At 47.2% G+C, this 63404-nt stretch overlaps 12 protein-coding genes and 2 long non-coding RNA genes across 18 annotated transcripts; 6 read left to right on the forward strand and 8 right to left on the reverse strand.

The window, feature by feature from the left end:
- The first annotated feature begins 618 nt into the window (after window positions 1-618).
- On the forward strand, window positions 619-5048 carry LOC108161704 (tubulin polyglutamylase TTLL4). Of its 2 annotated transcripts, none has more exons than XM_017296022.2 (8): window positions 619-769; window positions 1384-1968; window positions 2150-2642; window positions 2716-3087; window positions 3152-3338; window positions 3399-3569; window positions 3646-4654; window positions 4721-5048. In XM_017296022.2, the coding sequence occupies exons 2-8, from the start codon at window positions 1411-1413 to the stop codon at window positions 4883-4885; spliced, it is 2955 nt and encodes a 984-aa protein (XP_017151511.1). In that variant the 5' UTR covers window positions 619-769; window positions 1384-1410; the 3' UTR covers window positions 4886-5048. The 2 variants fall into 2 exon arrangements, with proteins under 2 accessions (XP_017151511.1, XP_017151510.1); XM_017296021.2 differs by having other exon boundaries at window positions 620-769; window positions 2138-2642.
- A 644-nt stretch (window positions 5049-5692) lies between these two features.
- LOC108161701 lies at window positions 5693-11866 on the forward strand. Of its 2 annotated transcripts, none has more exons than XM_017296014.2 (8): window positions 5693-6455; window positions 6536-6834; window positions 6979-8082; window positions 8152-8292; window positions 8367-8506; window positions 8562-8701; window positions 8760-9050; window positions 9118-11866. In XM_017296014.2, exons 1-8 carry the CDS (start codon window positions 5975-5977, stop codon window positions 11133-11135), a joined length of 4614 nt encoding a protein of 1537 aa, XP_017151503.1. In that variant the 5' UTR covers window positions 5693-5974; the 3' UTR covers window positions 11136-11866. The 2 variants fall into 2 exon arrangements, with proteins under 2 accessions (XP_017151503.1, XP_017151504.1); XM_017296015.2 differs by having other exon boundaries at window positions 5694-6455; window positions 6539-6834.
- A 752-nt stretch (window positions 11867-12618) lies between these two features.
- LOC108161705 (non-specific lipid-transfer protein) lies at window positions 12619-15059 on the reverse strand. Its single transcript, XM_017296023.2, has 5 exons — window positions 14919-15059; window positions 14278-14601; window positions 14016-14206; window positions 13067-13950; window positions 12619-12992 (listed from the first exon to the last, which is right to left on the reverse strand). The coding sequence occupies exons 1-5, from the start codon at window positions 14961-14963 to the stop codon at window positions 12802-12804; spliced, it is 1635 nt and encodes a 544-aa protein (XP_017151512.1). The 5' UTR covers window positions 14964-15059; the 3' UTR covers window positions 12619-12801.
- Window positions 15060-15354: 295 nt separating this feature from the next.
- Window positions 15355-20047, reverse strand: LOC108161702 (condensin complex subunit 1). The gene is made up of 6 exons (XM_017296017.2): window positions 19838-20047; window positions 19289-19757; window positions 18323-19218; window positions 18117-18258; window positions 17965-18052; window positions 15355-17907 (listed from the first exon to the last, which is right to left on the reverse strand). Exons 1-6 carry the CDS (start codon window positions 19962-19964, stop codon window positions 15451-15453), a joined length of 4179 nt encoding a protein of 1392 aa, XP_017151506.1. The 5' UTR covers window positions 19965-20047; the 3' UTR covers window positions 15355-15450.
- An 856-nt stretch (window positions 20048-20903) lies between these two features.
- LOC108161715 lies at window positions 20904-22844 on the reverse strand. 2 transcript variants are annotated; one of them, XR_001775507.2, is made up of 5 exons: window positions 22505-22844; window positions 22215-22417; window positions 21350-22138; window positions 20998-21200; window positions 20904-20941 (listed from the first exon to the last, which is right to left on the reverse strand). It is a non-coding gene; the product is annotated as an uncharacterized LOC108161715 (long non-coding RNA). The 2 variants fall into 2 exon arrangements; XR_001775506.2 differs by having other exon boundaries at window positions 21345-22138; window positions 22505-22843.
- A 214-nt stretch (window positions 22845-23058) lies between these two features.
- Window positions 23059-24746, forward strand: LOC108161710 (non-specific lipid-transfer protein). The gene is made up of 4 exons (XM_017296029.2): window positions 23059-23220; window positions 23291-23614; window positions 23685-23875; window positions 24027-24746. The coding sequence occupies exons 1-4, from the start codon at window positions 23176-23178 to the stop codon at window positions 24688-24690; spliced, it is 1224 nt and encodes a 407-aa protein (XP_017151518.1). The 5' UTR covers window positions 23059-23175; the 3' UTR covers window positions 24691-24746.
- On the reverse strand, window positions 24697-27035 carry LOC108161706 (UDP-glucuronosyltransferase 2B17). Of its 2 annotated transcripts, XM_017296026.2 has the most exons (3): window positions 26578-27035; window positions 26142-26410; window positions 24697-26087 (listed from the first exon to the last, which is right to left on the reverse strand). In XM_017296026.2, the coding sequence occupies exons 2-3, from the start codon at window positions 26403-26405 to the stop codon at window positions 24798-24800; spliced, it is 1554 nt and encodes a 517-aa protein (XP_017151515.1). In that variant the 5' UTR covers window positions 26406-26410; window positions 26578-27035; the 3' UTR covers window positions 24697-24797. The 2 variants fall into 2 exon arrangements, with proteins under 2 accessions (XP_017151515.1, XP_017151513.1); XM_017296024.2 differs by lacking the exon at window positions 26578-27035 and having other exon boundaries at window positions 26142-26512.
- Window positions 27036-27125: 90 nt separating this feature from the next.
- On the reverse strand, window positions 27126-29547 carry LOC108161707 (2-hydroxyacylsphingosine 1-beta-galactosyltransferase). Its single transcript, XM_017296027.2, has 5 exons — window positions 29458-29547; window positions 28768-29047; window positions 28339-28712; window positions 27642-28280; window positions 27126-27573 (listed from the first exon to the last, which is right to left on the reverse strand). The coding sequence occupies exons 2-5, from the start codon at window positions 29041-29043 to the stop codon at window positions 27300-27302; spliced, it is 1563 nt and encodes a 520-aa protein (XP_017151516.1). The 5' UTR covers window positions 29044-29047; window positions 29458-29547; the 3' UTR covers window positions 27126-27299.
- LOC117188794 lies at window positions 29502-30698 on the forward strand. The gene is made up of 2 exons (XR_004472840.1): window positions 29502-29594; window positions 29665-30698. It is a non-coding gene; the product is annotated as an uncharacterized LOC117188794 (long non-coding RNA).
- A 66-nt stretch (window positions 30699-30764) lies between these two features.
- Window positions 30765-33381, reverse strand: LOC108161271 (UDP-glucuronosyltransferase 1-3). Its single transcript, XM_033393181.1, has 6 exons — window positions 33299-33381; window positions 32357-32624; window positions 31912-32297; window positions 31652-31850; window positions 31154-31602; window positions 30765-31076 (listed from the first exon to the last, which is right to left on the reverse strand). The coding sequence occupies exons 1-6, from the start codon at window positions 33322-33324 to the stop codon at window positions 30785-30787; spliced, it is 1620 nt and encodes a 539-aa protein (XP_033249072.1). The 5' UTR covers window positions 33325-33381; the 3' UTR covers window positions 30765-30784.
- A 5763-nt stretch (window positions 33382-39144) lies between these two features.
- On the reverse strand, window positions 39145-39496 carry LOC108161711. The gene has a single exon (XM_017296030.2). It carries the CDS (start codon window positions 39469-39471, stop codon window positions 39217-39219), a length of 255 nt encoding a protein of 84 aa, XP_017151519.1. The 5' UTR covers window positions 39472-39496; the 3' UTR covers window positions 39145-39216.
- An 8-nt stretch (window positions 39497-39504) lies between these two features.
- On the reverse strand, window positions 39505-39838 carry LOC108161714. Its single transcript, XM_017296034.2, has 2 exons — window positions 39701-39838; window positions 39505-39631 (listed from the first exon to the last, which is right to left on the reverse strand). The coding sequence occupies exons 1-2, from the start codon at window positions 39742-39744 to the stop codon at window positions 39529-39531; spliced, it is 147 nt and encodes a 48-aa protein (XP_017151523.1). The 5' UTR covers window positions 39745-39838; the 3' UTR covers window positions 39505-39528.
- Window positions 39839-41529: 1691 nt separating this feature from the next.
- LOC108161713 lies at window positions 41530-41877 on the forward strand. Its single transcript, XM_017296033.2, has 2 exons — window positions 41530-41707; window positions 41777-41877. The coding sequence occupies exons 1-2, from the start codon at window positions 41655-41657 to the stop codon at window positions 41874-41876; spliced, it is 153 nt and encodes a 50-aa protein (XP_017151522.1). The 5' UTR covers window positions 41530-41654; the 3' UTR covers window position 41877.
- A 44-nt stretch (window positions 41878-41921) lies between these two features.
- LOC108161712 lies at window positions 41922-42337 on the forward strand. The gene has a single exon (XM_017296032.2). The coding sequence runs from the start codon at window positions 41944-41946 to the stop codon at window positions 42175-42177; it is 234 nt and encodes a 77-aa protein (XP_017151521.1). The 5' UTR covers window positions 41922-41943; the 3' UTR covers window positions 42178-42337.
- The last annotated feature ends 21067 nt before the right edge of the window (window positions 42338-63404 follow it).

Raw genomic sequence — 63404 nt, forward strand, 5'->3', positions numbered from 1 at the left:
AAAAACCAGGTGCTTGATTTATGTCAAGCTGTTTGATGGCCATTAAATATACTAGCACTAAACATGAGACTTGATTGGGTTTTATTGAGGTGTTAATTTTAGAGTTTTTTGAGACTCAAACCATTTCATTTGATAGATATAGTATTTATAGATACAAAATTTAAACTTTATAACAGAATCAGAAGTAATTTTGTAATCAAATGGTTAAATTTTATAAAACAGAACTAAAATTCTCAAATTCAAACTTTTAAAACGCCCGCTCAAACACTAACAAATTATGGGTAGCACTGTTCCGTACTCGATGTATCGATATTTGCCGATAATAAAATTCATAGGTGGCGTATTTTTATTAACCCATGTTTAAATATACGCACGAAAAGAATTTTTGCACAGGCCAGGTGAAAGATATTGTGATTTGTTTTTTTTTTTGTGTTGAAGAACCTGTGTTGAACCTGCAAGGAGAATGTACAAAGAGTTTTGCAGTATTGCGGCTCAGGCCGTTCATTTGTTTACAATATACGATTTTTAATGGTTGATTATGTGGGCTAAGGTGAACTTCGTTCACTGCACTCGTTTTTTTTTGTCGGTTCGTTCGGGACGAACCAATAGTTCTTTTTTTTTTGTTCATGAATAAATTCCAAATAAACAAAAAAAGGTCTAGGATTTAAGCAAACACCTTCATCTAGTGCTCGTGTTAGGTGCTGTATATAGACTTTAGGTGTACATTAATTTTAAGCAAAATTATTTGTGTGCATGTAAAGTGCAGAAGGTAAGCAAAAGCTGGACGGTGACCAACTCACACACATGCGCCGCCTACACCATACGTGTGAATACACAAGTGCACACATGTGCAAAAAGCCGGCTGCGATGAAGAACTTTGCGCGCCATTGACATTTTTGAATCCCGACACCCAAAAGAGGAGGAAGCAGCAGATAGCAGCGCGTTGATTGAATTTTGAAGGCGAAAGTCAGCAGAATTTTGTTTTATTTTCGAACCGCGAGACGAGCCAGGCATTAATTTTTTTTTTGGCAATCTGTTGATCGATTGGCAATCGATCGTCTGTGCTGCTGCTGTCTGTCCCATCGATAAAGTGTGCCCCGCATCCGTGCCACTGCCGCAGCTGCTGCGCCGGCCACTGTGGATGATCTTGGGGCTGTGCCATGTCGAAAATAGCCAGCCATTGACACGCCGCCTCGCGCACACACAGCCGCATTGGTGAAGTAATACCACCCCGATCCATACCCATTCACAGCCACCTTGAACACACATCACACCATCAAATTATTCAGTTGCTGGCAGCCCCGCCGCCAAGCAAAACTTTGGAGCAGCCCCACAAACTAACCGAATCGATCGCATTCCATCCATCCATCCGTTCCGTTGCAGCTATCAAAATTCCCTTGAATCCGAGAAATGGCTCAGATAACCGAGAAGAGAACGACAACAGGTCGATCAGGAGCAGGGGCCACTAAGGAGAATATGTCGCGCGGCATTCAGCAGCCGGCGACGCGCGGCAAAGGCATCGAGATCCTCGACTTCCACGAGTCCTGGCTGGAGGAGGTTGAGCTCTACAAGGACAAAATGGTCATGTGCAAGCAGCTGGCCCATCAAAACCGTTACACAAGCGGCACCGGCGGCGGCGGCGGCGGCTGCGGCGGCGGCTTAAGCGGACATCCGAAGCAACGTAACTCCGCCGGCACCAGCTCCATCTCCGGCATCGGCACGTTCAATGCCAGCACCAATAGTTCTGTAACTGTATCCTCGGCCTCGTCGCAGAAACCGAGAACGTCACCGCCATCGGCACGGCGCCGTCAGCCCGCAGGGAAGAGTTCGTCGTCGGCGGCGGCGGCTTCCTCAGCCGCAGCAAAGACAACGCAACGCACGGTGATGCGTGGCACATCCGCGACCAAGGGAACAACCGTGCCCATGGCCTCGGTCGTGCTCCAGTCGGAGCCGTACAAGAAAGTGCAGGTGAGTGTGAGGCTCCTCTCAGCTGCTCCCCTCTAGAGACTGCCGCCCTTAAACCCGACTCTAACTCCTGCCAATACCTGCATGCTTCCCGTTGTTTGTTGTGTTGCGTTCCTTTCGTGTTCGATGTTCCATGTCCTGCGATGCCCTCTCGCTTTTACTAACCACATAGATGCTTTTGAAGCGTGCACGAGACGAAGCTTTTGCCAAACACGTTGCCAACAACAACAACAAGGGCAACAGCCACTCCTCTGCGGCCGGCGGCGCCAATTCCGCGAAGCGATCGAGCATCAGTACAATCACACCCGAAAAGAGTGGAGAACTGGGTGTTAGCCATGCCATCACGAGCATGTCCTGCCCGAGCACGCAAACCCTGCAGCCCGGCAGTAAGATTGTTGTTAATACGTTCCATGGCAGCAGCCTGCTTGCCCAGCAGCATGACGACAAGAGCAAGATTCTAACACAAAATGGTCTAACCAAATCTGCAGCCACGGCCCTGGAGACCAGTCTGTACGCCTCCCTCTATGCCCACTCGCCGCTCAGCTCCGGCACTCCGTACAGCAGCCTCACAACCAGGATGATGTCTGGCGGTGTCGACCATGCGACATATGCGGGTGTTTCGCTAAATAAGGGAAACCAAGACCATGTCCGACTACACGAGGATGATCCCTGTGCAGGTGATTGATAGATGATATGACTGATTGATTGAAGAATATACAAACTCCGCTGGGGTCCCTTCTTTATTTGCAGCCATCGATGACATTAACAACTACGATGACTCCGATTCGGAGGAGGAGTATGTGGGAACGCCCTTCTTCCTAGACGAGGATGCCAACGAGACGCATCAGAGTCGTCACACGCGCCTGCTGCCCGAGAAGAGATCCTCCAAGGAGTCGATGGCCACCGTAGACTCGGAGGCCTCGGTTTACTTTAGGCCAGATACCATACTTTCCCCGAGCCTGTTTCCCAATGTGCCGCCGTACCTGAACTTTACTTCGCATGCGGACAAGGGACCCCCAATGCCGGCTGCCCTACACCGTGTGCTCAAGTGGAAGCTAAGTCCCGTCATGCCAAAGATTGTGAAACGTGTGGTCCTTAATTCCGGATTTCGCATTATCAAAAGTGGGATTTCAGTCGATGTTCTTTTCTTTTCTCAGTCTTATATACGACTTTCTATCCCATCCAGACACCACCGACTGGATGGCTGTGTGGGAGAAGCACATGAAGAGTCCTGGATTCCGCACCATACGCTCGCATCAGAAATACAATCACATACCTGGCTCATTCCGCATTGGACGCAAGGACACCATGTGGCGCAGCATCTACCAAAATTTGAAAAAGTTTGGCAAGAAGGAATTTGGTTTTATGCAAAAGTGAGAACAACATCTCTGAAGTCTCTGTAGCTTCTTCACTTATCAAATCTTCTACCTTAGATCGTATATAATGCCCGATGATCTGGAGAATCTGCGACAGGTCTGGCCAAAGAACGCCTCAAAGCTGACCAAATGGATTGTCAAACCACCGGCCAGTGCTCGAGGCACAGGCATTCGCATTGTCAACAAATGGAGTCAGTTCCCCAAAGATCGTCCCTTGGTAGTGCAGAAGTATGACACCATCCACCCACCACACTTCCAGCAAACAACCTTTTAACGACCTTGCACCCCTCCTTCCCCTCCATAGATACATTGAGCGTCCCCTGCTGATCAATGACAACAAGTTCGATATGCGTCTGTATGTGGTGCTGACGTCCATCAATCCTTTGCGCATTTACATGTACAAGGATGGACTGGCGCGCTTTGCCTCCGTTAAGTACAGCTCCGAGCTGAGCAACCTGGACGAGCGTTGCATGCACTTGACCAACTACAGCATCAACAAGTTCTCGCAGAACTATACCAAAAATGAGGATTTCAATGCCTGCCAGGGACACAAGTGGACGCTGCAGTCGCTCTGGTCCTGCCTCGAGAATCGTGGCGTGAACACCAAGCGCCTGTGGGCCACGCTGCGCAATCTGGTGATCAAGGGCATCGTCAGCGGAGAGTCGGGCCTTAATCGAATGTACCGACAGAACGTGAACTTTCGGTACAACTGCTTTGAGCTGTTCGGCTTCGATGTGCTGCTGGATGAGAACCTGGTGCCTTGGCTGCTGGAGATCAACATTTCGCCTTCGCTGCATTCGGAACTGCCGCTGGATCTACATGTGAAGGGGCCTCTGATACAGGCCGTGCTCAATACAGCCCTGTATCAGGTGCCGCCCAAGCTGAACGAACGCCAGCAGCAGGAGATACTCGAGGAGTTGAACATGAAGGGGCCGCTGTGCCACGACAAGCGTATCTTCACCACCTGCCTAACTGCGGAGGAGGTGCGAAAGCACAACCAGTTCACCAATCGCAGCATTGAGTTCCGCGAGGAGTACGTGGACACCATACTGGACAATCTTCTGCCCGACGATGTGCGCTGCCTGATCGTTGCCGAGGACGAGCAGTCCCGCTGCAGGCCCCTCGAACGTATCTTTCCCACATCCGGCACGCACATCTACCTGCGTTACATCGAGAACGCGCGCTACTATAACCGCCTGCTGGACGCCTGGGAGACCAAGTACGGCAAAAATCGTGACGTGGGTGTAGCTTTGCTGTCCCGCTTCACCAAGGACAGGTACCACTTGCAGGTCTCCGATGCCGCCATGGAAAAGGTGGGTTTTGTTTTCTTTGGGTTTACCTTTACCCGTTTTAATAATATATGTATTTTTTGTTTTTAGGAACCGAACGTGGCTCTCACTGAGATTGATATGCTGCATGTGAAAAAGGAGGATGCACTGGATGGAATCACGACTCTTGCTAGACTCAATCTCGTGCCCACTGGAGCCAGCGAGCCGGTGCCTGTGGCCAGGAGCCCGGAGGCATGCATAGAAATTAAATCTTGAGACTGAACGAGCAAGAATTAACGAATTTCGGTTTCTGAATGTTTTTTATCAAACAGAAATACGCCAGCAATACCAATACCAATACGTTCAAAATCACGTTGAGATCCTCTCCAAATAAAGTTACATTTTTCCGGTCGTCTTTCTGCCTGTAAACATTTTTTAATTTGATTTGTAATCGTAATTTACATTTTTAAATTGTAAATTGTAGACCTATTAGTGAATGCACCCTGCTCATTGTAACGGACAATGGAAGTAAGAACAAAGCAGAAAGGTGTGTGACCTAGAGAGGGGTAGCGCCCTGGCTTGCGCCAGTGATGCTCGTGAATCGAGTTCGAAATACATTATTCCTATTATTAGCAAAAATCTATTCAAAACTTTTATTTCATTATACAATATTAAATCCACTTATGTAGGTAGGTTGAAGTTTTTGGAGCCACACTGTAAATTCTGTTGGGCAAACTTACCGGCGATGGGGTCACACTGGAAATTCTGGCGAAACTTTAATTGGACTTATTCGATTCTGAACTGTATAATAATACGGGATCTGACACTGAAAAAACATCTTGACACCATTCCTCGTACCGGAGTGAAGTAATTTACAGCTTGCGTTCATTTTTTTCATAATTTATCTCTCAATATCACAAAAGTAAACAAATCAACATGACTGAGCAGTGTAGCCTGGTCACACTCTGATGCTAGCAATATATATGAAACCTGTTTCGGTAAATTTATGGTATATTTTGAAAAGGTAAAGGTAAATTTCGGTATTTTTTCCCATCTCGCGGTCTAGATAAGGTCGGACGGTATCGTTATAATATGAATCCGCGGTCACACTGATCTAGAACGAAAAACGCAAATTTTATTCCTTGAAAACAATGGACCTGGACCGCTAAATTTGCGAACAAATGCTCACCCACACATGAGCAAGTGCGTGTGAATCGTAAAGAATACGTAAGATAAAAGCACGGCTAGCTGAGTGGCGTCACGTAGGCGACGGTCCTAGCTGATCGATATTCACACACGTACACACACACACAGCCATCCCGCAAAAAACACACCGTAGTACGGGGGGCAAACACACACACCGCCATGGAAAACTCATTAGGTGGAGGCGAAAATAATGTAGAACCCGCCGCTACCGCCCCGGCCCCGGCCGCTGCCGTCGCAAACGTTGCCGCAGTTGAATTGTTGGGTGTCAGTTGCAAGGGCAATGGGGCGGCGATAAGCAAAGATTCGACACCGCCAACAACAATGGAGACGTCACCGATGATGATTTTGATGCCGCAACAAATCGAATCTGTAAACAAAACGGCGTCGGTGGAAAACAACGCAGAAGACGACAACACCCGCGGAAATGCCAATGCGCCACTAGCCGCTAGCACAAATACAGCCGCAGTGGCCGCACCAATACAGCAGCAGCAGCAACAACAACAAGAACAACAACAGCAGCAGTCACAAGAGACGCCGCAGCCAGAGCCAGAATTGTTGTCAGGCGATGGGAATGCAAATGCCACAGAAACAGCAGCAGAAGCAGCAGCAGCCACAGTATTACCAATGGATGACAAAACAGGTAAAAGGGAAAGAAATTCATTGCCGATGCCAACTAATGCCCCACATATATACATATATATATATATCTACTCTATCTAGCAGAGCGCAATCACAAAAAGAAGAAAAAAGATAAGGAGCGCGAACGGGACGAAGATAAGAGTCGGCGCAATAGCAGCAGCAACAGCATCAGCAATAGCAATAGTTCCAGCAGCGGCAACAAGGATCGAGATCGAGATCGGGATCGTAGGCGTGAAAGCGAAAGCAGCTTGAAATCAGCCTCCTCTTCCACCAACGATCACAAATCTGGCTCTTCACGTGGCAAGGACAAAAAGTATCATAGAAGCGATCGGGATCGAGAACGGGACAGGGACAGAGAGCGGGACCGCGACAGGGAGAAGGTACTTTAATGTAGTTCACTTGCCAGTTATGAAAACAGTCTTACCTGCAAGTTTTTCTGAGAAGTTTGCACAGCTGTTTTGAACGTTTGAATCTGAAATTAATTCCCAACTATTTTTTGTGTCGTGCATCTTGTATGTGTGTAGGTCCCATCATCATCATCAAGTTCCTCGTCACATTCGCACCGACGCCGCAGCTCGGACAGCAGTCGCAGCAGCAATACCAGTTCCAGCAAGATACCGAAAGATCAGGAAGCGGTGCTTCAGCAGGCCGTTGTGGCCGTTCTAGAGCAGCAAATCAACGTGGAGACACCAATCAAAGCGGAGGAAGGCATAAAGCAAATCAAAGTGGAGCCAGTCGTAGCATCAGCAGCAGGAGTGGCAGCTGCTCCTCCCAAGGCAGAGCCAGAACTTAGTAGCCACATCAAAAACGAATTGGATATCAAAAAGGAGGCCAGCAGTGTTAAGGCGAAGCCATTGATGAATGGCGATGCAACAGCGACCAAAACACGTGAAGAGATCACACGGCAGCTGAACTTTAGCGCCAGCAGCAAGCCCTGGAAGAGCTCCACCTCCTCTTCCGTACTGATGCCTTCGCCGGCGGCTAAGACCTTATCATCGTCGACCAACAGCAGCAGCAGCAGCAATAATCATTCCTCGAGCCTTAACAGCAGCCGCAAATCGTCCTCCTCCTCGTCTTCTTCCAGCAGCAACCATCACAAAAGCTCGTCTTCGTCGTCATCCTCCTCGTCCTCCCGTCATTCATCGTCGTCCTCGCGCGACTGTTCCAAGTGCTACAAGCGCTCCAAAATACGTCGCACCAGCGTTGGCGTACAATGTGTGCCTCAGGCGCCAGCTGCTGGACCCTGGCAGACGGTCCAGAGCCTGCCACCGACGCCCAATCGCAAAGCACCCGCTGGCTTGGAAAATCTCAAATACGGCTGCTACTTTCAGGTGGAGCAATACCCGAATGGTGGCGCCTCCATTGTCCATCTGTATCAGCACGAAATCGATGATCTCTCGCCGAACGAAATGGAGGAGCTGGTGGATGAGTTCTTTAGTGTTTGCTTCGCCGAGGACGAGCAGGGCTATGCGCATCATGTGATGGGCATTGTGCACGATGCTGCACGGTATATACCCGATCTGCTAGAGCATATGGCTGAGAACTATTCCACGCTGACGGTAAAGGCGGGCGTCTTGGGACGCAATTCGGACATTGAGACCTGCACGATGGCACAGTACAATGAACAGGTGTGTGGAAGCCGGCAGCTCTCTCTAGGAGAAAATATTTCAAATGGCATTGCTTTCTTTAACTTTCAGGTGGTTCGTAACTATTGCCAGGGCACTTTCCGCTATGGACCGCTGCATCAGATCAGTCTTGTGGGCAAAGTGCATGAGGAGGTCGGCGGTTATTTCCCTGATCTTCTGGGACGCATCGAAATGAATCCATTTCTGCGAAAGGTTAATTGAAGCTCGATGTCTCTTTATGACTCTCTACTCTACCCCTCTCAACTCCTGCTTTGTTTCTTTTTCAGACCATGCCCTGGGCTTGTAATTCCATACTGCAAACGGATCCGCGTCAGTCGAACGATGGACCCATTCTATGGATACGCGCTGGAGAGCAGTTGGTGCCCACAGCGGAACTGAATAGCAAGACGCCTCTCAAGAGACAGAGGTGAAGCTCTTTAAGAAATGTTTTCCTATGTGTATAATCTTGAATCCCCATTTAGGACGCGCATCAATGAGTTGCGAAACTTGCAGTATCTTCCACGTTTGTCGGAGGCGCGTGAGACCATGATTGAGGATCGGACCAAGGCGCATGCCGATCATGTGGGGCATGGACACGAGCGTATCACAACTGCAGCTGTTGGTAAGCTCCCTTTGGATCTCTCTTTCTATATGGATTTTATTTTATTTCGTATTTTTAGGCATTCTAAAAGCCGTTCACTGTGGACAATCCTACACACAGAATCGCATCACCAAGGATGTGGTTGCCTTTGCCGCTCAGGACTTCAACACAATGGTGGAGATGCTGCAGTTGGATCTGCACGAGCCGCCCATCTCTCAGTGCGTGCAGTGGATCGAGGATGCCAAGCTGAATCAGCTGCGACGCGAGGGCATTCGCTATGCCCGCATCCAGCTCTGCGACAATGACATTTACTTTCTGCCGCGCAACATCATCCATCAGTTCCGCACGGTGACGGCCGTGACAAGCGTTGGTGAGTGCAGGAGTCCACTATAGTACCATCAAAGGTGCTCCCTAACTATTTAAATTTCAATCTTTAGCTTGGCATCTGCGCCTCCGTCAGTATTATCCCGGCCAGGAGGTAATCAACGAACAAAATAATCCTGTGCTAGCCGAGACACCGCATTACAAGGAGAAGCAAACCATTTTACCCCATCCCATTGGTCACGACGATTGTGGCAAGAAGACCCCTTCGAAGCGTGGCCACGATGGCGGCAAAATGGCCAAGAAGAAGCTAATCGATCTGGATGGCAAGGAGCGTCGCTCGAGTGAGAGCAGCATGGATGATGCTGGCAATGCGTCGCCACGACAGAGCCACCAGGATAACAGCAGCAACAGCAGCAGCCCGAATATCAACAGCAGCGGTAGTGGCAGTGGCAGTAACACGCCCAAAAAGAAGCCCAGCAAAGATGACTCCAAGATAGACATGAGGAAAATGGTCTTGGAGCAGAAATATAAGCTCACAAAGGCGGCCGCCACAGTACTCGAGGCGAGTCAGGACAAAGAGAAGCCCAAAAAGGTCAAGGAAAAGGCGTCCAGCAAGTCGGACAAGGAGAAGGACAAAGATAAGGAGAAGGAAAAGGAAAAAGAGAAGGAGCGACGCAGTGAGCACACAACCAAAAAGCCACACCAATCATCGTCGCCAACGTCTTCGCCGACACCAGCTAAAATGCCACGACTGACCAGCACCAATTCAGCACCAACTGCTGCAGCTACCGTTCCTGCTGCAACTCCTGCCCCATCTCTGCCTTCAAATGCCAATGTGGCAGGACTGCCGCCGCCATTAGTGCCTCAGACACCCTTCACCCATCGCGAAGCCTACGTCAACAGCCTGAATCAAAAGGAACCCGAGATCAAAATCGAAGTGAAAATTGTTTCGGACGAGCCAACGACCAGTCGAAGTGATATGATCATGAATAGCAGTACCTCCTCAATTGTGCAGCCGCCGCCGCTGCCTGCACTTCTGCCAACAGATTCCACAGATCCTGTGGAGAATGTGGGGAATGAGTTGGTTGTCGAGAGCACACCCCAATTGGTGGTCGATCACGAGGAGGAGGTAACGGAGGTGTGTGCGGAGGAAATTGTGGAAATGGATATAACCGTGCCTGAAGAATCTGCTCCACCCGCTCCCAATCTAATTGCTGCTATGCCATCGCTTGTAGTAGCTCCAATTATCCCTCCTGCGTCGGCTCTCGCTCCTGCTGCTGGTATGCCGCCACTCAAAGTTGCTCCAGCAACTAATCTTAATCCTGCTGCTGGTATGCCGCCACTCAAAGTTGCTCCAGCAACTAATCTTAATCCTGCTGCTGTAATGCCGCCACTAAAAGTTGCTCCAGCAACTAATCTTAATTCAACGCCTACTCCTATTCCCACAACACTAGCTGTTACACTGCCACCACTAACAGCTGGTCCTCCACTTCCCACCCTGAGTCCAGCGCCCACTGGTCCTCCACTTCCCACCCTGAGTCCAGCACCCACTGGTCCTCCACTTCCCACCCTAAGTCCAGCACCCACTGGCTCTCCACTTCCCACCCTGAGTCCAGCGCCCAGTGCTCCTCAAATTGTTAAAGTCGTTATACCCGCCACACTGGCGCCTTTCGGCAGGATGTCGGTGGTTTTACCCACGCTAACAGCAGCACCGCCGTTGCCCCCAATGCCACCCCTACGGGCAGCTGTACCACCGCCGCCTCCACCCACCAACACCACAGGAACAGCAGTTGGAACAGCAGTGGGAACAGCAACAGCAACCCCGATGAAGAACACCTACAAGACATTCAGTCTGCCCTCACACAAAATCATCATTGCAGGGCCCGCCACTGGGCACAGTCGGGTGGCCACAAGCCACAAGGGAATTGCCAAGACACCCGTGGATCTGCTGGGCTCCATAATGGCCAGTATGGAAAAGCCGGCCGCCGGGGGCAGCTCCTCCGTCAGCATCAATCAATCATCATCATCCCTGCCCTCATCGACATCCACAACATCCTCATCGGCAACAACGAATAGCTCGCTCTCCTCCTACACAACTTCGAGCAGCAGCAGCAGCAGCCACAGCTATTGAGTGCGTGTCGGTGTGGGAGCAGAGCGGGTGAGCTGAGAAGAGGCTCCTACTTGGACTTTCTTTAGTGTACATTTTCGATATTTGCCTCGGGATTCCGTTTAACGGAGTCCGAGCCGGACCTTTTTTTTGTGCTGTTTTTTAAAGTCGGGGAATTCTGTACCGAATCCGATTCCCCCACCTTGTATATAGCAAAAGGCTTCAAAATACAAACACATACAATACACCCTATATTTGATAATGAAAACAAAAACAAAAAACAACAACCAGTAGAAATAAGCTCAAAATGCGACGTTTGAGATAGAGATGTAGTTTTCTAATTTATTTACACCACACGACACGCATGCACTCTTTAGATACAACAATTGAACAGTTTTTAAAGGCAGGGCAGGAGGGTACCTTCAAATGTTAAATGGTAAATATTGTATGGCTCACATGCCCCCATATATACAATATATACATATATATATATATATATCATGTGCACACAGTAATCGTTAAAAGTGAGCCACCGCCAAGTGCGTGGCAGAGAGATCCCAGTTTCATTTCCTTCTGAACAACTTTTTTGAAAAGTGTTTTGAACGTGCGTAGAACAATACACACATTGATAATTATGATATATACATACATACATATATATACACCATATATAGCTCTAGACCTTAAGCCAGCTTACACGTTGATGAAACAATAAAGATTCGGATCGTACAAAAACAAAACAAACACACAAAAAACCATTTGGAATGTTTTCTGTTTTACAAAAGGTAGAGCCAGCCACAGTGAGTATAGTCAATTACATTTTCGATACAGTGATCTGAGAGCCTGGAGGAGTGCTTTATGTTTGGCAGTTCGGAGTAGGATTCCTCCTCCGACCTTGTTGTCCAACTTCGATCTATCTGTGAAGACGGGCCATACTGGGCCTGGTGCTCCCTCGAGGGGTATCTGTGGGACAATATTGTTTCTGCTTAAAGTCTCTCTGACGTACTGCTGCCTGCTCCTTTTCTACAAGATCAAGGCTGTGAAGGCATAGGATAGCATTTAGCGCATAATTTGGGGTGGTGCGTAGAGCTCCACTACTTCATAGGGCGGCAGTTCCCTGAACTTTGTCCAGTTGTCTGGTGATAGGGCCGGCCACCACACTGTAATTCCGTGGAATAGTATAGGTGTGACTATTGCCAGATATATCCATTGGACTATGCTTGAGCCCATGCGTTGCCTTCTTCACTCTATCCTTGACGCTCAGGTTCCAGTTAAGCTTCCTGTCAATTACCAACTACAAGCAACTGACACTGTCGCTGAAGGAGAGCCTGCATTCAATTAATATTGGGGGGGTTGAGAGGCGGAACCTTGTATTTCTTTGTGAATAGCTGCGTTTTCGAGGGATTATCTCCTAGTCCGCACTTATTTTTGTTTGAGGGTAATTCTCCGAGATGATAATGGTAACGTCGTTCTCGTACACCACCTTGCCAGCTCATTAGACCAGAAATTGGTGCTTTAAAAGTATAACAATTTTAATCTCTAGAGAATAATACAAATCGTGCAAAAAGTGGATTGGATAAATCCATAAAATCTAGCTTCAACAGATCCAAAGCCGAAAATAAATTGCAAAACACAAAAGACAGACAAACGACGGAATGTAGACAATCGCCCCTCCATGCGAATGGATGTCTTACAACTTGGAGCGCAGCTCCTCGATGCGGCCTTGGGCAGAGCGCTGCAGGTCCATCAGTTTCATGGCAAAGCCCATGTTGCCCTGGATCTTGATCTTGCCCTGGAAGAAGGCCTTCTGCGGCGGCAGCTTACCCGTAAGCAGCTCGAACACATCCTCATCGCTGATGATGAAGGTGACATCACATTTTTCTACAACCAAAAGCGGGGGGAAAATTAATTAGCGGGCCAAAAGGTAACTAAGTTCAGTAATGTATTCAACTTACGTGTGCCATTGAAAATAATCTTGCCTTTGCCCTGCTTGGCATCGATGACCCAGAAGCCAGTCTGTCCCTGGGGTCCATTGTTCACCTTGAAGCCATAGACGGCGCGCACCTTTTCGATCAGTCCATCCTTGTCCTCCTGCATGGCCTGTTCGAGCACCTTCAATAGAGGCGCCACCTTGAAACCATCCTCGTTGGTGGCCGCCTTGGCAGCAGCCGTAAGATTGTGCACCACATTGTTCGCCGCTGGGAAACCCAGGCGATAGAGAGCCACCACTACAGCTCCGCCCAGACCCAGATTGTGCTGCAGCGCCAGCTTGGCGCCATTCACCTGTCGCTTCTCAGCCAGGCCACGCAGCTGCCAGCACAATTCAGCGCACTGGGCCAGGCCAGTGGCTCCCAGGGGATGGCCCTTCGAAATTAGTCCACCGCTGGGGTTCACCACGAACTTGCCGCCGTATGTGTTGTCTCCGCGATCGATGAACTCGCCAGCCTTGCCCTCGCCGCACAAGCCCAGGGCCTCGTAGGTCACCAGCTCGTTGGCGGAGAAGCAATCGTGCAGCTCCACCACCTGCACATCCTGGGGCTTGTAGCCGCTCTTGGCAAAGAGACGTTGACTAGCCAGAGCCGTCATATCGTAGCCGGCGATCTTCATCAGACTCTTGTCCGCGAAGGTAGATGCTGGATCGCTGGCCATTTCCATGCCCACGATCTCCACAGCCTGCTTCTCCAAGCCATGGCGACGTACAAACTGCTCGGAGGCCAGAATAGCAGCACCAGAGCCGTCAGAGGTGGGACAGCACTGCAGTTTGGTCAGCACTCCCTCGACCACCTGCGGAGACTTCATAATCTGCTCCAGACTGTATTCATCGCGGAACTGCGAGTAGCTGCGAGATTAGATTAAAAATATAAATACAAGAGGCTATAAAATAAAGGCTCCGAGAGTGCATACGGATTATTGACGGAGTGTTTGTGGTTCTTCCAGGCGATCTTTCCAAAGTGTTCGGGCTTGGTGCCATACTTCTTCATGTGCTCCTTGCCAGCATTGCCGAAGATCTGGGCAGCCATGGGTCCAGGTCCAATTTCGGTAAGCTCTCCCATCTCGGTGATGTGACGCTCCATGGGGTTGGCGCGGTCAAAGTACTGTTGGTACATGAATACAAGAGATAAGTAGATTCGTATAAGCTGAATTACAAACAGAAGGCGTTTCCTACTTTTGCCCCCAGGGAGCCACGTTCCATCTTCTCGAAGCCCAGGGCCAGCACACAGTCGGAGGTTCCAGACTCGATGATCTGCTTGGCCAGGTAGAGGGCGCTAGATCCTGTGGAGCAGTTGTTGTTCACATTGTAGACGGGAATGCCCGTCATTCCGACCTCATAGACAGCACGCTGGCCGCAGGTGGAGTCTCCATAGACGTAACCGGTCACCGCCTGCTGCACCTCCTCGTACTTGATATTGGCGTCCTGCAGAGCCTTGGTGATGGCCTCCTTGGCAAAGTCCGGATAGCAGACATCAGCACGACGGCCGGGCTTCTCGAACTGCAGGCAAAAGAAGAGACACAACACCCATAAGCAACCGGTTTGACAATAAATAATCCCCCTAACGACTGCTAAAACCAGTACCGAGAGCAAGAATAGAATAATTCTAATCGGACCACTTCAGTGGGGGCAATGGCAATGCGATAATGATATATATGCCCCCGACCATTCGAGAGCAGTCAGATTAGTGACCGAAGTGCACCCCAGATCAAAGTCCAGGAGCGATTAACATCATTATTGCTCAATTTTCACTTTAACAAAGTCTTGGCAGCTTTTCCTTCCACAACCACTTTTTTTTATGTATTTTGTTCACACACCTTTGTCATTCCCACACCGACGACATACACACGGGTCTTGGTCATCTTGGAGATGCAGGTAAAAGTGCTGAGTGGAAATTAGCAAATCAGGTAAGATCGCTACTAGCGCTTTAAGCCGAATGACTAAAATTTTAGTTGCTTAGCGTAAATAAACAGCGGTGTGACCTTTGATAAAATATACCACCGAGCCGCAGAAAAATACTAAAATATACCGTCTCATTTTAAACGTATACCGAAATACACTGACGAACTCAAGGTATATAGAGTGGCGGTTGATTTTTGAAATGAGGCTCTCCTCTCCACCACTCTATGATGGCTTTTATACAAATGGCGATTGAAAACCATTATATTGTATTTATATTTATGTATTTCTTCATCATCGTTTTTACATTTTGTATCCATTTTTCGGTATACAATTAATAAAAGTCGTGTTTGCTTATTAAAAAGATCTATGGAGAGACTATAAGTGTATAAAAATTAGAATTATATTGTGAAATGTAGTTTGTGGATAAAAAAGTGTGTAATCCATTATTCAGTCGCTATCACTCTCGGAGGCATCATCGGAGGAGCTCTCAACGCGGGCTCCGCGTCGACCGCGACCACCACGACGGCTGGTGGTCCTGCCAGCAGGAGCAGCAGGGGCAGGCTTGCGACCCCCCTTCTTTGTTCGGTTGCCGGCGGCCTTGGTTCTGTTGGCCGCTCGTGTCTCGTCAGCCTGGTTCTGACTGCTGTCGGCTCCATCGGCGGTGGGATCTTTGACCGCCAGGCACTCGGCGAGGCGCGTCTCGAACTCTGTGACGGTGGCCTTCAGCTCGGGCTTGGCCAGCTTATTGGTGTTGCTGATGATCAGGCGGAAGGACGCGTAGACATCGTCGTTCTGCACCTTGTCGCGGTAGTTCTGCATGTTGTCCATCAACTTATTGATCGAACGCTCGTTGTAGGTCAGGAGGCTGAGGCAGTAGGCTATGTCGCGCCACTGCCGCTCAACACGGGCCATGGGGAAGCGCAGGCAGAGTTTCTCCACCAGCGACTCGATCTGGCGGTCCTTCTGGATGAGACCCAAAATGTAGGACATGATGATGTGGTACTTGTGCTCCTCGAGACGCAGATTGGTGTCGCCCAGACGCGAAATGATGTCGGGGAGCACGTTGTACAGGATGTTTGACTTATTGGCTATCTCCTTGAAGAACTCCTTGGTGATGCTCTGTATCTCCTCGTTTTCGTCGATAATGCATAGTGCCATGTCCGAGATCTGGCTCTTCACGCGTATCATCTCGTTCAGAAGGAGATGCGACAGCATCTTGACAGCCGTCAGCCGCAGCTCCGTATCAGTCTCGTGCAGCTGTGCGTAAAAGTGCCCCGTCCACGGCTCAATGATGTTCGGGAAGCGGAAGGTGAGATCGGACAGGCCCACCACCGTGTTGCACTTGATCTTGATGTTTGTAGTCAAACTGAGGATGTTCATCAGGAAGGACATGTTTGACTCACAGAACCGCGATGAGACTGTCATCAGGCGGGCCAATGTGAGGGTCGCTGCCTGCTGAAGCTTCGGATGCCGGTACTCGCCCGGCTTCTTGCAGATATCAATGATGACGGGCGTCAGCCAGTGGAGCAAGCCGTTCGGATCGTAAATCAGCATGTCCTCGCATATGGCATGGATCTCATCGGCAATGCTATCCTCTGCTGTGGCCCCCACCAAATCTTCGTCCGGCTCCTGTTGCGGCTCTGCGGCCGAGTTGGACAAACGCTTACGCACCTCCATCGCCGAAACGTTCATGGTGCGTCGCAACAGCTGCTGCTGGGCGGCCTTCCTGCCAGCCTCTTGCGTGCGTGTATCCCTCTCCTGCTGGGCTGTGAGCTCCTCGCGGTACTTCATGTTATTGTAGACATCCATGTCCAGGAATATCATCTCCTTGATGGTCATGTAACCGATGCAGAACATAAATCGCGACACCAGAAACACGGGCATACAACCCCCAGGCGGTGGTCCCCCTGGGCTCTGGGTGCCCTGTGTCTGTGTCTGTGGAATGGACAGCGGCTGTGTGTACGCAATCTCAGTCGGCTGCGACTCCAATGCCAGTTCGTTTTCCTTGTCGGCATTCACTGGCGCGGCGGTGGCGCCCAGCCAGTTATGGTAGAATCGCTTTTGGAGCTCCTTAAGCAGGTCCTGGACCAGCACATCGGGGGACTGGCACATGCGGTAGATGTACTCCAACACGCTTGTGGCCATGCCATCAAAGTCCTTGAGCTTCTCGTGGAAGAAGCAGTCGAAAAAGAAGCGTATCACCTCCACCACGAACTTGGCATCGGTGTTGTGGCGCTTATAGTACTTGGCGTTGTTGTTGGCATCTATGCTATTGACAAGTAGACGCAGGCAGCCAGCGAAGAGGCGCGGTTCGCTACGTGCGCGCTGCCCCACGGCAATGTCCTCGATGATCGCCGTGTTGGCGGTGACAATGCTGTTCTTAGCCTTCGATGCCATGATCAGCAGCTCGAGGGCGAGTAGTGCCTCGGTGCTTGTGGTGCCCTCCAGCTTCAGGGTGAAGCGCTCGAACAGCACCTGAATGACAAGGGCATCTATCTGCCCGACGTTCACCCACTCGGCCACCAGCGTCTCCAGCGACAAGTAGTGTCCATAATCGATTTCGCCGAGAAATTTCGAGAGATTTTGCACGACCCTTATGGCATGAGCACGTGCCTGCAGCTCCGTGGTAAAGAGTACCCGGCGATAGGCCTCGGAGACGGCATCGCGCTTCTCCTTGTCCGACGACCATACCAGCATCAGCATCTTCCGCATACCGGCATCTGTGCCGGCGATGCCGAACATGTAGCCGGTGGTGAAAAGGTCCACTGCCTCCAGGACATCTGTGTTTGTCTTGGACATGAGCAGATCCTGCAGCTTGGGATAGGCACCCGTCACAATGGTGGTGTAATCGATGCTGTCCTTGAGGAACTGCACCGTCTTGATCTGTCGCAGCATCTCCTCGCTCTAAAATAGCGAAAGCTTAGCAAAATGATTCAATCTCTGCGATGAAATGGAACCTACGCTTTGCTTGAGGCCTGCGGCCAGCAGATGGTAAGTCTTAAGCAGTTCCATAACATAGAAGACCTTATCCTCGATCTCCAGCAGGGAACTAAAACGAAAGGATTAATCAGAGCTCAAATAAAGAAAAATAAAAGGAAGCTGGTGAGACTAACACAATTTCTTGATTTCCTGCCAGGAAGTCTATTTTGCGTACCAGAACCACGGCCTTCTTGTACTCCTTGTCACGCATGAGCGGCAATATCTTCTCCAGTAGTTCTGTGTCGCTCTCCTCCTTGTCGAAGTCCAAATTGGGAACTGCAATGCCAATGAAAGGATAATATTCGAAAGAAAGCGAAAGAAAAGATGATTGAAGCCTTACATTCGGTTAAATGCTCTTTGATTTCAGGCAAGATCTCGATCGCCTTTTCGCCCCATTGCTCATTGAGCCGTTCCTCCTCTTTGCGCTCCGCCTCCAGCACTTCGTTGAGCTTCTCCATGATTTCTACTTCATTCTGGTGCTTGTGGATGAGCTCCTCCAGCGATAGCTTGCTCGAGAATGGATTGCTCTCGAGCGTCGATTTGATCAACTGCATGGCCGCCTTGCGCACCAGCGAGCTCTTGTCCTCTAGCCGACCCACAGCCGCGGCCAGTACCTTTGTGAGATAGGTGAGCGGTACGGCATGTTGGGTCTTCAGGTGCACCCAAATGTGCAGGGCCTTGGTGCGCACGTGGGCGGAAACGTCCATGATGTGACCGTACAGATGGTCTAGGAACTCGTTGCGCACCTCCTTCATTTCATCGCTGAGATCCTCAGCGGTCAGGTCACTAATCACGGCATCGGCCAAGATCTGCAGAACGGTGTTTCGTAGCATGTGCGACTGGCAGTCGAGCAGTTCATCGCTGACCTTTGACAGATGCGGCATGATAAGCTCTGGGGAGATGCTCGAGAACTCAGAGAGGAAGGTGGAGAAATGCTTAGACACCGTCGTGTCCGCGCTATCCAGCTGAAGGGCCTCCACAATGCTCTTGAGCAGAATTTCGAAGACCTTCGAAATGCCGTACTCCTGGTGTAACGTCAGTATGCCGTTGGCCACCGCTGCGGCGGCGTGCTCAGTGCCGCGCAAGATCTGCAGTATGCGGACCGGGAAGGTCAAGGCGTGGTTGAAGCGCTTAATGCAAGTGCCCAAAATCTGAAACAGGGTATGGAACACATGTCGGTTGTCGTGGCGCATCGGCGTGAGCTCCAAAGTTCGATAGCAAATGTCACAGAGCATCCTGTAAGACAAAAAATAGGTGGAACTGAACAACCGGTCTAATCGGATCGTAATGGGTGTTTAGTGCTCACGTTATAAAGTCCTCTTCAGCTATGGGTGGGGCCCAGAGCCGCTCCAGCGGCAACTGGAGGATATTGAAGAGCTGAACGAGAAATTGGCCGCGCTTTTCATCCCAGTCGGGGTACTGATCGAGGGCCTCAGGCTGCTTGCCGCGTTTCTTCTGCAAATTCATTTGCTGGTCGCGCCTCGCACTCTGTGCCACACTGTCGATCTTCTTGACGACGTTCACCTGCAGGTAGAATGTCATCTTGGTGAGATTCAAATGGCGAATGCGGTTCGTGGGCGGCTCTTTGTCTGCGAAAATCTTTTTGAGGCTCTCGCCCAGCATCTCGACAGTCATGTACAGCAGGTCGAAGGAACGCATCAGGTTCCGAAGGGAGGCCGTATCCGTGGCGTTCGACTCGATGACGGAGTAGTACGTGTCGAAGGTATCCAAAATGTAGAAGGCATCCTTGTCGTGGCACACTTTGCGCTTGCACTCTGCAAAATGTCGGGAGTGTTAATCCAAGGGGCCTCCGTACTTCGATTTGAACGCGTCGGACGCGCCAACTACCGCTTACCCAGCAGTTTTTCGGGTATGTCTTTGCTGCTGTACACCTCCTTGACGTAGTAGTGGTCGCCTCTGGAGTTGACCAGATCCTCGGAATTCAGTGGCAATATGAACTGAAAGTCATGCGTCTCCTCCATTGCACAGAAAATTATCAACAAATATTTTTTTGAAGCGAAACAAAATGTAAGCGTCGCTATTCTATACAGTGTGACCGCGGATTTATCGATAAAATATACCGTCCGACCCTCAGAAATATACCGAAACATACCGCCTCATTTTCAAAATATACCGTAAATATACCGTCGGCTCATTTTGGACCGACGGAAATACCGAAAAGTATCAAAAATACATGCAATATATATCGGCGAGTACTAGATGAGTACCAAATAATATATCGCAGCGTTAGATAGATGTATATGGTGGCAGTTGTCTTTTTGAAATGGGAAAAGATTGTCTATATAGAAATCGATTTATTATGTACTTATTATACTATAATACACATTATAATTATCATATAAAAATTGTGTTGAACTGAAACAACTTTATATGGGGCATTGGGGAATCTGATGGCCAGGATAAGAAGCGATTCGCAGTAAAATAGTTCATTTTATGAGGTGGTCATGTTCTTAACACTAGTTCTTTCATTCGAAGAAACATTTATGGATTTCAAAGCTTTTTTTCAAGGATATGTTCTCCATTCTTAATTGGGTATTCTCTACGCGTAGGCATTCAGCCTCTGCTTGCAGCTCATTGTTTCTTTGTTGCAAAAACAAAATTAATGATGATTCGGACTGAGAATGGCTGGCTTCTTCCATGCTATCGGACAACTGGTCTTCAATGATATATCCATCATTGTCATGACTTTCGGAATGTGTGGTTTGCTCCCCGCCATCGGACATTTCGTCTTCAACGATATATTTTTCAAATTCTGCATCTGCGGCTTGTTCCAATTGCGCCAAGCTCTCAGCGGACAACAGACTATTCTCAATATTCAAGCTTTCGGACAAAGGCGGGTTTACTGTAATATCACTTTCTGTTTTCAGTTCCGGCTTTATGCGGCGACGATATCGCTTTTGCCATCTGCTAAACACAGGTCTATGCAATGGTTCATGGCCTAAAATAAAATAAATTCAATTAATACTTGCTCTTTTAATTACAAGTAGCACATACCCAAGTTTTCAGTGGGAAGACTTCCTATCCGAAGCTTTCCATTCACAAAGCATTCATCTAGGAAGTGCTTTACGCATACCTTGGCGCGCGTAGGCGCCCCACTTATTCTAAGATTCGCGAACCAATGTTGTCGATTTCCTTTGTGGACAAAGTATGTGCGCTCATGGCTTGAGCAGCCTTTTACCAAACACTTTACAATTGGTCTGAAATTAAAAAATATTTCAATGCCAGGAATTCAAGTTCTGATTGCCAGAATACATCGAACGAACAATAAGACGCACGGACAGACTTGGCTGTGTAATTACACGTATATGCACGTCAATGTATGCATTTACTGTTTCACGTACCTTACCCACTCCATTTCAAATGGATTATTTTCCATTAATCTGTACTCTATTAATTATTATAGTTGTATTTGAACTTTCCCTAGAGATAAGACTTTGTTTAGTTTATTTATTATTTACTGAAAAATTGTTCCTGTGTGTGTGCACTTAAGGAACAGGGTTGATTCGGTGTCGATAGTTGGGTTGCGATATGACAATCATTGAAATACACGAAGTAAAAATACCAACATTTAATACCGCAACTTATAAATATTTAAGCGGCCATATTAAGTGTTCTATTTGTTTGTTAAACTATATTATTTACATGTCCATATGTATTTTATATAAAATAAAATATCACAATTATCATCATACAAATTATGGTACATTTATAATTCATTGCCGATAAATCCGTTATGCCATGGAGGATGTTTTTCATTATTCGAACAAACATTTATGGATTTCGAAACTTCGTTTCAAAGAAATGTTCTCCATTCTTAATTGAGAATTTTCTAAACGTAGGCATTCAGCCTCTGCTTGCAGCTCATTATTTCTCTGCTTCAAATACAAATTTATTGATTTTAATGTTGACTCCGACTGTGAATGATCTTCAATGACATATCCATCCTTTTCGGAATGTGTGGACTGTTCCGCGCTATCGGACTGGGGATCTTCAACGATATATTTATCAAATTCGGATATATCCTCCTGGTCCCATCCATCAATTTGTTTGTTCTCTTCTTGGAGTTTAGCTTTAGCTTTTTGTATGCTTATTCTTTGATGTCTGCTAAACTTAGGTAAATACACTGGCTCTCGGCCTATAATTAAAAGAAAACATAATGTAATTCATATATGTATAGACGTTCATTTAATACCGTTTATAAAACAACTTACCTAAATTTTCAGTCGGAACACTTCCCATCCTAAGACGATGATCCAACAAGCATTCCGCCAGGAAATGTTTTGCGCACACCCTAGAGCGCCTTCGCGCTACCTTTATTCCCAGATTAGCGTACCAATATTTGCTATTTCCAAGCGGGATCTGGTATGACCGCTTATGCCCTGAGCAGCCTCTTACTAAACATGGCCACATTTCTCTGAAATATAAAGAATCAATTAAAACTTAAATCCAAGAATATGTTTTTCTGTTCAATAATACCATAAATTGTATGTATGAAACTTACTTGCGTGCTGGTGAAACTTCGACGGGGTTGCTAGCCTGATTTAAATTCATTTCTGTTTTTATTTATAACAAAAAGAAGCGCAGATCCGATCAGTTCGGTGGCCGTGGCTGTAGGTACTTCTGCCGAATGACGGCACCCTCACTTACGGACCGACAGACTGGCTGTGCAATAACATACATATGTGTGTGTTCCAGGTTAATGCACCTGTACAGTTTTCTCCTTCTGATTATTCTACTTTGTTATTGCTTTTTCCCTTTTTAACTATTCACTTAAAATATTTTTGTTTGCCAATTTCGTACACTTGCTTTGTGAGGGGCCGAAATAACAGGGTTGATTCGGCGTCGATAACGGGGCTGCATCATAGAAAAAAGGAGGATCAAAAATACCAAAATGTAATACATAAATATTTCAATATTCGCTGATTAATGCAATATGCTTATTAATATTGTATTATTAAAAACATTTAATCATAAAAGCAAATGCAACGACAGCATGGGCACCAAAGCAACTTTCAAATTTCTAGCTGCTTTAACGGGGCTGGCGTCAGCTGTTCGTTATCAGGCGGGGAAAGAAGCAACCGGTTGGATCCACCGTGAGGGTATATAAAGAAGAAATCGATTGGATCCACCGCAATTTATTTCAGCGGCTCCGTAAGCAGAAACACAGCAAACATGACCAAGACTAGAGTTTACGTTATCGGCGTGGGCATGACCAAGGTACGCCCGCTGAAGTTTGACCTTTGTGCTGTCTTTCATTTTATCATTATTCTGGTGTATCTCTTCTTAGTTCGAGAAGCCCGGCCGTCGTGCTGATGTCTGCTATCCGGACTTTGCCAAGGAGGCCATCACCAAGGCTCTGCAGGACGCCAATATCAAGTACGAGGAGGTGCAGCAGGCTGTGGCCGGTTATGTCTATGGAGACTCCACCTGCGGCCAGCGTGCTGTCTATGAGGTCGGAATGACCGGCATTCCCGTCTACAATGTGAACAACAACTGCTCCACAGGATCTAGCGCCCTCTACCTGGCCAAGCAGATCATCGAGTCTGGAACCTCCGACTGTGTGCTGGCTCTGGGCTTCGAGAAGATGGAGCGTGGCTCTCTGGCGTCAAAGGTAGGAGATCCGTCTGCTTGGAATTATACTTAAACGAATCTTGTTATCGCCTGTGTTCATATACCAACAGTACTTTGACCGCGCCAACCCCATGGAGCGTCACATCACCGAGATGGGAGAGCTTACCGAAATTGGACCTGGACCCATGGCTGCCCAGATCTTCGGCAATGCTGGCAAGGAGCACATGAAGAAGTACGGTACCAAGCCCGAACACTTCGGCAAGATCGCCTGGAAGAACCACAAGCACTCCGTCAATAATCCGTAAGTTCAGTCGAAAGTTCACTTGCCACCAGCTTATCTTATCGCCGAGAGCCTCCGACCATCATCATCAGTCCACTCCATTGCCTGCATTCAGTCGGGAGACCGACCTATACACGCGTTTCTTTTATCTGTCGGACTCTATTGGTTCCAGCTACTCGCAGTTCCGCGATGAATACACTCTGGAGCAGATTATGAAGTCTCCGCAGGTGGTCGAGGGAGTGCTGACCAAACTGCAGTGCTGCCCCACCTCTGACGGCTCTGGTGCTGCTATTCTGGCCTCCGAGCAGTTTGTACGTCGCCATGGCTTGGAGAAGCAGGCTGTGGAGATCGTAGGCATGGAAATGGCCAGCGATCCAGCATCTACCTTCGCGGACAAGAGTCTGATGAAGATCGCCGGCTACGATATGACGGCTCTGGCTAGTCAACGTCTCTTTGCCAAGAGCGGCTACAAGCCCCAGGATGTGCAGGTGGTGGAGCTGCACGATTGCTTCTCCGCCAACGAGCTGGTGACCTACGAGGCCCTGGGCTTGTGCGGCGAGGGCAAGGCTGGCGAGTTCATCGATCGCGGAGACAACACATACGGCGGCAAGTTCGTGGTGAACCCCAGCGGTGGACTTATTTCGAAGGGCCATCCCCTGGGAGCCACTGGCCTGGCCCAGTGCGCTGAATTGTGCTGGCAGCTGCGTGGCCTGGCTGAGAAGCGACAGGTGAATGGCGCCAAGCTGGCGTTGCAGCACAATCTGGGTCTGGGCGGCGCTGTAGTTGTGGCTCTCTATCGCCTGGGCTTCCCGGGAGCAGCCAAGGCAAAGTTGTAAATGGGATTGGATTTTGTACATATTTACTATTAAACGTGAACTCTTTTATAATCTTACAATCTTTTTCCAATCTCCAGTCTACTCGAAGATTAGATTATACACTGGTTTTACTTGCGTTTCAGCTTGGTGGCTGCCTTTCCACCTCTGCGAATCCGGCGTAATCCTACGCAGGCAATGAACAGGAGAAGTAGGACAGAGATTGCCACCAAGTAGACATCCAGCGAGTAGTAGACAAACCGGGAAAGATGCACGGCGCTGGGTTGGATGAGAGGAGCTCCTTTGGTCTCGGCGACATGCTCCACCCACCAGATGGCCGTTTCCAGAGGAGGCTGCACGCGGCTGTTATACGCGGAGGCCACGGCCAGTGCCTTGGCTTTGAAGGAGGGATCCAGCGCTTTCGTGAGTGTCTCATAGACTGTCTTCTCGCTGAGCTTATGGAAGTCCAGACGCAGGGCCATGCCCCGCTGCACCAGAGATTCGATGTTCAGTGACTGATCGCCATACATGGGCATGCCCACAATGGGTATGCCGCTGGACACAGCCTCCGAGGTGCCCATGAGGCCGCCGTGGGACAGAAATAGCTTAACATTGGGATGGGCGAATATGTCGCGCTGTGGCAGCCACTTCATGATGTGCAGATTGTCGGGCTTGTTGGGCAGCGTGTCGTTCTCCCACTTCCAGATGACCTGCTGCTCCAGACGGGCAATGGCACGTACCATGCCATCTCTCTTCGCCTCGGACAAGGAACTGGCACGCAGCTGAGAGCCCCAGCTGATAAGGATTACGCCCTTGGTGGCCTTATCAAGCAGCTGCTGGAGATCATAGGGCAAGGGCTGGGCGGGCTTCAGGTGCACTCCGCCCACTTCAATGATGTTCGGAGGCAAAGGCTTGGGTCCACTCAGCGAGAAGTGCTGGTTGAGGAGCATCAGGGAGGTATTTCTCACCATCGCTTGGGTGGAAGGCAGCCCAGGACCGAATTTCTGGCGTATCAAGGCATCGGCAGCGGAAAAACTGAACATTCGGTAGAGCATATTAATCGAATGCACTGTGATCCAATTACCCAAGCGACCGGCAAACGACATCTCCTGCGACTGACCCATGAAGAGGGCCGAGATATACGACGGGATCAACGGAGCACCCATTCTCTCATAGTGCCAGGGCATCAGAGCACAGCTGCTCATGCCAATCACCGGCGCCTGCAGCACATGCGCCACACTCATCAGGCAGTCCGTGTTGAAGTGCTCCATCAGGATCACATCATAGTAGCCAGGAGGATGCTTAAGGATCCTTGCCAATGCCTCACTGTTCAGGGTGGTGTTGCAGGCCTCTTTGCCTGCGACGTAGAGCATGTAGAACTCTGCGTAGTGGAACAGAAATGGTAACGGCCGCTCGAATTCCTATAGAAAGTGTACACCTTTAGTATAATTGAATTTCAAAGACATTTGACCTACCGTCAGTGGAATGACATCCGACAAGTTGGAAGATGGCAGCAGATAGTCCGTATATCCAGAGGGAGGTTCCTTATCCGGAAAGGGACTCAAGACATCCACACTGTGGCCCGCCTCGGCCAGTCCCCGCATAATCGGGTGAAAGAATTTGAAGTGGCTAATCGATGGATGGGCAAACATGCCTAAGATCTTTAGAGAGCTGGCCGTACCAGTTAGGGATATCACCGCCAGCAGCGATAGCCACTTGTAGACCTGATTTTCACTCATTTTTGCTGTGCGACGGAATAGATTTGTGATCATTATCAATATTAAGTATAAATGTGCTTTTGTAAAGTGCAATTATTCGTGTGTGTGTGTGTGTGTCAGATCCTAATCTAAAATTAACAATTAGAAATTGCCACCTTTCTTTTTAATTAGAAAATAAAACAAATAAACTCACCGGCTTTGTTTTTAGACCTCACGGGGACAGATCCGTCGCTGGCAAAAGATGAGCGTCAACTGATGAACGAGTCCCCATAAAGGGGACCCCAAAAGAAGAGACCTTTACAAAATTCAAAGTGTTCACTAGCCTCTACCGGTTTCTCTCTTTCCCTATTTGCTGGGCAGAGAGTCAATGTTTAAAATATATTTGTTGTTATACTCGTAGCATAGGCGTAGGGGTCTCATTAGAGGGGGTGACCTACATATGTACATTTATAACCTGATATATTTTAATTTTTGTCTGGTAGCCAGCTAGTACTCGTAAAGTGCTATGGTATATATATAGAGAGGATCATCACCCTTCACTGATTAGCCACACTGGGAGAGCGTACATTATTAGAACTGGGTAAACAAATACAATATACGATCCATACTTATACTCGTATGATCCGATCGTATACTCCGCTTATACATCTACTATTATCTTAATGTTTTTGTACAAATAATGAAGCCTAAAAGTATAATACAGCAGCTAATGCGAATCAGAAGTTATTAATAAATATAGTATTGGGAGATATATTCCAATTTTATTAAACAGTTAATTTGTTTTTAGTCCGATCTACGATTACAGCTACAATTGAAATCCTTGGTCAGGAAGCGTCTGTCTGTACACTAAAAAGACTCTTACACAAGAACATATAAAATATCACATACACAACAAGCGATGACAGATTCCGCCGATTAGTCCCTCTTGGGCTTTGCGGAAGATTTAGAGCCGCAGCAGCGTCGAATGAGGGCCAGCCAACTGCCGATGATAATGGCCAGGATAAGAGCCACGAACGCATAGCAGTCGAGGGAGTAGTAAACGAAGCGGGACATATGCACGGCGCTGGGCTGGAGCAGGGGAGCACCGCCAGTGTGAGCCACATGCTCCACCCACCACAAGGCCGTCTGCAGAGCCTGCTGCGGGCGATGGTTGTACGAGTGGGAGACGGCCTTGGCGGCATCGTAATATCTAAGAAAGGATAAGGAGAAATCCAGTTAGGAAGAGACACAGAGATAGTCCATTGTGTCCATACTCACTTTTTGTCCAATGCCTTTTTCAGGGCACGTATCACGCTGTTCTCCCCGATTTCCTCGTAGTTCAAGATCGTGGCCATTCCACGCTGAACCAAGGCGGCGGTGTTCACAAACTGATCGCCATACATGGGTGTGGCCACGACGGGTACACCGCAGTAGGCCGCCTCCGAGGTGCCCATGAGACCGCCATGGGACATAAAGACTTTGACATTGGGATGGCACAGGATATCGCGCTGTGGGAGCCACTTCATGATGTGCATATTGGCGGGTTGGTTCGGCAGCGTCTCGTTCTCCCATTTCCAGATGACCTGCTGCTTCAGGCGTGCGGCGGCCCGTACGATGCCATCCCGCTTGGCAGCGGACAGGGAATTGGCGCGTATCATGGAGCCCCAACTAATGAGAATCACCCCATGCTCGGCGTTGTCCAGGAGCCGCTGCAGATCCGCGGGCAAGGGCTTCGACTTTTGTATGTGTATGCCGCCCAGCTCGATCACGTTGGGGGGCAGTGGCTTGGGTCCACTCAGGGAGTAGTGCTGGTTCACGAAGAACAAAGAGGTATTCTTGGCCAGCTCACCCACGGAGGGAAGCATGTGGCCAAACTTGTATTGCACCATCTTATCGGCAGCGGGTACGGAGAGTAATCTGAAAGGAGGAGTTTTAGAAATACTTTCTCAGACAATGACGCGGGGTCTCATCCTACTTGTACATCCAGTTGAGGGCATGAAAACTGAACCAATTGGCCAGCCGTCCCCCAAAATCCATGTCCTGCGACTGGGCCATGAACAAATTCGGTATGTGGGATGGTATTATCGGAGCACCCATTCTCTCATAGTGCCAGGGCATCATGACGCAGCTGCTCAAAGCTATCACCGGCGCATGCAGCTGGTGGGCCACTCCCATCATGCAGTCCGTGTTGAACTGCTCCATTATGATCACATCAAAGTAGCCCTGCCTCCGCTTGAGGATCTGCTGCAGTGCGTCCGAGCGGAGAGTGAAGTTGCAGGCCTGTCTCCCCCAATCGTACAGTAGGAAGAACTCCTGGAAGTGACTGTAGAAAGTGCGTTTCTCAAAGACCTAAAGGAGGAGACCCCAATGATCAATGAATTCCGTACTTCTTCGATGGCCTTACCTTCAGATCCACGCTGTTTGTGAGCTTGTCAATACCTGTTAGAGGGTAATCCTTGTAGTGTACGGCCGGATGTTTGTCCGGAAAGTGTGAGACCACACTGACATCATGTCCCGCCTCGGCCAGACCCCGCATGATGGGATGGAAGAAGTGGAAGTGACTGACTCCGGGATGGGGAAAGAGACCCAATATCTTTAGCGGGGGACCGGCATTGACCTCGACCTCGGTATGGGCCAGGGTCAGCCCCAACAGCACTACGGTGAGCAGCGACGAACACATGTTTCTACGAGTAATTCAAAAAAACGGAACACTTTTAGATATCGACACTTGTTGCCTTTGGTTTGGGTTGGGCTCTGTGCTCTGTATTTTCGTCTGACCTTGGGGTTAGGCGAACACAAAGCGAATACGAATGCAAATTGTTGTAAAGAAAATTATGTAAAGAATGTACGGCGAAAGCACAAAAAAGAAAACACAACAAAAGCCATGGCGCATTGCATCACAGTTTCTGGCTGTCTGGGTGGGACGTTAATTGAATTTGTTACACGATTTACAAGTTTTATTTATGGCAGCAGGGAACTCTTCCACCAAAATCAATCACTATTCACTGGATACACAAACACACGCCGAAGGTGCATGCCGCTTGGAGGCTCCTTGAAGCTCCCCCCCTCCCCCTTCTGAGAGATCAATGCTTACTTGTTGGGATGTCGGCGAGCGACTGACAGAACGGGAAGCAAGGCAGTGCAGCCGATGGGGAAGCCAAAACGAAAGCTCGGTCAACGAACGAAAAGAAAACGAAAAATGTGCTGTGTGAGCGATCCGAACCGAATATTGTGCGTCGTCGTCGTTGTCTTTGGCGGAAGCTCTCTCTCTCTATCTCTCTTTGCCTCGCTATCATTACAGGAAAGCACGATTACGATCTGGACAACAGGAGAGCGTGCGACCAGGAGAGCTTGGAGGTTGAACGGCGAACACAATGAGAGAGAACGGGAGCAGGCAGAGCACCTTGAGCACGAGACTAAACGACAGTAGAAAGCTAATAAAACGCTACATCATTGAAGTTCGTCTGACGATCGTTTATCAGTCATTGCTCACATGTTCGTTGACGTTCCAGACGCGCTCAATGATTACGTTCGAATGTTTGCACTTAATTAAGATTGGATTGTTTGTCGTATGTGTGTTCCACGTAACGCTGGAGTGAAAGAGAGCTTAGTAACTGGAAGACATGTGCGTGTGTACGCATAAAGTAGAAGTTCTTTCAGTTTGGTTGGATATTGAAAGTAGTTTAAGGTTATGATTTTGAAAAGTTCTAAAAGGTTCTATTTATAGTGAATCTATATTGATGATCGAAATTTTCACAATTTGGGATACAACTATTTTCGAAAGAAGCTTTTTTTCTGAACAGGAAACTTTTCTATATCTATATTTCCTTAATACATATGTACACATTGTATTGTGTTGTATTTCTTGAATATTCTAGAGCTTTTCATTTTCATTGTAGGGGTTCACATTTGTTCATTCAAATTTTAAGAAATTAGATCAATGACCTTTTTTCATTGTCATTGTATTTTGTGTAAAGCTTGAAATGGAAATTGAAATATATTTATTCTCATTATCAATTGTTGGACTTTAAAGTTGTTAAATATTCAATACGGAAGCTTTGTTCTTTTGTTTTGTTGTTTTCGTGTGTTTTTAGCTACTCTAAAATATCAAATTTGGGTTATACCTATATATGTAGTACCCAACAATTTTAAAGATCAAGAAACAGAGAAAGAAGAGATTGGATGATTGATGGACCTTTCGATTAAAAAGGGAAAGTTTTTTGTTTTTAGTAATTTGACACAAGAGAGATGAACTTTGTGAGGTTTTGGATAATAAGTGTTTTATAGATCATTGATAATACATATTAAACGAGCTTATACTCTTTCCAAAGTTAAGAAGATGGAATTATCAATGAATTTTAAATAAAGAGTGCCTAGCATATACTATATAATAGGCATGAATATGTTTTCATTATTTGATTTTATTGAACCTTTGTTTTCTTGTTTTTCAAGACCTTCAGTATACCCAAAGTTCGCCGTAAAAGTCTAACCAGCTGCCAGATGGTGATTAGTGGAATGGCAATGATTGCCAAACAGATCAGGTAAACATCAATGGAGTTGTAGACGAACCAGCTGATATGCCTGGCCCTGCCTTCGAGGAGCAGTCCGCCACGTGTATCGATGACATGTTCGATCCACCAAATGGCCAGCTCCAGGGGGGACTGGGGTCGTTCCCGGAATGCCTTTGCCGAGCGTCGAACATTATCGGAGAATCTGTAAACATTTATGGAGTTGGAGATTAGGATTACTGGGGAATAATGGGCATACGAGACCAAAGAGTTTCTGGTTACCCTTTATCGAGTATGGTTTGGAGTCCCCTGGTTATGTGATGCTCATCGAAGTCGCCAAAGTCAACAATGACACCGAAGCCGCGCTGTGCCAAGGTACCGGCATTGAGAAACTGATCCCCGTAGAAGGGCGTCACCAGCATCGGTACGCCACAGTGCCCCGCCTCCGTGGTGCCAAGGAGTCCGGCGTGCGAGATGAATGCCTTGACCCGGGGATGGCACAGCAGGTCCCGTTGCGGCAGCCAATCGAAGGTGAAAAGATTGCCGGGCTTGTCGTGTGGCAACGGTTTCCCGCTCTTCCAGCGCATCAAAAAGGTGTAGTCCTTCATATGGGCAATGCTCTTGAACAGAGCTCGCAGCTTCTGATCCGGCAGCGAGCTTGGATCGACCATGGAACCCCAACTGATGTATATGACACCGGATAGAGAATCCTCCATGATCTTGTTCAGCGCCTAAAAGAAGCGAATGGTAGATGAGGAATCTTTGGGTGGCTTTACCCACCGGTGTCAGGGGTTTCTTGGGACCTATGTGCAATCCGCCCACTTCCACAACATTGGGAGCATACGGACGCAGACCAGTCAAGGCGTAATGCTGGTTAATCAGCATCAGGCTGGTGTTCTTCACAATCTCGTTGACGGGCGGCAGTCCGAAGCCGAATCTCTGGCTTATCAACTCATCTGTGGCTGGTTGGGTAATCCATCTGGGGGAGAGAGAGAGAAAGTAGAGATAACTTTGTAGGTCAGGGTGGAATCGCCACTCACTCGTACAAAATGTTGACTGTGTGGAAATGGATGAAATTATTCAGACGATCGACCAGCCCCATCTCATCCGTGTAGGTCAGAAAGTTCATGGGCATAATCGGGTTGATATGGGGTGTGCCCATGCGCTGGTAGTGCCAGGGCATGATGGCACAGCTGCTGAGAGCGATCACCGGTGCGTTCAGGAGATGCGCCACTGCGGTCATGCAGTCATTGGCGAAATGCTCCAGGATGATCAGATCGTAGCGCAGCGGAGAACTAAGAAGATCGGCGATCAGAGACGAGTTCAGGGCCGCATCGCAGAAGCGCATGCCCCAATTGTGGAGCATGAAGTAGGTGGGTATCTTGTAGGGCAGACCCAAGGGCTTCCACTCGGTTTCTTCAAATTCCTTGAGGGCAAAACTATGTAGCTTCTCTTTGACCCTCTCCTCTCTACACTCGTACCTACCATCAGATCAATGACGTCCGTCAGCAGTGGCGATCCCTTGAAGGTATAGTCCGTATAGTTGGCCATCGGTTGATCCAGCGGAAAGTAGCTGTACATGCTGATGTTGTGGCCACGTCTGGCCAGGTCCATGAATATCGGTCGAAAGAACTCAAAGTGGCTCTTGCCCGGATGTGCGAACAGGCCCAGTATTTCAGCGGCTTCGCTGGGTATCGCAGGCATCAGCAGCAGCACCCCCAGAAATGCCATCGTGGTCCGGCGCCACCTGAACCTGAAGCCCCACAAAAGATCAAAGTTAACTGAGTGGAAACAAAGGCCTGGAGATACATTTGTATCTGCAGCGGCAGCAGCGACGCCGTCTGACTGCACTTGCAGCTTAAATGCTTTTGTCAAGGTATATATGCTAAGATCGTGACCGGAATTTAGCTGGCAATTGTTTTTGGCCAGACCTGGACCACTTGCCAGTGGCTTTTGTCGACACAAGCGTTTACCACAAAATGTTGCGTCCATTAAGAGGTGTCCGCCCAAACGATATAATTATGGGTTTTAAAATGTTCTTATGGACAATTTGTCAGCGACGTTGTAGGCCAATCTATCTCCATCTTGTAATAGATCTTTATTGTCTATGGTAATAGGTCTTTGATTTATGTGTTCTAGATATTTTAGTATTTAATATGGAAAGTAATAGAGTCTGACGGGAGTCTGAAGAAAAAGAAGGAACACTGTGGAAGCACTCCCTATTGATACACAGAAAACTGTAAGATATCTGTATATTTTCTTTTGCATGATCAGATCTTGCCACACCCGATAGTTTATGTCGATAATTCCTTCAACTTTGTATGTTTCTTGATATAAAACTTGATACAGCAATTACACATCGAGTTTGCGGATTGAAATATGTCTTAGATTTATGTCCCTGATGATTTTACGACACTTGGTACTGACATCTGCGAGTTCCTTTTTCTATCCATGATTATAGAAGTTCAACTTGTTAAAGCCACGATCCGCGAGCAACTGAAAGCAAAAAAAAACGTTGCAACTGCAACGGCCAGAGCCGTGGCTAAGGCGCGAATCAGAGTCTGCTGCTGCCCTGTTGCAGTTTCGCATTTCCAACGGCAACAGAGTCTCATATGAACACACATATGGACAAATGAACCCGACCTCACCTAACCGTTCCATCAGATCGTACTATATGCCGTTGGTGCCATGCAAGTCATGAGCAATTTGCGGTGCGCTATTAGATTGCCCAATCGAGTACTTGGATGCGACCAAAGGGAGAGCTAAAGGCTGATGAATATGCAAATTATATAAACGAAAATATAAACACGATGATGGAGTAGGTCTGCCTTCAGCTTAAATAAATACAGTAGTAAGTAATAGCAATGGTAATAGGAGGAAAGAACAATGGAAAATATTCATTAGGAGTTTATACAGAATTTACTGTTGATCAATAATCCATAATGAATGATCGTTAATATAATGGTATTGGTATGGGTTCCAATCTTAGCTCAAGGTAGATCATGTACTATAATAATTCGTTCTAGAATGTGTACTAAAAGAATTTGAATGAAAAGGTAAAAATAGTGATCTCTATCATGTAGATGTAGATATTTTATGCGCCCTTCTGATGTCAAATGTAGAGTCTTCTTGGCTTTCCAAGAATTCTACATGTATAATATACACATACCTGTCGATCATGTAATTCTACATATTTTGTCGTGTAGTTAGCATGGCATACTTTCAGACGTCGCGTCATACACTGGAGTCCCAAATATTGGATCAGCAAAGGCACTTTTTCTTCAAATTAAAGTATAAAGAACTATGTAGCTACTGATTTAGTCAGTTATTTAATAAGAGTAACTAAATGTTGTTTATTAATAGATGTCTATGTGGATCTTGGCGTGTGAATTTTGATATATTTTTCCTTTTCCTATGTTTCCTATGTTCCCTATCAAAATCCCATCTGTATTTCCCAACAGCAATCAGGAACTGCTTTTGGAAGTCCCATAAAGTATACCTAATGGACAGCATTCCTCACTCCGACTGTCGTCGAAGATTCGACATGCCTCTCCATCTCCAAAGTCACTCCGTTTGAGTACTTTGAATTTTCCTAATTAAAATTCACTTCTGACAATAATCGTAATTTCTGAGATACTAATTTCAGAATGTTGCACCATATAAAATATCTTCCAAATGGTTGCAGTCGTTAAAATTTAGGGAAAATAATAAGCAAAAATTTTCACGTCTCGCCTAATTAGCGCAGCAGTCACAACAGAGAAACAGAAACGGAAAGAACTTTTCCGACTTTTCCGACTGGACGCTGGCTGGGCTCACGTCAACAGCTGTCGTTGCTGGAAACAGGGGGGCAGGCATGATGAGGGGGTTGAAAGTCCATGTCCGCTCCCAAGGAGCGTGTGTTTTAATATTTGCGTCACGTCATTAAAAGTGTGACTTAATTGTGAACAATTCACAAGTGAAAAGTGAAAATTTACGACAGATTATCAAATCAAGTGTGAAGAAAGACTAGGAAAAGTCGCTGGAGACGTTTCAGAATTTCCTGGGCAGCATCAACAGATGTGTTTCCCTCACCATTTTCAAGGTGTTGCCATTGGCGAAATCGATAAGCATCGAGGGAGTTTGGAACAAGAAGTAGAGGAAAGAGCTGCAGACCGATGTTCTAGATACTCTTGGAAGTCGAATTTTTGAGGTTTCTGCCCTAAAGTTTCGGATAGATATCGACACTGAAGGGATATAAACCTCGTACATGGATTGAAAGTGCTTCTTCCTCTGCATAGGAATAGAAACATCCTTTGGCAAAACTCATATACCCCCTGCAAGAGTACTCCCAACTTTTCCTTTTCCAAAAAGGCATAACATTTTCCGGTATCAATTTATTTTAACGTCTTGACATTTAAGCTCTGCCCCGGGCCGCACCTCCTTTCACTCTCTTTTTGGCCATTTATTTCGATGGCAATAAAATGGAATTTAAAATGATAGGAAATCTTATTGAAAATTCACAGATAAGCGCTCCCAAAAAAGGGTTACCGAATGCGGCGCGTGTCCGTTTCAAATTGGGGGCGGGGCGCCCTGGCCAATGCCATTTTCCAGTCATTTACATTTAATAGAAGCGCATGAAAAAGATAAGCGAGTGTGTGTGGAAGGGAAAGGAGAGAGCCCATGCGAATGTGTGAAATTTATAACAAATCAATAAAATGACAATAGGTGCAAACTTTATCGACACGACACGACCCCATCGGAGGGCGGGGACTGCCGTCGTTCCATTGATAGTCGCACGGATTGGGATTTGTCGGCAGAGACTGCGGACTCCGGACGACGAGTGGAAGAGGTCGACACCAAATCAAAATGAAAACTTTTCGATAAGCAATTTTTCGCACGGAAGTGCAATTTGAAGTGAATGCCTCGTATCCGTATCGTATCGTATCCCAGTCCTTTTTCGACTTCGGGCCAATGCGGAAATTATACAAAGAAAGTTTCTAATACATTTGTTACCGCCTTACCAGTCAATCGCTCTCTGTCGCTGGTCCTAGGGGCATAAGGGATTTTGTGAGGGGGTTTTTGGGTGGTGCCTGTGCAGAACTTTGGCGTCAGATAGTTGAGCGGAAGTGTGGAAGGGGGTTGTCTGACGAAAAGCATAAGAAAGTTGAGGTTTGGGGAAGAATAAAGTGGAAGTTGCCTCGCGAATCCTAGGAATAGCGATAGTTAGTACATATTGCACTCTAAATACATATATTTTAATTATATTATTGGTATGTAGGAACATCTCTTTCAATTTCACCCCTTAACCACTTTCACGCACGAATTAAAGGTGCGAACAATGGGGGTGCGTGTTTGTCTACCCTGCCATACGCCCCACATTTTCCTCTTAAGCCTGGCTCTTACATACAGGTGTCTTTAATTGACAGGGCCAAACTATTTATGGCCAAGTCACGTGATCTATAAACGTAAGACGGCAAGTGGAAGACAGGAAGTGATACGAACACCTCCTCCAATCACAGTCACCCTTGGCCCCACTCCACTCCACTCCACTCCCTTTTGGCTGTGATTTAAGCGGCTTTACGGGTCCTGCGACTTCGCCTTCGCCTTCGACTAAAGCTCTAGCCGCCAGGTGTCGCGCGTCTTCGTGTATTGTGAATATATCGATTAACAAAGTTTGGAGCACAGAAGCCATGGGTATATGTGTGTGTGTGTGTGTGTGTGTGTGGGGATGGGGGGGGAGGGGTTGCTTTAGCTATTTCCGTGACAGTAATCAATTTATTTTTGGCAGTGCGCCGATTGCGTTTCCGCTTCAAGAACATGGAACGTCTGCTCCTGTTGCAACTTTTGCCCCATCTCTCTCTCCCTCTCTCTCTCTTTCACTCTGTGTATCTCCCCTCTCTCTTGCCCTCAATCTTTCTCTCTTGTCTGCTTTGGAAACGTTTCATTTCGTTTTGGCTTTTGGCATAGCGATTTCCGCCCGAAAATGTCGATAAATCATCAAAACGAAGCAGCAAAAGGAAGAAGGGTGATAGAGAGAGAGAGAGAGAAAGAGAGCGCTATAGGTAGATGCAGATCCTTTCAGGATGTTGGCGTGATAGATAAGTTGACAGCACAATTGAAGGGTTTAACGCTGGGACTCTGGAACGCTGGGACTCTGTCTCTTAATCAATCTTCTTGGGCTTCTTCTTTTCGGCTTTTGGCAATTAATTAATTTGCAAGGAAATAAAGTTGACGGCACGTGACCAGGACATGCCATATAAAGGATAATATCTCCTTTAAACAATTTCACTCTAAAGGTCCACCATCGGCAGAAGAGCACTTTGGACCACGCGGCTGGAAGTCGAGTTCCTTTTAGGGTCAAGTGCTGGAATTGATGTTTCGTTTATGATTTATCGTCACTTACTGCCCCGTCATCGTCCCTTCTAACCTACCCCACCCACTCGACCCCTAATGGTCGTCATATTGCACAATGCAAAAACAGAAGCTAAATTAGACATTATATATCCGCCAGAGAGAGAGAGAGAGAGAGGGGGAGAGAGTGTCCGAGGGGTTCCATGCCGTTTCGGAGTTGTCCTCGTCGTCATGCTGTCATAATCATCACAGGACAGCATCCATCCATCGCCCGTTTTGCAACGCCCACATGTGGCACCACCACCACCACCACCCAATCCCCCCCCTCGCTCTCTAGACCTCTGCTGCCTGGCATTTACTGATGTAATAACCATGTTTTCAGCTTGTAATGCGGCAGGGGAACAGGGGTACAGGGCAACGGGGAAACACTTTGCGGGGGTGAAAGTAAAAGTCAAGTTCCCAAGTTCTTGGATGAGCGAATGGATGGATGGGATGGGGGTGCCATGGGTGGCAGCGGGTGAGAGTTTGGGTCATGGGTCGAGGGTCGAGGGTGGTCCGAGGGTTGCCTTTTGTGTGTGCTGCGCTACTTTTCAATTGTTTTTGATGTTAAATGTGTGATAATTTAATGACTGTCGACGCCCGACTACGACGACAACCGACGACGGACGACCCACCCAAGCGACAGGATCTTCCCCGTCTAAAACGGAGTGTCCTACGGCTCAATCCACTTTCGAAACGCTCAGCGTTTAATTTACTGGAATAATAAAAATGTTTTTGGGGCATTAAAATCTGTGGCTGGCGATGATTTGTGCGCTTTCGATGTAACAGATTGTCTTTTAATGGGGGTGGGGTAATAGCCGGCTCTCGGGGGGGTGGCCGGTGACTTCTGCTTGATTCGCAGTCCAAAGTCTTTCCGGTCTGTGGGAATTTTCATCTGCCTGCGGTGCTCGGGCCCGGGCCCGGGCCTGGCAACAGTTTAGTCATCCATCGCTTCTGTTTCAAACTATTTTAATGATCCAGCAGCTGATCCCCTTGGAAACCAGTTCAGATCGGTGCCTATGCTATTATTTGCATACCCGTCCAGCGATCATCATTAAGAGCTGGGCCCAGTACTCAGGTGTTTGAGAGGTTTTCCTCCTCTTTGGAATTTGTTGGGGGAAAGAGTCGAGGGAATGCCTCAAAGGTCTACTTATGGGGAGTTCCAGAACATCTTTATCATTAAAGATATACAATTTCCCTCTCGACGGATTACATAGAAATTCTATAAGCTCAAACTCTTTCCAAAAAAACATATATATTTTCTTTAACTCATGGAATGATTTTATAAGGCAAACGGCGCTCTATAAAAGCTGTGATACTCTCTCTTGAAATATACTCTCACGTTAGATATATCTGTATTCCATAAGATTTAATTTATTCTATAATTCCCACCAAATCGCTGGTGCATTTGCACTGACCCAATGACCGAATTTATGGAAGTCCTTCCTTGTTCTAGAACTATATCAACTAGAAGCCACTAGAAGCAACATTTTCTTGGCAGAACATTCCATTCTTTAGTTCCAGAATACACCCAGTCCAAAGTCCACAAACCAAGGCTTAAACCCACCCAAAAACTAACGAAGATTTATGCAAATGTTAAAGCTTTTGATTCTGCGCTAATGTGAAAATATGGCGCCTGAATGGAAAAAAACCGAATATCAAATGTGCGAAATATAATCGTACAAATCCAACGAAACATTTGCATGTGACAAAGTGAGGCAGACAGACGGCAGCCAGCCGCAAACAATGAAAAATGACGACGACGACGAGGAGGAGGAGGAGGAGGAGGGCTTAGGCTTGGTGCGGCCTGGTGTGGCGCCTCGCGATGTAATTTAATTTGGCAAAAACGGAAAATCTGCGAGGCGAGCCACGTGGCTGCGATTTATGAAACGGAACGCAATTAATTTTTTTGTGCAATTTGTGTATAAATTTATTTATAACAAATGTTGGCCAAATGATTGGTCTCTCCGCATCCGTCAGCAGAAGTGCAGGGCATTGAACTGCTCCCGATTATCGCTGATCATGTTGTTGTACTTGAAAGCCGTCGCCGCCTGGTGTCCGCTGTGGACAGTGAGCCTGCTGCTGCTGCCGTTGTTGTTGTTGTGGCGCAGGAAACTGTCCGCCGGACTGCTGGAAACGGCATACTTTCCGCCCAGAGCGTCCACGTTTCGCATGGGGCTCAGGTGCTTGGCCGGGATGGCCTTGCTGGGCGTACGAGTCTGGTGAACCATCTTGTCGAGGGGGTTTTTCAAATTGGAGCACAGATGAGCTGGTCTCTTAGCGGGGATTCAGGGCACACTGGACAGGCGAGTGAGCACGGAGAATTCCAGACAATTGCCGCAGTTGCTAGTGCGAGAGCCGCCTTTCTTCGAAGACAGATGCTTGGAGAGACTACAACGAGAAAGAGAGAAGGGGAGGGGTTATAGTTTAAGCAGGGTTATAGGTTAAGCGGGGTCTCACCTAATATTATTGAGTAGCTTCGCTTTGGTGTCCGGTGTCTTCATTGACACATCTGTTGCTGTACGTTTGGGTGAATTTTGGATGAGATCTGTGTAAAGATTCGACTGCGAAAGCTCCACGAATTGGTGTGTTCGTAGGCGACGTGTGTGCTCCGCTTTTATACGGCCGATACACCCCGATCATCACGCGGCCGGAGCGTGATTCCGAAACTAGTTTCGACCGTCAGAGACATTCGTTGTTTGCAAAACCCCTGGCCAGACATGCGCCAAATTTCTTGTTTACGCCACAAGAGTTTTGCGTCAATGAAACGGGCCCACTTGCCACGCGGTCAGACGCCATAGAGAGACACCCGTAAAGAGCACACTCATTGATGGCCCAAACCATAAACAAACAATAACAAATAAAATACGGGGGACTTCCACATAGCAGGGTACTTTCCCCAAAGGATAAACAGGGGGAAATGCCATGGCATTCGCCTTTGAAACATTCGCCACAAAATGCCCATCTTCCACATCGGTTTAGGCCTTATATAAACTTTCCACAGGGATCTCTGAACGTCTTTCTAATGCGACTGTCTTTTGGCTTTCTTTCTGAATGTCTGGCCACGTTTTTTAATTAGTTAGCCATGTGTCTGGATAAGCGGAATATTTTTCGGCAGACATATAAATATTGCGACTACATAAGATTCCAGTCCGGTGCAACGTTTGACATTTAAAGGTGCCGGCTTAGACGGTCAAAGTCCGCACATATAGGGGTCTCGAATCCTAGCTTGTTCGACTTGTTTTAGGCGTTTTTAAAGGGGTTTAGAGATAGGGAATAGCCTTTTATTTTGAGAGAGAGAGTTTTGGGAATCTGTAGATTAAAGATCAAGAAAATATAATCCGAAAGGACTTTCAAAAGGGAGTATAGATCCTCCTCTATCCCCTCCGAGTGCCCAAACTTATTCCACCCGTCTTTTCCTTGTTCTTACGTCCCCCCCCAAACATTATATAGATTCCAGCATAACTCAGATCGGTTGTCTATATAGGTAAACAACAACAGATTAAAATACTATAAACTGGCAACTGGCTTTCGAGCTGTCTCGAATTGGCTGATGCAATGCAGGGGAGACTTTTCATAAGAAATTTCTGTGTCGCATGATCAGCCCATCTACATATTCATTATACATATATTCATAAGCAGATATCTGCATAGAAACGCCAGACAGGCTAGGACCCACACTCTACAAAGATCGGTTCTGCTAAGGACAGAACCTTCGGAGGGAAAGACCTTTGAGAACTGCTGATAAAAAGGTGGTTGACTAGCCGGCCGACCGATACAGATAGCGCTGCGGATGATGATGATGATCATTGTGTTCGAGGAGAGTCAACAGTGGGGCAGATACTACGTGAGCAGTAGCAGGTTCGGGGGTTTTGGGGTATCTCCCATTGATACCCTTTGCTTCGGAGAGGTTGGATGCGTGAGGCATTTGGAAAGCTGCTGGGTTTTACTCCGTTAAGAGGTAGCTGGCTGTCGTGCTGCCCCTAGCTGTGTTCAGGTGACTTGTTTGCGAATGTTTCGCTGATAAAAACCAGTCTGGTTGATAACTCTCATTTGCATTGTGGTCGGAGCGACGAACGGGTTCGTGCCGCCAGACTGAGGTCACCAGATGGGTGCTATTTGGGGGAGGGAGAGTGGCTGGGCTTTCGGCCTGCAGCTGCCACTGGCACTGCCACTGGCGGCTACCCAGAACGCAGTGACGCAGTTCCTCCAGCAGACTCCAGTGCACTCACACCGATCGATGTGATCGCGCTGGAGCGTGGATCGTATTTAAACCAGTTGTGGTACGCGCTCGAGTCTCAGTAGAAAGTCCAACAGCAAGACGAGCGGTGCAGTTTTTTGTGTGTGTGGAGCAGCAGCGGCAAAATTTCTTTCCTTTCCATCCCAATGTGCAAGTAGCAAAAGTTCTGTGTCAATGCCAAAAATTACTAGAACGGATTCCAAACAGAAATTGTTCAAACAATCAAGGTAAATCGAATTCGAAAGAAAAGGCTAGGGAACATATTTATCAGTGAGGCCTCGACTTCTCTTCAACAGATTAGGCAAGTGTCTGTCGTCCAGGAAAGGATCTCGAACGGGCAATTCGGCCAACAACAAGGAACTCAAAGTGCTCACCCTGCTGCAGTCTGTGCCGTGAATCAGGAGCCGTCTACCCCTCAATCTCTACGCATTTGAAGGCGCACATTTGGCAGGAATCTTCGAAAATGGTCTACACCGAACGTACCGACAAGTGCACCACCAGCACCAAGGACAATCACTCCAGCAAGGGGCAAGGGTCCGGCTCCCGCCCCCGCTCTTCGTCCCAATCGCAGGGCAGCAGCAAGCCCAGCCACAGCTCGGGCGCCTGGAGCAGTCAGGCCTCCAGCTCGGACAAATGGAAGTACAACAATATGGTCCAGAACGATCGGGAGCAGTTCAATGGCATGCACTTCTCCTAGGCAGGGGGGAGGGCCCAAAGGGACCTGCCAAGGACTAGTTGTAGTACACTTTTAATGGACTTAAGTATTGCTATGTGATACGTGAAAAAAAGGCAACAAATAATCTAAATTCCAATTGGAGAACTAAAATTAAAAAAAGAACAAAAGATGCGCCAGAAAAGGACACAGCTTTATGAATTCCAGGAAGCCACCTTTCAAGCCTCCCCCATCCATCCACCCATGCCGCCTTTGACCTTGCCACTTGACTTATGCCATCGCATATATTAGTGTCTATAACATTTGCATGAATTGCGGCTATTAGCGTGATTGGGAGCCAACCACCCTCCACAAGCCTGGAAGGGAGTGGTGCACTTAATCGACATTAGCCACGCTTATTTGACAGCCTCAATATGCGCCCTCGTCCTCGGGCTCGTCCTCGACCGAACCCAGGCAGGACTCTTGCAATATTGATGATGTCTGGCGTCTCGCTTGGCGGACGCGTGTCCTGCGCTGGGGAACAAGTGTATCTCTGAGTGCAGGACCGCAGGACGACGTCCGGTTTTCGTTACGGAGTGCGAAATTTTTATAATTTTTCAATTGTATTGTATTGGGCAGGGCCCATGAAGGAAGTTCCCTTTTTCGGGATGCTGCGGTTGTCCTTTGGCTTGACACACGACTGAGCAGGGCAGGACACGTGGCGGCGCTGGCTATTAGGAAAAAAAAACGATTTCCTTGACGGCGCTAATAGAAATCTTTCCTTCTTCCATCCCTTGGGCCATCCAACCGTATCCTTTTCGGCTGTGTGGGATCCTGGAGCTGTCAATGTGCGACACTTGATGTCTGTGTTGTGCGCTCCATCTAATTTAAGGCCTGGCCCCCACCCCCCCCCCCCCCCCCCCCCCCTGGGTGGTGGTGGGCTGTCTGTGTGTTTGGCCTTGTAATTACTTTGTTTCCTAGCGCCAGGCGGTCCTTGTGCTTCGCAAGATTCCTTGTCACTTTTGGTGTGCGATGCAATTAAAACCGCACGGCAGGTGTCCTTTGAACTTTGCTATAAAACGTCTCCCCACCCCCCTCCCTCTCCCACCCCCTCTAGATGGAATGTGTCACTTGCAAGGCTTCCCGAAACGGGACAACGCTCTTTCTGATCTATCCCGGCGACAGAAGCAATTATCACGTCATTATCACAGAAAACCCACAAAAATGTTCGCTTTCCTTTGGGTTTTGTTTTCCCGTTTTCCCTCCACAGCACGTGCCCTGCCCTCTCTGATGATGGTCAAGGCAGAGACTTGGCCTGGTACTCTATCAAGCAGCCCGAAAAACTGATTTCCGCTGAAAGACAACCCTCATGAACCACCGCCTCCTCCTTCTTCGGCATCTGATGGCATATGTCACAGTGGCACGTTGGAAAATTATGAATAATATCCGTAACTTCGGGCTAGACACACACACTCACAGACAGAGAGATGTTGAGATATTCGAAGCAGCTTGCAGTGAAAAATCGAGGCGGCACTCCACTCCACTCCACTCTACTCTACTCTCCTCTAAGTTGATTGCTGTGTGGGGCGTGCCGTCAGATACAACTTCCGACGACATCCGACAGATGTTTCTACTGAGGCTGGAAGGGCGAGAGAGGGTAGAGGGTAGAGGGCAGGGGCAGGGGCAGGGACTCACAGGAGTTGCGCCCGCTTGCAAAACAATTGTTGGCAAATTTCACGTCGCGGATGTCTCCGCCAGCAAACAGCATTCGAATTATATTTGAATGTACTCGAACCCTGTTTACGGCGACGACGAGGAGGAGGAGGAGGAGGAGGATGACGATGATAATGTACGGGCGTTGACATTTGCCAAAAGGTGTTTTGGTGTTTTTGGGTTCCTCTTTGGCACATGACAATGTCATTGCCACATGGCATACACAGATCTGAGCTCCTGGGCTCTGCGGCAAGGTGTGACACTGAAATTGATTGCCCTGGGTAAGGGCGGGCACTGGAAGGGCATTCAATGAATGATATTTGATCATATTGAATGTAAGGACGATATGTGGGTAGATACAAAGTGAATGGTATTCAATAATAGGCAAAATATTCTATCCAAATTGAATAAATGAAGGATCAATGATCATCGAATGAAACATCCATCAGCACTGAAGCAATCTGTATGATTTTTAGAAGTAATACTCTTGTTATATACAAAAATCGCTGGGAGTTCAGTATTCCTTTTGGGTTTTTATGGAATATTTTAGTTTAATCTTCATCTTATAAGGAACTCAAACATATTCCTAAACCATGTTAAATTTCCATCAACTTAAGTACTAAACAAAAAGCCCTGTTGATCCTCCAAAATGTTCTTTAGGTTGGTAGTGGAATCGGTCGATTTGTAGGGGGATCGAAAAGCAGATTCCCACTTTAAGGTGGCTTAAATAAGATTGTCTTTAAGCAGTGGTTGGGGTTCTTCGAATGAGATTTTCCTACAATCAATCAAGTAAATCCATAATATATCTAGAGTCTGTTTGAGGACTCTTTTATTTAAGTGAAGTAAAGATTTGAGTGGTTTGTCAAGTCAATCAGGTCTTGTACATCATATCTCTATCATTGCTGATTTTATGTCTATTGCTGGGTAATCTGAGCCAAGTTTCGTCGCACCGATGGATCTGCACTCGCAAATGGAGGCCTGAATCTGCTGTCGATGCTGGTGCTGGTGGCTTGAATAAATATTCTTCCATTAATATTTAGATATGATATTCGATCAGCCTTAGTGGATAGTTGTGGGCAGATATGCAGATCCTCGAACCCATATCATGTCAATCAAGTCCTCGTTTTCCCATCTAGCATTATTATTAAAGATTTACATACATCATATTCCAAACTTCTTATATCGGATAACCTTCCATTAATATATGCAAATGCCGCCATCAAATCCAAATCTATCACGGGGGAATATAATTTACAAAATATGCCAAACATTTGACCAAACAAAAGGTGGCAATTACACAAAAAACACAGAGCAGAGTTCCAGAGCAGAGAAAAGTTCCATTCAATCTGGGAGGGAGAGAGAGAGGGAGAGAGAGAGAGAGAGATCTGGCGGAGAGGGAGATTTGTAAAATTGTGAATCAAAAGCAACCAACTTCCCTCTCTCTCTCTCTCACTCACTCACTCCCTTCCTCCTCCCTCCCTCCCTCCTCCTCCTCCTTAGTATTGTTGTTTTTCAGCCGCCATTTCTGGCCGACCTCTGATCGACAGCTGTCATGAATGACAATTGGATTGGCAGAAGCGGTACGGAACGGGACGGTACGGGGTCCCGGGGTCCCGGGCTCTGAGGCTGCTGCCTCTGTTCCTCCATCGGATTCGGATTCGGATTCCGATTCAGATTCTTATAAAATATGCAATAAAAATTTGAAACCCTCGTAATGATTGCCAGTATTTATAGATTTCCAGAATGCTACGGCTGCTGCTGCGGCGGCGAGGTCATCAAAATGAATACAACCAAATCGACATGGAAATTGAAACAATGGCGAGGCAAGTCGCAATTGATGCCCCCGGGGGAGATGGCGGCTGGCGGGGGGGGGAGTGGAGTGCCAGCTCAAGTGGAGTGCCAGCCAAGGAGTGTGGAATATGGAGTACATGGAGGAGTGTGGTGTGTGGAAGGCACTTGAGTAAAACGCAGAACTGCGGTTGCTTTTTTGTGGGTCGAGACAGAAGAGAATGGAGAGGGAGCCAGGGCTGAAGTGGGGGTATGGGGAAAGTGTGCAGCAAGGGGAGCAAGGGCAGCTAAGTAGTAGTTGCTCTACAGATTATCTGATATTTAAAGGAAGGAGGAAGGTCTGACGGCTGCGATACCAATTCTGGCAAAAAAGGTTATACAAATCATTGGATTAAATATATACTGCCACAAGTTTCTCGCTCTTTTTGGTTCCTGTTTGTTTCTCTATAAAGCCTATACGAAGTTTCTGTAGAGTATACATTTTTTATATATTTTATTTGGTAGTTATTTGCATACCTTTTAGGAAAATCAATGTTCACGGGCATTCCAGTAAATGGTAGATCTAAGATCTAAGTTTTAGCATCTCGGATATCCTTCCTCCCATAATTTCCAAATATTCCGATCTCTCTTAGGTGATTCATCGAGCCTCTATGGCTGCACCCAAACTCCATCTCTCCCATCGATGGCTGCTGTCGTTTGTGAACCACATTTTGCATGTTTTCATACACACGAAACCACATGTCGAGAGAGTGGGGTGGGGGGTCGGGAATGGGAGCGGAGAGGAGTGCAAAACCTTTAAATGCAATTACGGTTCATGTGCACGGAGCTCGTCACAAAACGCCAATGATATGCTTTCGAGTGTCTTTTGTTGTGGCTTAAATACATAACCAGGGTAGGTAGCTCCTGGCCCACTCCTCCTGCTCTCCTGCTCTCCAGCCCTTCTGCCCATTCAGCGCGCCAAAAAAAGCTGTGACGAAGCTTTCCATTCGTCGAATCGGGTGGTGTGTGTGAGTGTGTGTGTGTGTGTGTGTGTGTGAGCCCTTGTGGCATATGCATCGCTCCACAATCGCATCATTTTGAGCAATTAAGTGTGTATTATCCGTTGCCGTGGCCACTGTCAAAGGGCCTTGAAAGCAACTTCAAAAACCCGAACCAGGCGACCCATCAGAGAGAGGTCCTGCCACTGCCCCTGCCCCTGCCCCTGCCACCGGAAGTACATTGAATATATGTATGTACCGATGTATATGTGTGTACATATGCATCTGGTTGAGTGCGTGTGGCATGTAGTGCCCACCTCCCTCTCCTCCCGTGCTTTTCAGCAGCAAATTGTGCATTTATGTCGACAATGGCAGGCCATCAACAAAGCATCGGGATGGGCCACAGAATGGGATATAGGATATGCCATGTACTCGCTCATGGGATGCACTGAGTCGCCGAGTCCTCACAGCTTGTATTGTGATGCCTACTTTTACTTTTGTTCCGCCATGTCGGTCCTCCTGCCAGGAGGCTGGCTAGAGGCGTACTGCTGTCAAGTCTGTGGCGAGAGTAGGACCCCTCCGGGGGTTGACCCCGCTCTGGTGTGGGCAAGCGGAGATGGAGGGGAGTCGGGAGTCGGGAGTCGGGAGTGCTACTGTACTGCTGCATATCGCTGGAATTCACTTCTTGAAGGTTCCAGGGGAAAAGTCTGAGAAAAACTCTGATTACAGGGGCCCACTAGGGAGATGCTCTTCATCTGAATTCGAGAAAGAAATCGGTAGATATATGGAGGATACTAATAGTCAAACGAGCCTTTTTCTTTATTTCTCAGGTATATATTTGCTGGGTAAACTTTTAAGACACATTTCAAGCTTCTTCTTGGCTTTGGCCCCAATGATTTCTCCTTCACTTTATTGGCCTGTCCCTTGGGCTGTCACAAACAAGTGCGGCTAGCCAGTGCCACGCCCACCAGAAGCCAAGTGTTTCCCCCACTCCCCCAATGTCTCCTGGTCGCTGTCGCTGGCCAATTTAAAATTCAATTTAATTTCAATTGATATTGGAAAATCTTTTCAGCAGCACTTCCTCCACGTCCTGCCATGTAGGAATCCTCTCACACGCAGCGGGGAAGCCCCATTAACAGTGGAGAGTTGGGAACGGACCCTCGACTTTGTGGTTGCCAAATGGCGACAAAAGTAACAGCCAGGCCACCACTCGGCGGAAAGGTGGGAAAACTCAAAAGCAATTACATAACAGATTTCCTTACTTTTTCCGTGCCCAGGCACTCAAAGAGCAAGAAACTTTGTGGACAAATGGAATGCGGGGGCTTCTGAAACCAGACAGAGAATCCCAAGAACAATAAATTATGCACAGGACATGAAAGACAGCAACCTGAACAGCAACCATAACAACACCACTTTGGATGCTGGATGGGAACAAACCGAATCCGAATCGCAACCCTCCTGCGATAACACTAATTGCCCCGAAGGGCAAGGCGGTAGGTCCTGTCCTGAAAATGTCCTCGGGCAGCAGATTGTTTTCCCCGCAGATCCGCAAGTGTTTTCTTAGCAACGTCGTTACCCCAGCCGGGGGCCAGACACTCGACCAGATTTCCTACACGTTCCGGCAATCTCATAAATAAAAGCAAAATTTCATTAAGACAAATTATTGTCTATCAATATGTTGCCACGCACACAACCTGATGAACGATGGGAGAGAAGCCTCGAACTCTCGAAATGTTGCTCATTTGCTGGGCTGTTGTGGGCCCTTCCCCCCCCTTTCCGATGGCTTCGTATTTGTATGTTGATGTAATAATATTTGCGGCTCATAATTGCATAAATTTTTAAATCGAAACGCGTTCCCGGGCCGGGCCTTGTGCCTTGTGCAACCTGCTGCAATCTCTCTCATTGTTCTCTGCCCTTCAGTTCCGTTCCGTTCAGTTTGGTTGAGGTTGCGGTTCAGTTTGGTTTGGTTTTGGGTTAAATACGTAGAAATTAAATTAAATATGCCCGCGGTTAAATGTGCTGGCAGGTACACAAAAGGATTCCCAGACTAGGCCTAGGCTTTAAATCCAATTAGGATGTTCCATCAGTGGACGTGCCCCCGCAGGTGCTAAGTATGTGTGTTTTCAAGGCGCGTGCTTAGAGTCCCAGGTCCCCGGTCCTGGGAAAGGAAATCGTAGGCTAGATAGAAAGATTTCTCTCTCAACCTAATTGTTATGAGCGCATAAATTAACATTTTTCCAACTATGCGGCTGTCAGAGAGTTCATCGATTTTCTCGCTTCGAAATGAAAGAAATTTCTCCCCCCCCCACCACACACCCAGAATTTCTTCGGGAATAGAACAAATCGAGTGTGAAATTCGATAAGTGGCATTGTCTGAGAGCAGAGCCCGAACACGAACTTCCACTTCGGTGTCGATGGCGGCGGCAGAGTCTCTTGTGTTTATGGACCACGGACCACGGACCCCGGGCCCGGGACCCCAAAAACGAAATAAGAAAACTATTACGCAAGAATTATGAATTGCGCTTCAGTTTATGTGACTTTTACGATGGCAATTGAAATTTGTTTCTTGTTCTCATAAAACGAAAGTCCCTAAAGTTTTGATTCATGTGCCTTAAGTGGCTGTGGAGGACAGTTTTTCAGAGCCCCTGCACTTGACACTCGCTTGGGTGTGGTCTCTATTATAATTATAAGTATTTTGTAAATATTGGAAGAGTATACGATGAGTATGCGATGAGTATGCGATGAGTATGCGATTATTGGAAGATTTTTCTGTATCTATTTATTTATTTGGTTTTCTGTCCTAGGGCTACAAGATGAGGCACTAGTCACACAAATGATGTTAATCATTTAATTATATCTATATTTGTTTATATATTTCGTGATAGATTTATTTTATTTTATATTTTAGTAGTACTCGGAATGCCTCACCCTTTTATGAACTTCACTTGGAACGAGAGCACTCTTTCCTTTTTTATTCTATTCTTCACCGCATCCCACTGCTAATCCCAAGTAATGGGAGTGGGAAAGGGACAAAACTTGACGAATTTTCAAGCAGACACACACACGCACATATGTAGCTGGAACTCACGTGATCGAACCAAAAAAAGAAGCACCACAACGGAACAATAACGCATTTTAGATTTTGGCACATGAAAAAAAGAAATTATGCAAATATAATATATTTATCTACTTATATATAAAATATTGCACATAAATATCACCCACTTTCGCTTCACAGAGCTGCATTTTTGTCGCCATTTGGCCTCTTTCTGCGCCACCGACCTTGATTAAAACCATTTGTTTGCCTTAAAACACATTTTTTTATACATTTATATCTAATAAATATACTTAACATCACTAGACACCGGCGCAACATTTGACACGTTGGATTTTTTACCATTTTTCGCATTTTCAGGGAATAAAAAGCGGAGCTGACTTGCGAACGCGCGCTTTGACCGGTGAAAAAATTTGAGTGAGAGCGGTGCAAATGCGTACACTCTTTGATCTCCTGCTCCTCTTCCTATTTTCCAATTCGCTCTCCCTCCCACGCTCTATTCATGGAATTTCATCTTGCTCCTTGTCTTTTTACTCTGCTACTGCAAAGAGAGATCAAAAGAGAGTGGGAGTAGGAGTGAGATGGAGTGACTGGTGGGAGAGTAACAGTGCGCGGTGTACATATGTGCAGCGCATGTTGAAGTTACTCAATTTAATTAAATTAATTGATCTCTCTTTTTAGTAGCAGACGGAGAAGACAATGAGCAGACATAAGCGTTTAGCAAAAGAAGCTCAACAGAGTGAGTGGGAGAGAGAGCAAATAGGAAGATGCGAAGGAGAAGGAGAGCATAGAATAAACGCATTGGTGCCGCTCTCACTTAAATTTTTTCACCGGTCAAAGCGCGCGTTCGCAAGTCAGCTCCGCGTTTCAATCCGGGAAAATCCGGAAAATGGTGAAAAATCCAACAGGTAAAATGTCGCTCAGGTGTATAGTGAAGTTTAGTGTAAAGAAAACCAGTGTTTAAGTGCAAAAAATTGTGTTCTAATGAAAAATGTGTTTGATCAAGGGCGGGGGCGCAGAAAAGGCAAAATGGTGACAAAAAAGCAGCTCAAGGAAGGAAAAGTGCGGCAGTGGCTAATATTTATGTGCAATGTTTGATATGTATATAAGTAGACAAACATATTATTTTTGCATATATTTCTGTTTTTTTATGTGCCAAAATATAAAATGTGTTGCGGTGCTTCTTTCTTTTTCGTTTCATCACGTGAGTTCCAGCTACGAGTGTGTGTGTGTCTGCTTGAAAATTCGGCAAATTTTGTCTTTTTCCCACTCCCATTACTCGGGAGTAGCAGTGGGATGCAGTGAAGAAGAGAATCGAAAAGGAAAGAGTGCTCTCGTTCCAAGTAAAGTTCATAAAAGGGTGAGGAATTCCCAGAACTGCTGATCTGACTCTCTCTTGTCTAGTGTGTTTACTTGAACTTCTGCCCTCTTGTGCCTCACCTTAAATAAATAAAATGCCTAAATGTTGTGCTCTTATTGGAAATCATTTTGTACGTTTCGCTTGCGGTTTCGGCGCAACTCTCTTCAACAGAATCGTAAGAATCGGACAAAATTATGGGTAAGTGAGAAAAAGAGACGAAAGAAATTATGTTGTTCTTTACCATTTATACCTTTATTTTCTTACCAATGATTTTCGAAGCCGAGTATATGTATTGGATTTGTGTGGAAGCAAGCTTTTCCGACTCTATAAATTATATATATTCTTGATCGGAATCAATAGTCGAGTTGATATAGCCATGTCTGTCTGTTCGTTTGTCTGTCCCGATGAGCGCCTAGATCTTTAGAGACTAAAAGAGCTGACCCTCATCGTGCAGTATGCGCCATCTGGTTAATGGGAGCCATACTGACTGAGTAGATTATTGCAAAATTTTGCGAATTGTAACTTCCTTCACGGACTCGAACTGAGTCTCTTCCATTTCTGTCTATGCCTGCGATTAGTTGAAAAACATTCCAAATTGTTTCCTTGAATTAGCAGATCATCACTTCCATCATCATTCCAATTATCATCAGCAGACTAATGCCTAATGGACAAACATTTTGATTTCTGAAATCATAGATATAATAATTTCAAGATATTAGCACTAATTTACGGGAATTTCCCTTTCGGCTGGTCCCCAGTCCTGCGAAAGAATGATTAACATGAAATAACCATTTTCCCAGGGCCAACCACTTGACTTATGACTGCCACGCGGGCACATGGAGCACTCACCCACCACCACCGCCAGCTAAATCGCTACTAAGTATTATGCTATATAGATTATATGGTCAGCTACACACACACACACACACACACACACAGTCCGACGATAGAGTAGAGCACCACTAAAGACACTAAGCACGACAAAAAGACATTAAACACGACAACGAAATAAAAAAAACATTGAAGTTTCTTATCAGCATTTCCGCTTTTCGTGACCAATGTCTTGGAGTGTGCACCCACACATACACACATAATACTATATATACGAAATAGTTACTATATATCTTTATGGCAGTGTGTGTGTGTGTGTGTGGTATGTGCTCTTGGAGGAGTATCAGTTTCGGCACACTCTTCGAGATCTCAGATGGCATGCAAAGGTTATAGAAATGGAAAAGTCAAAAGCTCAACCCCAACCTGGTCCCTGGTTAGACTTAATTTCTGGACATGCTTTTGGGGCCGCCACACTGGTTATCCTTCATTATTCATAAATATGCAAATGCCTTGGCTCGGCTCGGCTTGGCTTGGTAATAAATTCTTGATGCATGGCCAAAGGCTTCGGGTCAATCTTGAGCATGAGCGTGAGCTTCAGCAGCAGCAATTTGGGGCAAGAGTGGTGTTGGGTGTTGGGTGTTGGGTGTTGGGTGGTTGCTGTTGCATGGTAATCGGCCAGGCATGTTTAGCACTCAATCTGAGGTTACTCCCAGGCTATGTGGCGGTGGCGGTGGCGGTGGCTCCTTGGAATTGGTGGCATATGCCACATTACCTCCGAAACAAATTAAATGGTTTCGCATTTGGATGAGAAACTCAACTCTACTCAAGTCAGAGCGCTCTCTGGTTCTGGTTCTGCTCCGTTTCAGTTCTGTTCAGTTTGGTCCTGTTTCGGGACTCGTTAGGGGCGGTTGCATGTGGTGGGCGTTGCCACACACACACACACACACACATATGTTCATTCAATTGTGTGCGTAATCTGTGGAAACCACACACATGCACACGCCACAGGACAAGGACGACGACGAAGAGGAGAGATATGGCAGGGCAGAGATGCGGGCGTGACTCACGAGTGGGAATGAATGACCCGAAATGATTGATTTCTATGGGATATTTCCAAGATTATTCATAGGGAGGGAGTAATATGACTGAGGGCAATCTCCTGAGGGGCCATAACATTTGCTTCTTCCTTCTGTTTTACTATCAATAAATATTCTATCTATCATTCCATCCCTCTTACTCAGTTCTTCCCTCGTGATGTCTGGGACTTTTCCAGCAGTCACACTGCTCACGACACTCACGCGCTCATCGCTTTCGAAGCAAACGATGCCTTGGGAAATTTTTGTCGAAGCCAGCGCCGAGCGCTTCCCAGGATGATTGTCCTCTGGTCTGGACTTGGATTTAAAACAACATAAATCATAAATTTTTTTTGCACTAGCAAAAGGGATAGCACACACTCCCAACCCCCCGCACACCGCACACCCACTCCTGCCCCCACCCACCTTCCAGGCAGACTGTGTATAATGCGCACAATCGCAGGCAGGACACGAAATCGGAAGGAAAGGAAGTCCTAATGTGTGTGTGTGTGTGTGGTGGGTGGGGGGAGAAATGTTTGCGCAGCACAAAAATGAATTTTCTTTTCTTTGGGGGGCCCGCTGCTCGTGTCCTGCCCGTTGAACCTTTGTCTGGCAGCAGGACATTCATCGCTATCGTTACATCGTCCTGCCACTGACTCCGTCTCCGTCTCCGACTCCGACTCCAACTGCTACTCTCGGAGTTCGTCTTGGACTTGAGCTCGAGCTTGAGTTGGCTGAGCAAACAAGCGTATAAATTGAGTTATAATTTGTTTCAGGACCGTGCCCGTGCCCGTGCCCGTGTTCCCTTTGTGCCGGCTCCCGGAAGTTGGCTTCTCCGTTATTTAAATGAATCCTATCCTCCCTGGTAGTCCTTTGGCAGTCCTCTCGCCTCTGATAAGAGTACTCGGGGCCCTGAGACATGTGGCAATTGGTTGTCCTTTCTGGTCGTTTGGTTTTCGGGTTTTCCATTTGCCACAATCATTTCCAGCATATTTGCTACGGTTTGCAGTAGGAGTTCTCCATGGAAAGGGATATGGTTTTGAAGTAAAAGGAAAACATTATTACATTGTGGGTTCCCGGCGAGAGAAACGGATATGTGGCTTGCTTTTGATTGTGCCCCAGGAGGCAGGCAGAGGAGTTCCAATGATGATTGAAGGCATTCCTGGGCTCATAATGTGCTTTTGATTATAGAGAGTTGATTCCCCCCCCCGAAGTTTCCTCTAATTACCACCTAAGGACTAGCCAAGGACTTCCTGCACTTACACCCCCTTCTACTGGACTTGCTTCAAATGTTGCAAAATTTGTGCCTTTGCTTGTTAACAAAATATTGTTTTTAAGAATTAATCCGACCAGAACTAATACATTTTAATTAAGCCAATTTGCAGGCCCTAGGACAAGGGACAGAGAAGCAACCAAGCGTCCAAGTGGAGGACCAACCAGGAGCTCTATCACCGCTCCAAAAGCCACTTAGGGCAGCAGCCACCAACCGCCCCACCGCCCCCTGCACCCGATTAACATGCGTACAATAAAATTGTGATTTCTTGCACATACAATTCGAGAGTTTTTATTTTTTATTTTTTTATTTTTCATGTACCTTTTCATCGTCGTTTTTTTTCTGCATTTTTAATGCTTGAAATGGCAAAATGGTACAACGGTAAAATGGCAGTTTACGCTCGTTTCACATTTTGTCCATGCTGGCCCCTGCCGCAGCCGCTGCCGCAGCCGCCGCCTGGCTTGCCACATTGAGTGGCATACTCGAGCATGTCTTTACATCTCTTTACGCTTGGCTATGGCCCCGGCAGCAAGCGGGGAGGCGGCCCCGGGGGGGTTTTCACTGGTAAAATGGCTGCCACAGATATGCATGAAATATCATTATCATAGAGTGTCCAACACATGAGGAATTGTGGATTAAAGTCACAATTCAATTTACGAGTATTTCTGGCCTCTGATAAAACTGCCATTCAAAGATAGCCCACAGACAAAGCCGAAGAGAGGGGCCGGAGTAGGGCTAGGGCCCTTCTGCCTGCACAAACACACATTGTATCTTTCGGTTTTGTGGTTCTTCTGGTTTCCGTATTCTTAGGCATTTATCAGCATTTATCCATCCCTCAACATCTCCCACGAGTAAACAAACAAACAAACAAACACTTAAACATCTTAAACTTTTGTTTTCTCAACTCTGCCCGTCCCTCTCTCACTCCCTTTGGCTTTGTATCTGTTGTATGTATCTTTTTTTATGCACCCGCATGGATCTGTTGGATCTGGCCTGAAAATCGATCTCAAGTCGCGGCCAGAAAAAGCGAAAAAATGCGCAAAAGTCACGTAGTCAGCGAAACAGACAAACCCAAGCCCATAATGTGCACCATATAGACAACGATTTGCGAGAATATATCAGAGCAGAAGTGGTGGGGGAAAGAGGAGGGTGTGGTAGGGTCTGGCAGAGAGACCCTCGACTGCACGTGGCATTGATCTGTGGCCCCTTTGGGAGGAGGTGGGTGCTGTAAGTCGAAGAAATGGCTACACTTTGGGATACACTGAGAGGAATTGAATGAGGCATTGGAGCTATTGCTAGAAGGTTGAACGGGGCTAAAATTGAATACCTCTCAAGTCCACTCGCTGCTCCTCTCTTCCGCCTCTCCTCTTTCTCTCAGTGTAGGCCCAACACAACCCCAAATGGGCAATTAAAGTGTCACAAGTTCGGGACATGCAATATTTCATGACGCAATGCCTAAGATTATGAATATAAATGCAAATTAGTCTTGGGCTCATAGTGCCCGTTCCACTCCACCTTCCCCACCGACAGGACCTCCTCTGCCACCTGTCTGTTGTGGTCAGCGGCTGGAGAGGGACACTCGACGGTAGGAGGGGGAGGGGGGTTGAGAAATCGGGAGCGTGACAATCATTAAAAGTCAACCAACGGCGACGACGACAACGTGGAAACGTCCAACGTTGAACAATCACTGAAAATGACTAACGGTAACCACGATAGCTTACATCCGGACCAAAAGTCCTGGCCACCACACACACACACACACACACCCATACCCATACCCATACCCATACCCATACCCATACCTAAAAAGAATAAAAAATCAACCAAGAAAAGCTCTTTCGGGGGAAGGCCCCGTGCACGTTGAAAGAAAATTACGCTCTTATCTCGCTTCCTGTCGTGACACAATTTTCTATCATAGTAGAAGCCACTCGAGTCCTCGACTCCTCGATTCCTCGACTCCTCGACTCCTCGACTCCTCGATTCCTCGACTCCTCGACTCCTGATGGTGTTGTTGGGCCCCGTGGCAAATACATAAAGTTATTATTGCCTTTACTGTACTTTTTGGTTGGGGATTGTGGTGGGGGGGGGGGGGGGGGGGGGGGGGGGGGGGGGGGGGGGGGGGGGGGGGTGCGGGTCTGGAGGTAACCCTTGATAAATGTGCCACGCTCACGTTTTGCCAGCTCTGAGCTTGGGAGCAGCGACTAACGTCATAATTTTAGTTAGGAATTGATTTTCAAGCTAGTCTCTTAAGAGGGCGACACTATTATGGGTTTCAGACGAACTTCTGTAGAAGTTTCTGCCAGGAAAGATACGAAAACTATGATTTAGATCTATAGTACACCTCCTTAAAGCATTATCCCCTTCAAAATATGACATTCTAGAGGAAAATTCCATCAAAAGGGGTTCCTAAAAGTCTTCCTCTTTCATTCTTGGCCTAAATAATCACTGAACCATGGCCCTAAGGCGACTGAAAGTAATCTCAAATTCATTTCTACCTAAGCTAAAAGGAATAAACCCAAAAACCTGTACCCCGTCCCACATAAATATATCTTAACCCAGAAACATTGTTTCTGGCGTCTAAAAGTAATGGCCAACTAATGCATAATTAGATTGACTAAGCACATGCAATGCCCAAGCAAAGGGGACTTATGAATTTCATAAATACTAATTAAGTGGGGCTGTCCGCTGTCCAGGCTCAAGAACGGTTTAGGCCACAGAACCCTAAGCCCCATTTCAAGTATCTTTTTCTGTGTAACTCTCTCTGTGTTTCTATTGGGGCGTCCGTCGTCAGTCCCTTTGCGGAGCGGAGACACAGCGTCGTAATGAGATGAAAATTGAACAAATCCAGCGTACGTGACAAATTGAAAAAAAGCGCATCAGTGGAGCGAAGTTAACTAGTGAGACCTGTGTGGAATCAACCATACAATATTGGACAACAGCGACAACGCTTTTCTGATGACTTGACCACCAGAAACAACAACAACAACAACAACAACAACAGCGACAGCGACAGCGACAACGACAGCCACAGCTACTGTGACTGACTTTTACGAGTACCAGTAAAAAAAAAAAGAATGAAAATAAACCAATATCTCAGAACGTCACCCGAACGATGTGCAGTAACTGGAGTGCCACAGCAGCAGAGCCCAGTTCTGGGTGTAGTACCCACTCGTAATACTATCTAGACACGTGAAATGAGTTATCAACGCAACGTGTTGTTGCTGCACCTGCACTGTGGACAGAAAGGCGGGCGCTATGTGCGTGTAGGGGCATTCTTTGGGATTCATAGAATTCAACAGGAGAAAGGAAAGGAAAGAAAACAACTTCCAATGTAAACACTTGGCTATGTTTCAGCAAAAGCTTTAGAATATGACTATTTTCAGTGATTTTTAAGTGCTCTTCATTTGTTTTTCTCTAAAGTAAAAGTGTACAAAATAATAACATATTTTTTCGATAAATCTTAAACTTTTAGCCTAGGGGAAAACAATGAGACACACATAAAACATGCTATATTTTGTAAAACTAATTTCGAGTAGGTATTATAAGTAATTTTAGATATAAAAAAATACATAAAATTTAGTTTAAATATTCAGCATAAGAAGAGAAGTTCATGAAGTGCTTACATTAATGGATTTTTGTACTGGATGGAGATGTAGTATGTATGAATATACCATATTTTTGAGTACAATTCATGACAGATTTATTTTTCTGGAATTATTCTTACAATAAAATGCATTTTACAAGTGATTTTTAGACGGTTTCTTGAGTAACAATCCTTAAAATGTAAAACAATTCTTCTTTCTGGATTCAAGCAGGTTGTTGAATGTTATTTATTTATTTAATTAACATTTATCTCCTAATAAGGGAACTAGTTACAAAAGGAGTTATGAAATATATACCTATAATTTGTACATAAAATCGTTTATCAAACTCTGAATTTAGTTTCAAAGACTTATACCCTAATTCCTAGTTTGAAATAAATGTAACAATAAGAGTTTAATGATCAATATTTTGCACATTTTTCTGTAAAAAAAAAAATGGTATTGCCATCCACTGTGCAGTCACTGTCTCGCCCGCCAGCTGTAAACAGGGGATCTGCACATGCCTCGAAACTGATTACCATGACGCAGATCAGAGTATAGTGTGGGTATCCACGAGGGGGGGTAGGGGGGGAAACAGGAGTGTAGGATTGTGGCATTGTCAACCGGCAGTCCAATTACCGCACAGATGGGGGATGGAGGGGGGAAGTGATGGTGTGGTCAGGCTTGTGCTCCTCTTGTACTCTTCCTCTCATTCGTTTTTTTTCCTGTTCTCCTGCTTCCTCTGCTTCTCCTGCAGCTACGGCCCATAACTTTTTCAGTTAATGAAGACATAAAACCCAGTGGTGTGGCTGCCACGGCAGCTGGAGGCCATAAAGGCGGCAGCACCAGAAACAACAACGAAGGAGCCTGCCTGCCTGCCACACACTGCTGCTGCCGCTGTTGCTGCTGCTGTGGCAAGGTTTTTGTTTGTTCTTATTTCGCGGCGCTTTTTTTTTGTTTATTTTTGCAGCCACAAGAAAGTTGCCACAGCCACAAGGAGAGAGGGGGAGAGGGATAAGGAAGATATCTAAGTGAGTGATAAGAAGAATGAAAGCTAATTTTGGGTACAACGAAGATGGGAATACCCTTAAGGATCCATTGGGATCCCATTGGGTGCCTGAAATGGCTATAAAAATGTTTATAGTACCCTCTAGTAGGGTATCAAAAAGGGCATCAGGTGGGGTATGGGGTACCCCACCCTCCCACCAGCACCCTCCCACCATCTCTCTGTATATACCAGAAAACGCCATTTTGCTAAAAGTTGTTGTTGCCTCTGCTGGTGTCTCTGCTGCTGTCGCTGTCAGTGTCTCTGCCGCGTCGCTGCCGCTGTCTCTGCCCAGTGTCGTTGTCGCTATCAGCGCACATCAATGGACCAAACGAACGACATTCGTGGCGACACATTTCGGCGCACACTACGTATACGTATGCGTGTGCCGTTGGTCAAAGCGAAAGAGCAACAGACGAAAGAGCGAATGGCAACAGCAGCAGAGACAGCAGCAGCGACAGCGACAGCAACAGATGAGCGTGCGAGCGAGATGGCCACAGGCGGGAGATAGAGAGCGAGCGCCAAATGAGCAGCGACTGAGAGATAGATATGATAACGAGGAGAGGCAGCAGCGGCAGCAGCGACAAATGTTGGCCACGCCTACGCGTTGTCTTCTGGACATAAGCGAAAAGCGCAAAAGAAGAGGAAGACAAGCGAGAGAGGAGAAGAGAAGACAGAGAGTAACAGTTTTTACTGTTTTAACCTCCAGTCAAGGACCTCTCCAGGCATTGTCCTTGGTAGACCGCCAGTCCCGTTGTTGGTGGCCTCTTAACACAGTTCATTAATCAAATGCCAACAGCCACAGAGCCACAGAAGCTCTCGCTCTCTCTCTCTCTCTCTCTCTCTTACTCTCTTAGCCATAATAAAATAAGGTGCAACAAGCCAGACGGCCAGACGAATTCGTCGCGGCGAATATGGCCCGCCAGATTCTCTCTCTTTCTGGACAAAGCTCCACCCCAAGCACACGAAAGCGCAGACGCAACAGAGAGGAAGAGAGGGAGCGATGGAGCGATGGAGAGAGAGGAGCGGCAGTGTCAGAGCAGAGAGCACCCTGCTGCTGCTGCTGCTGCGTTTTACGATGACAAACGAATGACAGACAAACTCTCTCCACGTTCTTCTCTGTGTGGTGTGGGGCTGGGGCTGGGTGGGGGAGAGAGAGAGATAATAACAAAGAGATAAGGGAGACGACAGCAGAAGGCCAAAAGCAGCGATGGCTCCCACTGAATGCCCGCCAGTCAGAAGCGTTCGTTCGTTCTCGTTCGTTCGCTCGTGCTGTTGTTCGTGTGGCCCCCCCTGCCCCCTGCCCGCACCACCGCTTGCTGTTGCGAACGTGTGTGTGTGTGTGAGAGAACTGTTGCTTGTGTAAGTGCACAGTGGGGCAGATGTGGGTGTTGTGGGGCCGGTGAGGGGGGGAGACTCTAGATGTATCTGGGGGCTGGACGGTGACAGTGGGTGGAGTGTGGGCGGTGGCTGGGTCTCCAGGGGGGGAGGGTATGGTCTGGTGGATGCCTTGGGGAGGGAATTTCTGCTGCACGATTACCTCATACTGGAAATCGCATCTCTCCTGTATATAAAATGAATGTTTCTCCCCCACTCTTTCCCCACTTTTTTCTCTCTCTTTCTCTCCCTCTCTCTGTGTGTCTCTATATATCGCCAGTTTTATATATATTTTTGAGAGTGTTTGTAATTTCCTGATAATTAAATGAACGCCTGAAATTATTGTATTTTTCTCTGGACCCCGCAATCCTCCTGGAGGAGTGAGGGGGGGCTGCCGTGTCTGGGAAATAAATGGGAAACTCTTAGGTCGGATAATGAAAATGGCTTTCGCAGACACTTTTCACTATAACTTTTTTTATGACCACAATTTTAGGTTCTTAAGCTCTTAATTAGAGAGAGGATATTTCGGATATTTGGGTCGGGATATGCCTAGGAATAAGATATATAAGAACTCTCCGAAAATCATAGAAAATTAAGACGAGTGGAATGTGATAAACCCCAGCCAGAGTCCTCTTATCATCAGCTCCAACCTTTCAAGCATGAAAACATATAAGTAGGTCGATAGATATCCCACCCACTGAAACATTATATAATTTCCTTTCGCGGAAGCTCCCATGTGGATGTCAGAGTATTATTTTTGGCACAGATTTCATCAGCCTTGAATTCTGTTGGAAATAACTCAAAAGTTATGGCTATGTAATCCTATATTCCCGCTGCAAGATCAAGAGCGACTATAAATAGAACAATGGCACCCCCACCCCCCACCGGAATGGCAGCCCCCTCTTCCACCGCCGTCATTCAGTCGTGTGTGGCGCCCCAATGACGTGCATAGAGTTAGATAAACAACAATAAGAACTGCAATAATACGCCACATCGCATCGCGGGATGCCAAGATCCATCCGTTTTGGCCAATTATACGTTCCATAAAGCTGACCCAAAACGGCTGCAGCCACACAGCCACACAGCCACTCGGCCATCATAAAAGACTGAAAAATCTTCGCATATTTTACGAGATGGAACAAAAACAAATGTTTTTCCCTCGGTTGACTTACTTTTATTATGAGTTTTCCACCCACTCGCACGGGCCTGTGGTCTCTGCTCTCTCTGTGTTTTCCAGTGGTCTGGTAATAAGGAGAAAAATGCGAGCAATGCGCTGGAATTGGAACGCAACTAAAGGCGAAAATATAATGCAGACTGTTGGGGAGAGGGGTGGAGGGGAGGGGAGGAGGGCAGGGTACAGGTGGTAGGATCTTGGGAGTGAGGCAGAAGTCACGTCTGGAGCTAGGGGTTAGGGGTTAGGGGTTGGGAGTGGGAGTAGGAGTGGGGGGAGTACACTTCTACCAGCATGAATAATTAATGTAAGCAAAATATTGATTGCATGTACTTGAAAAGAGCTCCAGCCGACAGCCAGGATGACGAGGACGACGTGGACGACGACCACGACGACGACCACAACGACAACGTCCGACATTGTCGGGCCTATGACAAACGACTGACACGCGGACTGAGCAGTGCGACAAATGCAACCCCCACCGCCACCACCACCACAGACAGTCCCACCCCCACCCCATCCAAATCCCACACTCCCCCACGGACCGCGCTCTTGACCGGGGGGGGGGGGGGGGGAGGCCTTTTGCCTGCCCATTGGCTAGAGGGTGGTCCTATGGGATAATGGTGTGGGTGTTGCATAAATTGTGCCTCTGTGCAGAGGAGAACATAGTTGGCATGTGCATGGCCTGTTGGGCTTTAATAACAGCCATATAGATAGATGGCTGAGATAACAAGGTTAAGCGAAGGACTTTGCGGTGACTTCCAGAAGGGACTGGGGGTTTCCCTAGGAGCTTGGGACTCTCCTTACAATGTTGAGAGAACACAAGGACACAAGTATTGAAAACGTGGATACTTGGAGAGGAATTCTGAAGAATGGCTTGGGCTTGAGGTCTAATCCTCAAAGGTAGGTGTTCCGGACAAGGTAGAAAACTTGTAATAATTTTGGATATATATCAATGGATATATGATTATCCAAGGGGTAAATACTCCTACGCAAATACTCCTATAATTATAGCCACCTTTTTTAGTGCCTGAAACATTGTCATTTCCCATAGTATCCCCAATGACATCCCCCGAAAACTATCCACCAACCCCAGACACTGCTCCGCCCTGCTCTGCGGGCCCCAAATTCCATCCCGGTGAATGCCTATTGGATGGGCACGACCCGAGTCTCCCCACAGAATGGGATGCGGGGAGGGTGGAGGGTGGATGGGGGACTAGGAAACTTGCGTGACTTCATTTGCATGAATTACGTTGCGTTTTTTGTGGCGTTGCTGGAGTTGTCGTTAGTGTCCTTTCGCTGCCCGCACCCATACACTCGCACAGATACTCGCGCACCAACACTCGTGCCTCGGGGGCGCCTGTGTGTGCGGCGTGTGGTTGGTGGTTGGGTTTTTTTTTCGGGTGCTCCACTCGTGCCTCCTTAATTGCCACCCCCTCCTCCGTCAGGGCCCAGCGTCGTCGCGTAGTCAGTCTCCGTTGAGCGCCGCGCTTTTTCTCCTAAAAGAACAACTTTTTTTCGTGCATATGAAAAAAGGAAAATAGAAAACAGTGGAACGGGGAACGGGGGGGGGGGGGGGTGGGGGCTGGCTGGTGGACAGGTGGGTTGGAGGTGGGCCTGGGTCTGGGTCTGGGTCTGGGTCTGGAGAGAAAATAAAACTATAACGCGGCAGGCAACATCGCATAGACGAAATAGTCGGCATAGTCTGGTCGCTCCATTCCGTTCCGTTGTCGTCGGGCCCGGTGGTCGTCGTCAGTCGCGTCTGAGGAGCTTCGACGGGCAGGTGTGTGCCAAGAAGAGTTCTCTTCCAGTTCCAGTTCCCGTAGCGCTCTCTGCCACAGGCAGTACGAGGCGAGGCAGCAGCAGAAGCAGCAGCAGCAGCAGCAGTACGTGCAACAGTACGAGGCAGTAGTACGAAAAGTTCTGGCAGTTTGAGTGGAAAGTGGAAAGTGGCCTGCTCCAGCGAGTGCCTTAAACTGTGTGTTTTCTTGCCACACAGATCTCCCCCCAAAAACAACAACAACAACT

This window comes from Drosophila miranda, chromosome 4 (assembly GCF_003369915.1).
Source record: "Drosophila miranda strain MSH22 chromosome 4, D.miranda_PacBio2.1, whole genome shotgun sequence".
NCBI classification, from domain to species: domain Eukaryota; kingdom Metazoa; phylum Arthropoda; class Insecta; order Diptera; family Drosophilidae; genus Drosophila; species Drosophila miranda.

Excerpts from the sequence above, each read along its gene's own strand:
- LOC108161704 (XM_017296021.2), top strand. The coding sequence starts at position 1,411 with ATGGCTCAGATAACCGAGAAGAGAACGACAACAGGTCGATCAGGAGCA. Across the intron at positions 2,643-2,715 it reads CGAGGATGATCCCTGTGCAG|CCATCGATGACATTAACAAC; the intron begins GTGATTGATAGA and ends CTTTATTTGCAG. Across the intron at positions 3,339-3,398 it reads GAATTTGGTTTTATGCAAAA|ATCGTATATAATGCCCGATG; the intron begins GTGAGAACAACA and ends CTTCTACCTTAG.
- LOC108161701 (XM_017296014.2), top strand. The coding sequence starts at position 5,975 with ATGGAAAACTCATTAGGTGGAGGCGAAAATAATGTAGAACCCGCCGCT. Across the intron at positions 6,456-6,535 it reads ACCAATGGATGACAAAACAG|CAGAGCGCAATCACAAAAAG; the intron begins GTAAAAGGGAAA and ends TACTCTATCTAG. Across the intron at positions 8,293-8,366 it reads TGAATCCATTTCTGCGAAAG|ACCATGCCCTGGGCTTGTAA; the intron begins GTTAATTGAAGC and ends TTTCTTTTTCAG.
- LOC108161705 (XM_017296023.2), bottom strand. The coding sequence starts at position 14,963 with ATGACCAAGACCCGTGTGTATGTCGTCGGTGTGGGAATGACAAAG. Across the intron at positions 14,207-14,277 it reads GTGGCTCCCTGGGGGCAAAA|TACTTTGACCGCGCCAACCC; the intron begins GTAGGAAACGCC and ends ATGTACCAACAG. Across the intron at positions 12,993-13,066 it reads GATTATTTTCAATGGCACAC|AAAAATGTGATGTCACCTTC; the intron begins GTAAGTTGAATA and ends TTTTGGTTGTAG.
- LOC108161702 (XM_017296017.2), bottom strand. The coding sequence starts at position 19,964 with ATGGAGGAGACGCATGACTTTCAGTTCATATTGCCACTGAATTCCGAG. Across the intron at positions 19,758-19,837 it reads CATACCCGAAAAACTGCTGG|AGTGCAAGCGCAAAGTGTGC; the intron begins GTAAGCGGTAGT and ends GACATTTTGCAG. Across the intron at positions 18,053-18,116 it reads GCAGGAAATCAAGAAATTGT|TTCCCTGCTGGAGATCGAGG; the intron begins GTTAGTCTCACC and ends CTTTCGTTTTAG.
- LOC108161710 (XM_017296029.2), top strand. The coding sequence starts at position 23,176 with ATGACCAAGACTAGAGTTTACGTTATCGGCGTGGGCATGACCAAG. Across the intron at positions 23,221-23,290 it reads TCGGCGTGGGCATGACCAAG|TTCGAGAAGCCCGGCCGTCG; the intron begins GTACGCCCGCTG and ends ATCTCTTCTTAG. Across the intron at positions 23,615-23,684 it reads GTGGCTCTCTGGCGTCAAAG|TACTTTGACCGCGCCAACCC; the intron begins GTAGGAGATCCG and ends ATATACCAACAG.
- LOC108161706 (XM_017296024.2), bottom strand. The coding sequence starts at position 26,438 with ATGATCACAAATCTATTCCGTCGCACAGCAAAAATGAGTGAAAATCAG. Across the intron at positions 26,088-26,141 it reads CGGATGTCATTCCACTGACG|GAATTCGAGCGGCCGTTACC; the intron begins GTAGGTCAAATG and ends CACTTTCTATAG.
- LOC108161707 (XM_017296027.2), bottom strand. The coding sequence starts at position 29,043 with ATGTGTTCGTCGCTGCTCACCGTAGTGCTGTTGGGGCTGACCCTGGCC. Across the intron at positions 28,713-28,767 it reads CAAACAGCGTGGATCTGAAG|GTCTTTGAGAAACGCACTTT; the intron begins GTAAGGCCATCG and ends CTCCTCCTTTAG. Across the intron at positions 28,281-28,338 it reads GCCCTCAACTGGATGTACAA|ATTACTCTCCGTACCCGCTG; the intron begins GTAGGATGAGAC and ends TCCTCCTTTCAG.
- LOC108161271 (XM_033393181.1), bottom strand. The coding sequence starts at position 33,324 with ATGGATAGAAAAAGGAACTCGCAGAT. Across the intron at positions 32,625-33,298 it reads AGAAAAAGGAACTCGCAGAT|GTTCAGGTGGCGCCGGACCA; the intron begins GTCAGTACCAAG and ends GTGGGGCTTCAG. Across the intron at positions 31,851-31,911 it reads ACAGTCAACATTTTGTACGA|ATGGATTACCCAACCAGCCA; the intron begins GTGAGTGGCGAT and ends TCTCTCCCCCAG.
- LOC108161711 (XM_017296030.2), bottom strand. The coding sequence starts at position 39,471 with ATGGTTCACCAGACTCGTACGCCCAGCAAGGCCATCCCGGCCAAGCAC.
- LOC108161714 (XM_017296034.2), bottom strand. The coding sequence starts at position 39,744 with ATGAAGACACCGGACACCAAAGCGAAGCTACTCAATAATATTAG. Across the intron at positions 39,632-39,700 it reads AAGCTACTCAATAATATTAG|TCTCTCCAAGCATCTGTCTT; the intron begins GTGAGACCCCGC and ends TTCTCGTTGTAG.
- LOC108161713 (XM_017296033.2), top strand. The coding sequence starts at position 41,655 with ATGCCAAAAATTACTAGAACGGATTCCAAACAGAAATTGTTCAAACAA. Across the intron at positions 41,708-41,776 it reads AAATTGTTCAAACAATCAAG|ATTAGGCAAGTGTCTGTCGT; the intron begins GTAAATCGAATT and ends TCTCTTCAACAG.
- LOC108161712 (XM_017296032.2), top strand. The coding sequence starts at position 41,944 with ATGGTCTACACCGAACGTACCGACAAGTGCACCACCAGCACCAAGGAC.